The sequence below is a fragment of the Equus quagga genome, chromosome 16 (assembly GCF_021613505.1).
Source record: "Equus quagga isolate Etosha38 chromosome 16, UCLA_HA_Equagga_1.0, whole genome shotgun sequence".
Classification (NCBI taxonomy): Eukaryota; Metazoa; Chordata; class Mammalia; order Perissodactyla; family Equidae; genus Equus; species Equus quagga.
Window position 1 is genome coordinate 1,659,328 of NC_060282.1, and position 69,655 is coordinate 1,728,982.

Sequence of the window (69,655 nt, forward strand, 5' to 3'; positions counted from 1 at the left end):
CATATCTTCAAATACTTGCAGACATTTGATTCCGTTTGGGGTGTCATGTTCCTGTTTTCTTCTGTCTTACTGTTGGGTATTCCAGGAATGTTCATGGGCTGAATTGTGTGAATCTCATTTCCTCCTCTCCTTTTATAGTGGTTTGGGAAAGATGGAGAGTACACCTCTGCGTTTCTGTGTAGACAGGTTTGGGTTGCTTTACAAGATTCCTAGTCCAAGAGGGGCCTCCTGTGTCAGTGAGGTGGAGTATAATGTCTACCACATGGCTTTTGTTTTTGGAGGGAGGCCGGGGGGAAGGTGGTGGGATGTTTGATTTTTAATAACTTTCTTTTGTGTTACAGGATCTTAAACTCCCCCTCTTGCTCCTTGTTTTACAGGTGATTTGAAGTTGGGTGTTTTTTCTCCTGTAGTTTTGCCCACAGCACAAGTTTTCTCTCGTTGTATTTGTTCTTGTTCGTTCGTTATTGGTTTTTTTCTTTTTTTGAGGAAGATTATCCCTGAGCTAACATCTGCTGCCAGTCCTCCTCTTTTTTCTGAGGAAGACTGGCCCTGAGCTAACATCCGTGCCCATCTTCCTCTACTTTTTTATATGTGGGATGCCTGCCACAGCATGGCTTGCCCAGCGGTGCCATGTCGGCACCCGGGATCCGAACTGGCGAACCCCGGGCCGCCGAAGTGGAACGTGCGCCCTTAACCGCTGCGCCACTGGGCTGGCCCCTGTTACTGATATTTTGAAGGATGTGCCGGGAGACTCGGATTTATGCTGCCGCCATTACTTCAGCTATGCAGATTCCCTCAACACATGTTTCTGAATGGACAATTGTAATAGATGAGATTTAACAAATGTTTACTATGTGTTTCTTGAATGTTCTAAACATTTTACATGTATTAGTTCATCTAATCCTCATGGCAACCCAGTGATATGGGTACTATAACATCTCTATAATATAACTGAATAAATTGAGGAACGGAAAAGTCAAACAATTTGCCAAAGGTCACAGAGCTAGTGAGCACTGAGCTGGGCCCAGGGCCCAGCTTCTGACTCCAGAGCTTGTGTCCCTACCCACTGCACCAGACATGAATGGTGACTGTCCCCAAGATACCGTGAAGTAAAAAGAAAGCCTGTTTTATTAGGACAGCAAGCAACACTCAGGTATTTGTTTCTCTGTGTCCGTATGAGCATGGAGAAATCCATGGAGGGATACACTCTTGGCCAGGGCTCAGCAAACTTTTTCTGTGAAGGCCCAGATAGTAACTATTTTAGGCTTTGCAGGCCAGACGGTTTCTATTGTAACTTCTTGATTTTGCCCTGGGAGTGCGAGAGCAGCCCTAGACAAATGTCAGCAGACAGGTGTGGCTGTGACCCAGTGAACCTTTATTGACAAACGCACGTAGCTGGCTGGGTCGGCCGGCGGGTGTGGTCTGCTGCCCCTTCACTGCTAGCGTTGGCTGCCGATGGGTCCACGGGGGTGAGGCAAAATGGGAGGGAAGGTGAATGGAGAAAGAAAATTGCACCAAAGTGGAAAAAATACACACTCTAATATTAAAATAGACATGCAGAATCTAGTGGGATTTTGCAAAACTTGAATAAGCTTATGGATCCATGAAAACACATTAAGTAATGGGCTTGTGGGCAATTTTTGTTTTAGATTTCTGATGTTATTTTAAAACTGCTTGTTTGGTGAGTAAATGAAAATAATTATTTGGCAGCTTAAAATTCTGGAGAGTTCATATAAAAATCTGGATTTCTGGCTAACTCTGTGTGTTCTGATCTGAAAAAACGAACTATGATAAATTAATATTCATAATTAATTGAAAATGTCCACAACATGTTTACTATTAATTGAGAAAAACCGAGTCACAGAGTAATCTGTTTAGTAAAATTCTGTTTGTGTGCAAGCAGCACATACATGTGTCTGTTCCTGTGCAATGTGCACACAGCCACATGTGAGCTCTCTGGGCTGGGGTGGTTGAGTCTGACTGTGGTCACCTCTGGGGAGGTGTGGCAGGCTGGGGCTGCTCACTTTTCACTCTTGTGTGTTTCACACTCTCTGGGTTTCCGTGAACATATATTGATTTTGTGTGTCACAGCTGAAACTGGAAGGCTCTGCGATGCTTTTGTAAATAAGAAAACCCCCTCCTTTATCTGTTTACTCCTCTTTTGAATTGATAATGTTGGAAGTGTTTCTCTTTTAAGCATACTTCTCTATTTTTTTAGCTCAGACATTCCTTCTGAATTCTGTAAACATGGCTAAATGAAAGAAGGGAACGGGAACAAATTGTTTTTCAGAAGGAAAGGGCTGCCACGATGAGGAAGCCGTCACACCCTGGGCTCTGCCCCGCTCTGTCCCCCCGGCTGCAGGTGGCGGTTGGGGTCAGCTCTGCCACAGTGGGGACCCTGGGGAAGGTCCTAGTGTGACAAGGTGACGAGGGCCAGAGCATGCTGCCTGCCCTGAGTAGACCCATGTGGCCAGGTGTCTGCTTCTCCTGCTGGCACTGGGCCTGCCCAGACCCGGCCTCCTTGGCTGGCTGTTTATCCAACAAGGGTGTGGACAACCTGCCGTGGGCAGGCATGGAGCCTGCACCCCCTGCCCTGCTGTTGCTATCCCCCTGTCGGGGAGGAGGGCCCCCACTCTCCTCCTTATCTAAACTCTACCCCTGTCCCCCCTCTAGCCCCCAGCCGTCCGGCAGAGGGTCATGAGCCACATGCGCTTCTGAGCCCTGGCTGGTGCAAACTGGGATGGCCTGTGGGCACGAATGTACGTGCCAGACTCGGGAGACTTAGTACAAAGAAAAGAAAAGCGGTGTAAAATATCTCGGCCGCTTTAAAGTATCTATTTCATGTTGAAACACGGTATTTTGGATACATTGGGTTAAAGAAAAGATATTATTACAACTAATTTCACCTGTTTCTTTGTACTTTTTAAAATGTGGCCGCTTGAACATTACAGACGATGTCTGTGGCTCACAGTGCTCGTGGCCAGTGCCGCTCAGGCCGCCTCCTCTGCTGGCTGCAGCCTGAAGCTATATTTGTTTCTTCACTTCTGTACTGCCTCTCTCCCCCCGAATGAATGGCCGTCCTGCCAGGTGGAGCAGGGGGGTCAGGATGCTGCCATGCCCCCACCAGGCTGAGCCCTGCTGGCACTGAGTCTGGGCACCAGCCCCGGGGACTCCAGCTCCCAGGACATCCTGCTGGGCCTCGTGGCTTCCTCCCTCCAGTGTCTGGCGAGGAGGAAGCTGCAGGTCTCCATACCCCTGCTCTCGGGGGCAGCTGGCATGGCCTTGGGGAACTACAGCACATTTGATGGAAGCCTTTCTCTCAAACCTGCAAGTCAGGTCATCATGTCTCACCTCAGTCATCCCCGAAGCCCACAGATCTCAGGGCCAGGCCTCCTGCTTCACAGCCCCTGAGTCAGGGCCCTGGAGGCCTGCTTCCCGTGGTCAGCTGTGCCACGGCAACCACACCGGTCACTCACGAGTGACCATGCTCCCTGCTGTGAAACGTCTTCCTCTCTGTCATCTCCTTTGGCCCTCACAGCGCTGCGGTGCCGGCCCCACTTTCCAGAGAAAACAATGAAGGCTCAGGGAGGCTGAGAGACTTGCCCACTGTCAGACCACTGGAGCCAGACGCCTGCTCCACTGCTGGCTGTGTAGGTTCTGGAAAGTCCCTGGTTTTCTGTCAAATGGAGGTGATGACTGTACCTACCCTGCAGGGTCACATAGGGCCATGTGAGAGATGGAGTTGTCGGCCCAGCCCCACTTACAGAGGCCGGCTTGTCACTAGAGAGCTCGGGAGTGAGGCAAGTGCGCCTGGCTGGGCCTGGCCTCCACCCCAGGGTGGTCCTGTCTCAGGGAGATGCTATCAGAAGTCATCCTTATGTGGCCTGTCCAACACCCTGTCTCACATCTCACTCTCTATCCAGCCCAAACCTTTTAGAAGCTTAAAGAATCTTTCCACTGGATGGACCCAACACCTGCTATTTCAGAGGTCAGAATCTGAGGTCTTCTGATCGTGCTAATGCATTGGTCAGGGTTCAGCCAGAGAAGCTGACCATTGGGAGCTGTACATACACACACACATACGGGTGTCTGACCTGACCTGTTCCAGGGATTGGCGACATGAGATCGTGGGGCCGGCTGAGCAGCTGTCGTCTTCCCATCTGATGCTGGAGCTTGAAGTCTGGAGGACAGGAGCTTGTGGTCTCAGATGGTGGGAGGGGGCTGAGGCAGGCTGATCTGGGTCTGGATTCCAACCCCACAGTGCCCGGCTGGTGAGGGGAGCGAGCACCTTGCACACCCTCAGTTTTGTCCCCTGCACAATGGGGATAGGAATTCCATCTCACGGGATTTTCAGTGAAAACGAATGATACAGCTATGGAAGGTGCCAAGGACATGGTGTGGCTCGGCGGATGCTCCGCGAATGCTGGGTCTCCTTCTCCCCTTGCTGGCACTGCTGCCTCCTTGTTCGTTTTCACGCCCTCTATGTCATTGGTTCCCAAACCTGCTCTTCATCAAAATCACCTCGGAATCCTTGAAGATTTTTTTCAGGTGCCATCCAAGAGCTGACAAAACAGAATGCATGGGGGTTGAGCCTCGTACCCCATAATTTTAGAAACTTCCCAGTGATGCTGACGGTCAGTCAGGTTTAAGTGGAACCAGAAGGCAAGGTTCCCTTGGGGCAGTGGTGGTCAACCCAAACTGTTCATTTGAAACACCTGGAGAGCTTAAAAGAAATGTGCCCGGGCCCCATCTCCCTGGAGTTCTAATTTAATGGGTGGGGGTGCGGAAGTGGGGACTAACACTGGCAGTTTTAAAAGCACCCCTAGATGACCCCAGAGGGTAGCCGGGGTCCAGGCTGCTGTTCCGGAGTGCAGGTGCAGGGACCACACACCAGCGAATCAGGGAGGTCGTGGACGCAGAGCAAGGAAGACACACAAGAGTCGGGCCACCAGGGTTCACCATTCTTCCAAGATGTGCAGATTCCTCACCTGCCGGCCTGTTGCTCAGTTACGTGTCACACAAATTAACTTAGGAAAACTAATATCTGCCCCCTCTGGTTACAATGTATGACAAGGGGTGGGTGGTGAGTACGTTCATTCTCCCATTACATGATCTTTCCATGTTCATCCTATTACAGATTTACAAGGAGACCAACTCTTAGGCGTTACATGAGCTGGGACGGGCAAGGGAAGGAGTGTCCTTCTGGTGTAAATTCACAGTCAGTGCACCCGGGCTGGGAGGCTGTGGTCTGCCTGCGTAGCTTCTCTTTTGTTGTAACTGAAAGGTTTCTTTCACGTGCAACCTGTGCGACTCTCTGCATTAGAACATGCAGCCTGGACTGAAGGCTCTCCTGCGGTCTTTACGTTCAAGGGTTTCTTGCCAGTGAACGTTCTGAGGTTGGGATTTCATGGGGTTGCTTCTCTACAGGCTGCATCCTCACATGCATCGGGAGCCCTTTGATGTGTGAAGGCTGAGGTCTTCCATTGATGTAGCCTGTGACTCCCCTTCGTTCCAGAAAGTTCCTGGTAGGACCTGGGCGCCTAGGAGTCTGCCGTCCTGCTCGGCCTCCTGCCGTCCTGCTTTGTGGTCACTGCCGTGTCCTCCTTCACCCAGTTCTCACAGATGAGAACAAGGACAGGAAATGTGATCGTCACACCTCCTTCCTGCGCTGGGAGAAGGGAAGTCCCGAGGAAAACATCCAGTGAGTCCAGCTGGGGTGGGGTGAGTGGGGAAGGGCAGATGACCCAAGGGGGGCATGTGGGCACAGAGGACACACAGATCTGGGGGGACGAGGGGAGGAGCCCCAGGGTCTGTGGAAGGGCAGGGCTGCTAAGGGAGGGTCTCTGTGTGCTGGCACCCCCCCTGCCCCTCGTTCCAGCTGGCATGGGGGCCCAGGAGAGAAGAGAACGGCATTCCCACTGAGCTGGTTCCCAGCGCCGGTGCTGGGGGCACACAGGGCCCTGAGGTGACCCCAGGGGTTGGTTTTGGGGGCGGTAGTGAGGCAGCTTGGGAAGGGGTCCTCAGCCCAGGAGGCTTGTTTGTCCCCTCCCCATTAGGGGCCAGTGGGGTGGTGAGTGAGGGACACAGAAGGGAGCAGGGTGAGAGGGCAGACCCAAGGCTGGGAAGAGGGTCAGAAGCAATACTTCCATAGGGGAGAGTACAGCAGCCTGGAGCCCCAACCCAGGGACGGCCCGGGGGTCAGAGCAGGGCCCCCACCCAGGGATAGCCCGGGGGTCAGAGCAGGGCCACATCGGTCACCGCCGGCATTGGTGGAGGCCCAGCTCTTGGCAGCCAGCACCCTAGTCAGCCTCTACACGGTCCTAGGAGCAGGGCTCTGTGTCCACTTCTGTGGATGAGGGAGCTGAGCACAGAGAGGCTAAAGAGCTCACCAAGGTTACACAGCAGGGAAGTACCCCTTCCAAACTTGAGACCTCTCAGCCCTGGGGCCATGTGGGCCCTTTGTCACCTCAGGGTCCCCCACATCACACTGATGAAGGCCAGGGAGCCTTGATGGCATCCGAGGTGCAGGGCAGAGCCCTGCCCCAGGGCCCCCCGGCCCCAGCAGTTTCCAGCATTAGGCTCTTGAGGAGTGCCCTGTGGGGGTGCCAAGCACCTGCATGTGCCGGGGTGAGGGGCATGCTCTGGAAGGTGGCCTCGGGGGCAGCTGTGTCCCTCCTTGTGAGCAAGCTGGGCTCTTGGAGGGGGCGCCTGTGCCCTCTGCTCTCGGGCCAAGGAGGGACCTCACATGTGTGCCTGTTGTCATGGGCGGGTGGTAGCAGCAGAGCTCAGGCACTTTGTCCTGGGGGACCATCCTGGTGAGGGCTCTGGGTGTCTTAGGACAGACTCCTTCAAGTGGAACTGCCGGGTTGAAGGGATGCTCACTTAGGCCTGACCTGTGCTGCCGTCCGCCTGCACAAATGCTGAGCCGGTTTGCACGCTCACTTGGAGATTCTTGTGAAGGCTGAAGCTTTTCTGGGCTTTGTTGACGGCTGATGATAGCAGGCTCTGTCCCCCACAAGTGCCACAGCCTCCTGAGCGCAGCCTGTAGGGCCAGGGAGGAGGGGGAGCAGGGAGTGCCACCTTCCTGACCGTGGTGTGGAAGTCAGCTTCTGGGTGGGTCCCTGCCAATGGGCTGAGGCGAGGGGGCTCCTGCACGCCCCCCAGACCTCCATGTCAGGTCAGGGGGCCCCTAAATGGAGTGTGCACATGCGACCTGCAGGCAAGTGACGGCACAGCCTCATGAGGCTGGTCCAAGCCGAATCACCACAGAGACCACCATCTCTGCAGGACAGGGACAGCCTGGGGAATCCAGGTGGTGGAGGGGGTTTGCTCAGGGTTTGCAGGTGCACCGAGGCCTGGCTCCTGTGTCCATTTGCAGAGAAGGTCTGTGTGCAGCACCTGGTCATCTGAGCTTGGGCTGCCACAGCCACAGAGCTCGTGGGGGACACAGGCAGGGCCTGGTGCTTGCGAGCTGACGGCTTGGCCTTTTTGAGCCCACGCTGCAGCCCCGTCTGCCTGCAGGGACCCCTGGGCCAGGCCTTCTCCGCAGCCCCTGCCCCTCCTCCCCTGTCCCCCCATCCTGGCAGACACCTCCTTTAAACTCAATTCAGGGCAGACGCCCACCCTCTGTGCCCCCACAGAGCCCTATCTCAGCCCCTTGTTAGGAGCTGAACCATGTCTCCACAAAATCCTAACCCCCAGGACCTCAGGATGTGACTGTGTTTGGAGATGGGGTCTTTACAGAGGTGATTAAGGGACATGAGGTCATATGAGTGGCCCTGATCCAGTCTGACTGGTGTCCTTAGAAGAGGAGATGACACAGACGCACAGAGGGATGACCACCTGAGAACACAGGGAAGAGATGGTCGTCTACATGCCAAGGAGCGAGGCCTCAGAGAAACCAACTCTGCCGACAGTTTGATCTCAGATTTCCGGCCTCCAGGACTGGGAGACCGTACGTTTCTGCTGTTTAAGTGCCCAGGCTCGGGGTTTGGTCTCAGCAGCCTGAGCCGACTAACTCCCTCAACCCTGGAGTTCCCGCCTTCGGGCCTCTGGCAGGGTCAGGATGCCAGCAGATGCATCTGTGACGCTGGCCCCAGCACACAGCAGCGCCATCCCACACGTGCTGGGGAGAGGGGTGGAACGAATCAGCACCGGTGCCGGGGACCATGGCTCCCCATGGAAGCCCCTCCCCCGTTTCTGCAGGTGCCACCCGGGGTCTGGGTGATGGAGGGGCAGCCGCAGCCCAGGGCAAGGGCCACTGGCTGGACCAAGTTCCAGGGAAAACCTGACTCCCCAAAATCTGAAGGATGAGGATCCGGGCATAAGCCCCACGGTGAGTGCCCCACTCTGGAAGCTGGCCCAGGAACACACAGCCTGAGGCAACGAGCTCAAGGCCCAGGTTCCCAGACTCTAGGCTGGCTTGCAATTTGCCTTTTCAACGACCAGGAAAACCCAGGGGTTGCTGAGCAAATTGAGTCCACACGGAGCAGCATGGGGCCAGCAGAGCATTTCCCAGAGTGGACCTGGCAGGGCCCTGCAGAGTCACGGAGAGCTCCCGTGAGGCTCGGGCGGTTGCGCTCCAGCATGAACCGTGTGCAAGGCCCCAGGCCAGCACACTACCCCGCCCTGCTCTCAGGGCGTGGAGGGGATGAGGGGCAACAATGCAGGTACCAGGTACAGGCAGGCTGAGGGCTTCTGCCCACCCCAAGCTGCACCAGACCTGGGACCGGGGCGGGGACAGGGGGAGCCTGGAGAAAGGTGGGGCTCTCACACCACAGGTCCCACTCACTGGCCCAGGTGAGGCCAACTGGCCACGTCGTGGAGCTTGGCTATGGCCCGCAGGAAAAGCCCGTGCTCCCTAGGCTGGCGTCCAGCACTTCTTCAGGGGCGTTAGGTCTCATGTGTCACGTGTCTCTGTGCCATGTTCTCAGCCCCTTGGAGCTCACGGGAGGGAGGTGTGGTTAGAATTTGTCCCATGAGTTGGAGTCAGGGACCACATCCGCCTCTGTGACAGCCAGTGGTCAGCATGCCGGCGCTCCGCGCCATGGGGTGTGGGTGTGGGGTGCGTGAAGCGGGGGAATACCACCCTCACAACACTTCATGCCTAGGGAACTCTGCTGCCTCAGGCTGGGGGTGACTGCAGTGCTCTGGATGTGGGCGAGCTGTGCTCACCAAGGCCAGAAATGTGGGCATCTCTGAGCCCAGTCGGGCTGCCACACAAAATTGACCATAGCATACTCCAAAAGGAACGCAGCTCTGCTGATACCCTCATTTTAGACTTCCGATCTCCAGAATTGTAAGATAACACATTTGTGTTGTTTGAAGCCACTAAGTTCGTGGTCATTTGTTACGGCAGCCATGGGACACAGATTCGGTGACCCAGACGGACCCGATCCCTGACCGGCTCCCGGGTGGCTGCAGAGGAGCTGCCTGGGCTGCAGGATGAGTGGCCCTGCTGGACAGTCTCCTTCTTGGGACCAGCCTTGTGCTTTGGGCTCCGTGACAAGGCCTGGCTGTGATTGACCCCTGGCACCTTAGACTGGACTCAGCCTGGGCATCCAGCTGGGCCTTGGCCACCATCCAGCCCCTCCAGCCTCCGGCTCAGGCCTCCCAACGCCGCTGCCCACCTGGCTTGAGGCCCCTGGGAAGGTAGCTGCTGTGGGCAGGAAGCCCGGGGACTGGATCCTGGACTTGCCACCACCCAGCTGCATGACCTTGAGCCAGAGGCTCGAGTCTGGGCTGCAGCGTCTCCTCAGTCAGGTGGCTATTGGGTGCCGCACAGTGAGCTTGTTGGGGTGGCTGGGTGGGGTCAGTGTTTTGGGCTGGGGCGCCCAGCAGGTGGGCTTCTCTGCCCCACATCAGGTCCTCGCTCACATCAAAGTGCCAGGTGCCTCCTCCTGCGCCTTGGGCAGAGGCAGGTTCGGGCCCCAGTGAGGAATCACGGCTGTGCTTTCTGCTTCCCCAGGGGTGGGAATGGGGGCCCAGCTGCTGGCAGAGCCCCAGGACCCCAGAGAAGAGGCTGTGGCCAAAGCAGGGGCCCCAGGCCAGGGCAGGCCCCACAGGTGGTGGCTTCAGACTGAGCCTGCACCCCAGCTCCCACTTGGTGCCAAGAGCCTTGAAAGAGGGTCAGCTGCAGAGGGATGTGGGGGGGGGGGGTCTGTGCCCTCTGACCTCTCAGGCTCTAAGGCAGGGGGTTGAAGGAAGAATTCTGTGGATGCAGGTGACACGCCCAGCGTTTCTAAGGAGGGTGCGCGGGGCTAATGAGATTTCTTTTGATGGTCAGGGACTCACGTGGAGGTTTTGCATCTGTGCACACGCACACGTGCACACACTCACATAGAGGGCACAGGAGCCAGGCCGCCAGTGTCATGTTGACAGCAGTCACTGATGTCTGCTGGGTGCTTGCTCTCTGCCATGCACGGGCTATAAGCGCCTGCAGCACTTCAGTTGGTTCTCGCTGCAGCCCAACCTGCGGGGAAGGCCCTCCTGACACCATGCTTAGTGGCTTGGGAAAGCAGCTGGCAGGGAGGGCTCGCTGGGTCGTGGTGCTGGAGAGCTCGGCCTAACCTTTGAACCCAGGCAGCGTGACCCCCAGCTCTGCTCTTATATGCTGTGCTTCAGAAGGGCTGTGTGTGTGAGTGTGTCCATGCGTGTGTGCATGAGTGGGAGTACTGTGAATGAGCGAGTGAGTGTGTGAAAATGCAAGTGACAGGAAAAGCCAGAATAACTAGCTTCAACAGGGCAGAAGTTTATTTCCCTCCCGGGTAAAGGAGTCCTGAGGTAGGGGGTGCAGGGCTGGCATAATGGCTGCCGGTCATCAGCCATCCAGGCCCCTTCCTCCATGCTGCCCCGCCATTCTCAGTGTGCTACCTCATGGTGCAAGGGGGCTGCTGAGCTCCAGCAGCCAGCAGGAATGAGGAAAGGGAAGAAGACAGACAAGTCACCTCCACCTAAGGGACTTGGCCCCTCCCACTAGGCCTCGAGGTTTCCATTAATAAGGAAAGGGGAGAGGGGAGAGTGGGAGGCTGCTCTGCCTGTGGGGACGCTTGACGGGCGGGAGAGAGTTCTGGGCTTCCCAAACCAGGGGATGTTGGGCTGTTGGGGATCTAGAGGTCCTCTAAGCCTTGTTCTGCTTGGATGGGGAAACTGAGGCCCTGGCCTCCTCCCTCCCATCCCAGGGCTCTATCTTGGCACCAGTCAAGAAGGCTAAGTGCCCAGCAGCCAGTGGCACCAGCCCAGCCAGGGCAGAAGCTGGGGACCCACAGGTTCTTCTACGCAGCCCCTCCCACTGCCCACTCCTCTTCTCCTCAGAAACGCAGAGGCCCATTCTGCCTCTCCCTGCCCCACCCCAGCCCCCTCTCCATGCCCAGCAGGCTGTGCAGCTGGCTCGAGAGTCTCAGCTGACCTTCGCACCTCCCTGCCTTCTCTCCTTCTCTTGCAGCTGCCCTGCGTTAACTGCCCCCCGACCCCACCCGACACCCGTGGCCTCCCTTGTCTTCCTCCCACGGGCCAGGAAAGACTCCCCCCACAGCCTCTCGTCCGGGCAGGCTGGGAGGCATCCTGGGAGAGGGCAAAGCTCCACCCAGGTGGCCGTCACGGGGATGGAGGTATCGCCTGGGTAGGAAGCTGGGGAGAGAATGGGGTGGGCTCCCCCGTCATATGGTGGGTGTCTTCTCTGCTCTGTGGACCCACCTGTGAGTGGCTGGGGCCTGGACCAGAGGCCCAGGTGCTGGCCATCCCGCCCCACAGAGGCAGTGGGGAGAGGAGGCTAAGAATGCTAGACGGGGAAATGCAGGTGGGGCTGGGAGGAGCCAGTGCTGGCCAGATCATTAAAGACACTCCATGTTTATTCTCCAGAGATGGGGGCGGCGGGAGGGGAAGGCACTGGACAGAGTGCTGACCAGCCAGGGTATAAGCTGGGCTGGGCTGGGGGTGGGACCACAGCATTCAGGACCCCATTGCCTGACGGCTGGCAAGGAGGCCCAGCAGAAGGGCGGGAGCCACAGTTGTGGGGCTACCCTGGGGGCTGCCTGCCCCCCTGCCCAGTGGGTCCTGCCAGGGTGGGACGTTGCACAGGTTGGACTGGCAGCAGGTCATGGTTATCACAGTCTCTTCCACTGTCTTGTTGATGGGTTGACACATGTCCGCACACCATGCTGAGTAGGTGGTCAGGGGACCCAACTCTAGTGGGGGCGGGCGATGGAGAAAGGGTGAGTCTCACTGATGGCCAGGCAGGGACGGGGCCCCTCACAGGGCTGTGTGGCTCCCCCCACTGGCGGCCCCGGGCGCCTGCTCACCCGTGTTCCCGTGGGAGAGGAGGGTCTTGCAGAAGGCCTGCCTGAGGATGCAGCTCTGCGTCTGGTTGCAGCGCTCCTCGCCGTGCAGGGCCTGGCAGGAGTAGCAGCGCAGCAGCGCTGGCGGCACAGGGCTCAGGCTGGGCGGCCCCAGAGCCCTCCCAGCCCCCCGGGCCTGTGCTGGTGCCCGCCCTGTCCCTCCAGGTCTCCTCCTGCTTCCTGCCCACCTCCGCCTTCTCAGCTGATCCCCCTCAAGGCCTGCCCAGCCGGTATTGCCCCTGGGGCCGCCTGCCTTCCCCTCCCTGCCCCACCAGGGGCAGACTGCTCATGTGTCTCTGAACTGAGCTCAACACCCAGGCCATCGCTGGTTTCGGCATCCTGGGGCTCCGCTATGCCTCTCTCTGCTTGGTGAACTCCTATTCAGCTTCTCCGCCCTGGCACCCTTGCCCTCCCCGTAGTGGCTCCTTGTCTAGGCTCCCTACTCTCGATGGCAATTGAGGGTCCCAGTCAGGGTGAGAGGTGAAGGATGTACTGAGGGTCAGAATCCCTCCTCTCCCCCGAGCCCCCGACCGTCTGGAAGGCAGGCTCACAGGCCAGGCCTTTCTTTGATGGGTTCCCCATTACGCCAGCATCACACATGAGATCTTGAAAACAGGGACCCGCAGTCTGGGGTAGGACGGAGGGTACCTGTGCCCCTGCTGCCTGCAGTCATGCTGGCCTCCTCCTCGTCCTCGTCCTCGTCCTCGTTGTCCTCAAAGTCCTCCACCTCAAGGTCCGTGTCTTCATCCTCCTCGTCCTGCACCTGCCCACTCCCTGGCCGCGCAGGGACGTCTGTAAACCTCCGCTGCCCGGATACAGAGGACACACGCTCGGGGCCCAGTGCCACGCCCCCAGCGCCTCCATCTGTCCTTTCCCCCACCCCTCTGTCCTCTTCCTCCCCACTCTGTCCTGCCGCCTCCCAAGCTGGTGAGGTTGCTGTCTGGGTCCGCACGCCCGGGCCCTGCTCACTCACCCGGGCGCAGCCTGGCATTGTCCTTAACAACACCAGCTGCTGTGGCTGGCCCTTTACAGCAGCTCCGTCCCGCAGCTCCTTCCCCCACCCCCACCCCCACAGTAAACCCTCAGGATGGCCTGCCCATCTATAGAAGAGGAAACTGAGGCTGGGAGAGGAGAGGGAAACTCAAAGCTGTAAAGGCCAAGCCTGGGGCTGGAGTGGGGAGGGGAGCCTGGCTGGTGGGACACTGCAGAGGTGTGGGGGTCTGTGCGAGCCCAGGACAACCCCCATCCACCTCCCTCTGGCCTTAGACACCAGCCTCACCCCTCCTTTTCCCCAAGCCTGTCTTGCCCCCAGGCTGAGGGTCCCTGGGGGTCCCCATGGGCCCTGACTAGGCTGTCCCCCTTGCTGCAGGGATGCCCCAGCCCCAAGTACCTGGCTGCCGGCACAACAGCAGGGCCAACAGGACAGCCGTGAGCGCCTTCATCCCGCTGGGGGCTGCCTGGTCTGCTCGCTCGCTTGCTCGGGTCCTTGCTCTGCTCTGGACCTGGAGGAAGTGGCACAAGACACATTGCCAGGGGCTTCCTTGAGGCCCCTGAGCCCCGGCCCCTCCCAGCTCCAGCCTCAAACAATGGGTCTCACCCTGTTCCCCACGCCAGGCGCCAGGCCAGGGACGGACGACGGCCACTTCCCTCTCCAGCTTCAGGGGCTCCAGGGGGAGGGGAAGTCATTGTGGTTGGCCTTGGGGTGTGCTGTCCACCTGTGCTGCTCCCCCCAACCCCCGCAACAGCCTGGCTTGCTGGCCTTGGTGCCTCAGCCCTGCAGTGGGGGCCAGAGAGCCTGGCCCTGGGCTGGGGCTGCACCTGATGGTCCCCTGTCCCAAGTCTGGACCCTGTGGGATTCTGGCCCAGGCCACACAGCCACGGGAGCTGGGCGTTATAGACCCTCCAGCTGCAGACCGCTGACCAGGCACCTTCAACCCTGTGTCAGCCTCACTGGTGGTCCAGGGCCTCTTAAGACTATTTTAAATAAAAGCACAATAAACACCCCCACCACGCTTCCCCCCTCCCACCAGTGCTCCCGCTGCCCCCCTGGCTGCTCTCGCTCCCACCTCAGGCCTTTGTCCTTGCTGTTCCCTCTGCCTGGAATGCTGATCCTGCTGAAGTCCACACGGCTCATCCCCTCATTTGCTCAGATGTCACCTCCTCAGAGAGGCCTTCCTGCTGTCATTCCTCTCACAGCTTCCCTGCCCCGGGACCTCCCTGCCCTGGGGAGTGCTCTTTGGGCCGGGCTGTCCAAGGCTGGGGGGAGCCGCCTGGGGGGCTGCCGGAGTCCAGCTCCAGCCAAGTCCAGGTTTCCTGAGGGATGAACGGCATCGGCAAAGAAAGAAGACAAGGTGAGACTGGAAGTGAGGTTTCCAAGTCTGATTTATTCAAAGCATTCAAGCACTTATATAGGGTCCAGGTCACGTGTTTATGATTTCATGGAATTGTCTCAGTACATAATTTTGGCAAACAAAATGGGTACATAAGCATATCTTGTTATAATATTAGCACAGTATGTCTGTGAGAAGTAAGCAGCCTTTATTAAATATAGATATTGACCTTTTCTATATGTCTACTAGGCGTCTAGATGTCTAAGACTGATTGCAAAATGGGGTGTAACGTCCAGACTCAGTTCCCCATGAGTCGAATGGCCCTAAGCCTCTACCTTTATTCCTGTAGTAATGAAAGCAGAAGTATTGCAAAGCGTAAGGGAACCAAATACACACAGGCCCCCAGCTCCGTCTGATCGAAAGGCACACAGGCACAGTGCTTGGGGTTTCTCTTTCACCATTAACTATTTTATAGGGTTCCCAATCCTCATCATAATCTCAGTTCCTCTGTGTCAATATATTATGATATTTTTCTGCAACTTTATCAGGGTTATGAGTTGTTTTAGGAGAGTGTACCTTTTGCATATCTTTGCTTCTGGGTGGGTGCCACCATTTACCTCCCTTCCTAAGAGGCCTAGGATAATCTCTACCTCCTAGAAGGGCCTGAGGAGGGAATGTTCTCCTTTGAGGCTGATTACTGGAAGTCTTCCTCCTGGAGGGCTGTCCAAATTCCCTCACCGTGTCTCCAGGAGGGGTCAGCACGTGTTTGCCCTCCAGGCTGCTGTTCCCTGAACCCTCCCTAGAAGGCCAGGTTGCATCAGCCTCTTTCCCCTGCGTGGAGAGATTTTCCCCAAGATATCCCATGTACAGAAAAAGAACAGCGAGAGCAATACTGCTGAGATCAGTGGCATGAGTAGGATCAGGAGCGGCCAACCGCCATCTTCTGAGGGTCCGCCGTGCCTTCCCTCATCTCCCTCCTGGACCGTTGTCCTTGGGTAGAGGCTTAGCTGACTGGTGGGCGGCTCCCGGCAGGGGGCCACTGGGAGCTCCCTCCCTCAGCGCCACCCTCTGCCAGTGGTTCTTGTGTGAGAGGCCTGGGCTGCTCAGGCCGGCTTGGCAGCCCCCCAGCTCTGTCCCTGGGGGCACCCTTTCTTCCTATGCAGACCAGAGACTGTGAAGAATGAGATGCTGGGAAGCCCTGGACCTATTCCGGCCGCCAAAGTCACTGTCCAGTCAGGGTTTCACCCAGGTGGCCTCCCGGCCCTGGACCCACCCTCTTTACTCCTCAGACCTGTGTCTACAGCCGCCCCCAGCAGACCTGGCCTCCTCCTACAGGCCCTTCCATCGGGGGTCACAGGAGCTGCTCCCAGGAAGGGCCCATGGGGTTCCCAGGACTCAGGGAGCAGGGGTCTCCACCTGACGCCTGCCCCCTACTGGCCCAGCTCTCCCTCGGCCCAGGGGCCAGCGGCCCAGCCCAGGCCCGAGCTCCATGTGAGCGCCACCTGGAGATAACCATAGCCCCGCTGGGTTCACTAAGTCAAATTAAGTGCAAAGGCATCCACCCTCAGCAGCTCCAGGGGTTGGGGTGTTTGCATTGGTGCTGTGCTGACAAGGACCACTGCCCCTCCCCCGCCCCCAAGGCTGCACCCTCACCACGCTCCCCCCAACTGCTCCCTTTGCCCCACCCCAGGAAAGGGGCTGGGGACTGGTCTGGTCTGGCCTTGGAGATGCAGCCACACGGCTGGGCCAGGTTGGTGGCCCACAGGTGTGATGGAGGCCTGGTGAGGCTGGGGAGCTCAGTCCTGTCCTGACATCCTGACAGCAGACACCTGGGCTCCGAGGGCCCTGCCCTCAGGTGGGGGATGTGCACCCACCCCCTCCCCACCCAGGCCGTGTCAGACGTTCTGGTCCAAAAACATGTCCACTGGTGGCACCTCTCTGACCCCAGGCTTCCAGGACAAGGGCACGCCTGCAGACTTCCTCAGACCCCCTAGGGCCAGGGCCAAGGGCAAGTGGTCCCGGGGGCAGCAGAGGCCCACTTTAGAACCTCATCCTGAATGACCTCTGCCCTGGCTCAGCGCCCTTCTAGGCCAGGGCTTTCGCCTCAGCCGTGCCCACACCCAGAGATGCCCTTCCGGGGCAGCCCGGGGCCTCAGCTCCTTGCCCCCCTACCCTGCACAGCGTGGGCCTGGCCTTGCCTACCCTGTCCCGCTCAGCCGGGCCAGCTCCTGTGGGTGGCTCTGTGGACACTTCTGGGCTGGGTCCCCTCCCCCAGGCCTGGCCTCTCTCCGGCTGAGTTGAGTAGGTCACCTTGCTCTTCCTGGCAGCAGCAGCCTTGGGCGCAGACCTCGGTGCCAGTTGTGGACAGGGCACACGGGCTGTCCACACTCTCTCCTGCCCCGGCAGAGGGGCAGATGGTGGGGGTGGGGGGACCAAAGCCTTGCTTTCCTCGGGGAGCTGTGTGGCTCCTTCCACCCTCTCTGCCTCTGGGTGCAGAGGGAGGGGCTTCCTCCTTAGAGCAGAGGCCAGACCCTCCTCCCAGCGTGGGCAGGGGGCCATGAGGGCTGTCTCCTGGGGTCTCCGCTTCCGGGGGTCCAACAGTGACCGGCAGGCAGGCCGCTCCCTGGGGTTTGTAATGAGGCACAAGCACCTTTCTTCCCTGGAATCCAGCACCGAGAATCAGGCAGACGCGGGAGGGGTGGCCAGAGGGAGCAGGTTCCCGGCAGCCTTGGAGGGCCCACTGCCCTGCAACCCAGGCATCCCCAGGGCCTGTGAGGAGACACCTCAGGGTGTCAGAAGCTCATCTGTCAATTCCTTTAGGCATGCAGGCCCGCATCGTTCATCTATCCAGCCTGCACCCCTGCTTCCTCCCCGGCCTCCCAACTCCCTTCCACACGTCCACGCTCCAGGAATCCCTCAGGGTTCATTTTCTCCAGTCCTTGCACACCCTCGGCCCTGTCCACATCAACCCTGGGGAGTCTCACCTTCTCTCGCTCCCCCCAAGCCCCACCAGTAGAGTGCCTGAGGGTCCCTGGAGTCCAGCACCAGCCCAGTGGGGCTGCCCCTGCTCCTGCACTCTCAGCAGATTACCTGGTCCCCCACTTCCCTGGGAAGCCAGGCCTCTGGGGGCGAAGGCCTCAAGCCTGCCACCTCCAGACTGGCACCCTGTGCCCAGCATCACCCCCACCCCTGTCCTGATGCCCCCTCCTCTCCGGCGGCCCCCTTGGGACTCCAGCCCCGGCCCCCAGGCATTTTTCTCATCTCCTGGGCTTGCAGCTCCCCTCTCTTCTGTCTACTGGTTCTTCTTTTCAATTTTTTTGTTTTTGTAAAATGTACACATAAAATTTGCCATCTTAACCACTTTTAAGTGTCCAGTTCAGTGGCATGAAGCACATTCACATTGTTGTGCGGCCATCACCACCATCCATCTCCAGAGCTCTTTCATCTTCTCAAACCGAAACTCTGTCCCCACTAACTCTCTGCCACTCCAGCCCCCAGCCCCTGGCACCCACCCTTCCACCTTCTGTCTATGAATCTGACTGCTCTAGGTCCCTCATATAAATGGAATCCTACAGTGTTTGTCCTTTTGTGACTGGCTTATCTCACTCATTGAGCATAATGTCCTCAAGATTCACCCAGGCTGTACCCTTGACAGGATTTCCTTCCTTTTTTTTTTTTTTTTTAAAGACCCCTGAGCTAACATCATCTGTTGCCAATCTCTTTTTTCTCTTCTCTTCAAAGGCCCCCAGTACGTAGTTGTATATTCTAGTTGTAGGTCAGTCTGCCTCTGCTGTGTGGGACGCCGCCTCAGCATAGCTTGATGAGTGGTGCTATGTCGGCACCCAGGATCCAAACCGGTGAAACCCTGGGCCAATGAAGGGGAGCGCACGAACTTAACCATTCAGCCAAGGGGCTGCCTCCTCCTTCCTTTTTAAGGCTGAAGAATATTCCGTTGTATGGATGGACCACATTGTGTTTATCCTTTCATCCCTTGATGGACACTTGGGTCGTTTCCACCTTTTGGCTACTGTGAACAACGCTGCCGTGAACACGGTGTACCAATATCTCTTCAAGACCCTATTTTCAATCCCTCTCAGTGTACACCCAGCAGTGGCGTTGCTGGATCATATGGTGATTCCGTTTAATTTTTGGACTGGCTCCTCTCCTTCTGCACGTAAACACAACCAAGTGTCTCTCATTAAAAAAATAATTATAAACAAACCCCTGAAAAGCCCTCTCTTTCCTTAATTTTCTACCCAACCTTCTTCCTCATCTTCCTCCTTGTGCAGCTCTCAATGGCGCCGCTGGTGACATCTCCACGTGCCAGGAGCTGAGCTCTTAACCATTAATCACCCATCTAACACTGCCACTCACCCCAGGCTTTCGACATGGAAGCAGAGTCAGAGCATCCCAGACGCCATGCACCCAACCCGTGATCCCACCCACCCAGACTGTGCTCCCCAGCCCTGACCCCACTCACCTCCTGACCCCACCCACCCACAGGCTGTCCTCCCCTCTGACCCTGCCCACTCCTTGACCCCACTCACCACAGGCTGTCCTCCCGCCAGCTGACCTCACCCACCCAGGCGCCCCCTCCTTTCGCCTGGGGCACCGGCAGGACGTGACACCGGCACCACCCTCTCCAGAGGCCTTCCCCACACCCTTCTGCGGTGGCCATCACCCTGCTAAGGGGTTCCAGGCTTAGCCCCCCAGCTTCTGGGGCACCAGTCCTTCCTATTGGCGCTCCCCTTGGGAAAATGCACAGGCGAGTGGCATCGTGCATGTCATTTATTTTATCACATTAGAAATCGATCTCCCTTACACTAACATGTTAAAAAAAACTCTGAAAATGATTTTGCAGGGGTTCTCTGCCTCCGTGTAGAGGAATGAAGGTACTCTTTGTGTCTGAAGCAGAAAAATACTACATGGACAAAGCAGGGGCTGAAGAGTGTGCACACGCTCTGCTTTTTGTTTGAAAAGGGAGGATATAGGATCTGAGTTCAGGAGACTCTGCGCTCTGCGCCGTCTTCTGCTCAAGCCAGCGCCACCCTCGCCCAGCAGAGGCCTGCAACCAAGAGCCCCAGGTGGACGAGAGACCCTGGAAAGCTTTGCCTACAGAGGAGGAAATGGGTCGAGAGGAGAGCAGCCTGCCGGGCTGAAGCAGCAAGCCTGTGTCAGTGTTCCTAAGCAAGGGCTCGATCTGCTTGCCACAAGGCAAAAACCAACCAGTCAAGAGGCAAGGTGGCTATAGAGAAAGAACTTTATTAAGCAATAAGCCAGCTGATTGGAAGATGGTGGACTATGGTCCTAAAAAAAAATCTTAAAGGGGGACTGATTTGGAAATGACTTATATAAGGCAAACGGGATTGGGAAGGGGGCTCAAGAATGTCAGGTGATGGATGACTGCAGAACACTGGGTGCCTCTCTGTAGACAAAAAGTTTCCGATCTGCTGAACGTGACGTTCCTGCGGAATCTAAGGAAACCTTAGTTATTTCCTTATCTGAGACAGAAGGAACAGTTCTGGGCAGGAGTCATAAATTTTCTCACCAACAAGTTATTCTTTCTACTGGGTACTCATTAGCTCACCTACATGCAGTTCTAAGCAGTTCTTTCTTTTTTTGTGGTAGGAAGATTGGCCCTGAGCTAACATCTGTTGCCAATCTTCCTCTTTTTTTTTCTCCCCAGAGACCCAGTACATAGCTGTGTATCCTAGTTGTAGGTCATTCTAGTTCTTTTATGTGGGACGCTGCCTCAGCATGGCTTAATGAGTGGTGCTAGGTCCACGCCCAGGATCTGAACTGATGAACCCCAGGCCGCCAAAGCAGAGCACACAAACTTAACCACTTGGCCATGGGGCCGGCCCCTAAGCGTTTCTAAAAGTATATTGTGAGGGTAAGATGGGGGTGAGGTAAAGTTCAAAACTTGGAGTCCTACATGTCAACATGGGGGCTTGGTCTTGTCAGGGTCCGGCAGCCCCGAGTGGGTGGGCACCTCCGTCTCTACCTGCCAGTCAGCACATCCCTGGCTCCCTTTCCTGGTGACCTACTGGACAGGTTTGACAGCATCTTCCTCGTAGGATTTGAGGGCATTTCTGATGGAGTCATGGCACAAAAAGTGTCAGCCCAAGGCAAAGAGAAGCTCAGAGAAATGAGAAGGAGGTTCCAAGGGGGGTGCCCGGTGCGAGCTGGGCAGGCTGCTCCCCCTCTCTGCCTCCGTCTCCACACTGGAAGATGGGGTGACCACAGCCTCCCTCTGTGGGTGGCTGTGCAGGTCAGATTAATACACAAAGCTGTTGGTACAGGGCCTGGTGTGTCACCCCCTGCCCTAGGGCCAGATGCAGGAATGCTCTGCTCCTGTTACTGAACCGAAGTGGGCTCGCTCACCCGTCACGCAGCAAGCCAGTCTCTGATACTGGGTGTGGTGGAAGAAAGTAGGAATATTATTGCCAAGCGCTGAGCAAGGAGAATGCGCAGCTAACGCTGTAATCCCAGCTCTCCCCAAAGCTACAAGCAAGAGGTTTTTTTGTTTATCTGTTTGTTTGTTTTTAAAGATTGGCACCTGAGCTAACATGTGTTGCCAGTTTTTTTTTCCTTCTTCTCCCCTAGGCCCACCAGTACACAGTTGCATATTCTAGTTGTGGGTCCTTCTGGTTGTGCCATGTGGGATGCTGCCTCAGCACGGCTTGATGAGCGGTGCCACGTCCACACCCAAGATCTGAACCAGCAAAACCCTGGGCCACCGAAGCAGAGCACGTGGACTTAACCGCTTGGCCACGGGGCCGGCCGCCAAGCAAGGGTTTGTATTTGGGGCTTTAGGTGGTGGGGGAAGCATGTGGCTGAAGTTTTGAGTCCTCTGCGCATGCACGACTGTCTGTCTTATTTCTTCACGAGGTGCATGTGTGGATTTGCGGGGTTCTATGTGTTGCACAGGGTGGATTTTTAGTCCGTGACGTCTAAAGTTTATGATCGGTCATTTCAGCTTCTCAATGCTCGGCGAGATGGTTAGTCAGGCGGGGGCTGCCAGCAAGCTGCTCTCTTATCAGCGTCTTCCTGCTATTATGCAAAGGAAGCTCAGAAACTCCAGTTACTTTGTTTCCCAAGTCAACCTTGTGGGTACAGGCATGTTTCACCCTAACCAGGGGAAGTGTTAACTCCTTCGTTCTTGGTCTCACTCCTGCGGAACAGGCGCGGCTTGGGCACAGGTGCTGGTCAGCACCTTCGGTCACACTCTGGTCCCGAAAAGCCTCCCACCTGCAGTGTCCCTCGTCCCCCTCCCTCAGAGCACGGCTGGACGCTGGGCCCTGGGGGGGACTCCCTGGGGGAGCAGGCAGCGTTGACAGCTCCCACCAACCTCCTTGTAAGGCAGGAGTGGGTGGGCCTGCAGGAGGCCCCCTGCCATACTGCCCCTGTGGCCCTGGGCCCAGTGGGCCTGCCCCTGGAACCTGTGCCCGCCGTCTCCTCGTGTCTAAATCCTTCTCTGGAGCCCAGTGTGGCCAGACAGGGAAGGGTCTCATTTGTTCCCATGGAAGGAGAAGCCATTCTAAGTTTTTCGGATGTGCAAAGAGAGGTGCAGAGAGGGACTTGCTCAGGGCCACCCTTGGAGGCTGGAACCAGAGCTTGACCAGGCCACTGGAGTCCAGGGTCCTCCCACCCCATCAAGCTGCCAAGGTGGTGGGCACTGTGTGCTTCTCTGGCCAAGGGGTGGCCTCAAGGGGGAAGAGGGGCTCATGCTGATGAGAGCAGAGACCACCTCTCACCCAGGCTGGGGGTGAACTCGAGTCCCACCCTCGTGGGCTTCTCTGCTAACTGGGTGCTGTGTGCAAGGGCAGCAGCCCCCCATGCCCCGAAACCCACAGCTCTTCCCCATCGTGCTCTGCGGAGCTCTTGTGTCTCCCCCAGGGGGCCTCTTCCTTCTCCAAGGTTTGCCCTTGTCCACCTTGAACTTCTAAAACCCCTGCTTTAGAAATAAAAGCCTCTGCTTTTTCTTCCCTCAGAAAACCCTGGCCTCCAGCCTCAGAGGTGGGTTTCTCTTGGTGGGTGGGGGGCCGAGGAGGAGAGGAGCTCCCTGTTCCTGTTTTTAGGTCTGCCTCAGCAGCAGGAACACGTTAGACTGGTGCCCTCTGTACTGCACCCCACAGTTTACAAATTGTAATCTCCCTGCTCGCACAGCCCTTCCCTCCCAGAGCCCCCTCTGTCCCCACGTGGAGGGAAACCTTTTTCATTGAATCAGACAGGCCTCTGGCTGCAAATGACAGAAGTGGACTCTGGCTGGTCGAAGCAGAAGAGGAATTGGTTAGAAGCTTTGCAGAGCTCACAGACTGGCCCGGAGGCTGCACAAGCGGGCCCTCGAGGAGACCCTTGGGTGCTGTGGCCCTCCCCTCCCCCGTGCTGGGACTGCTGTGGGCACTTCACTCACCGTTGTTGTGTGGAAAATAAGAGAAACCTCAACTAAACTAGAGTGGGGAAGCCTGTAGCGGGGGCTCTCACCTCATCACACATTGTCAATTACATTGACCAGGAAGAGACAGATGCTTGCATTTCAACAGGAAGTAAAACTACTTTACTATTACTGTGAAGGAAGATTTCTCTCCCCACTGGCAGCAGCCCAGCCAATGAGAAATACTTCAGCTCAGCCGATGAGAAGTCTCTGCAGCTCAGCCAATGAGAAACACTGCAGCTCAGCCAATGAGAAACGCTGCAGCTCAGCCAATGAGAAATGCCACAGCTCAGCCAATGAGAAATGCCACAGCTCAGCCAATGAGAAATACTGCAGCCCAGCCAATGAGAAATACTGCAGCTCAGCCAATGAGAAACACCATAGCTCAGCCAATGAGAAATGCCACAGCTCAGCCAATGAGAAATGCCACAGCTCAGCCAATGAGAAACACTGCAGCTCAGCCAATGAGAAACACCATAGCTCAGCCAATGAGAAATGCCACAGCTCAGCCAATGAGAAATACTGCAGCTCAGCCAATGAGAAACACCATAGCTCAGCCAATGAGAAATGCCACAGCTCAGCCAATGAGAAATGCCACAGCTCAGCCAATGAGAAACACTGCAGCTCAGCCAATGAGAAGCCATTGCTGCCCTGAACTGTTACTTTCCCTCAATGGAGTTTGCTTTCAAATAGCCCCTCCCTCTCCCCCTTTTTTTCTACAAAAGCAGCTCCCCTCCTTTGTTTGCTGGATTTGCCCTAGGATGCAGGTCCTGAATTGCAATTCTTTTGGCTATTCCCAAATAAATTCATTTTGGGGGTAAAATAACAGGCAATTTTGCCTTTTAAGTTGATAGACTCCAAGAGGTCTTTTCAAGGAGACATAATTCACTGCATGACACGCCACGGCTGCCTCAGTCCTGGGTGCAGAGGGAGTGCTGTACAGAGGAGAGAAGGTACGCTTTGAGCTCTGTCCCCTCAGCATGGTCGCCGAGGCTGGGCCAAGGCATGGGAGAGTGGGGCATCCTGGAAGCCCTGCAGAGGTGTAGAAGCCTGTGGGCTAGGAGGGTGGGCTGTGGGTGTCTCCGCAGCCAGTGCCCCAAACAAATCACAAACCTGCCCCCTCCTAGTTGTTGGTTTTCTCCCTTCTCTGTCCACTTCACAACTAGAAGGTTCCGGTCAGCAGTTCAGACATGTGTCAGGGGTGGGTTTCCCCATGCCACCAAGCAATTCTCCAGACACCAGCTGGGTGTCGTTAAACTAAAAATAAAGGGCCAAAATGAGAGGCAGAGAGGTTTTTATTTGGGGGTCACAGAACTGCAATTTGGGGAAACCCAAATAGTGTCCTGATTACAGGAGAGGGGCTCAGGGTTTTTATGAGAAAAGCAGGAGAGAGATGAGGTGAGTTGTTCATTGGTGCTCGATGAGGTAAGGCTAGGTTTGTACTTCACTGATGGGTTAGCGATTCAGCCATCAGCAAAGTCCAGTTTCATCAGTCCTTACAAACAGGATAGTCTCTTCTTTAATGACTCCTGGGCCTGTTGGTGGTTTGGTTCCATTTGGGAGATAAAGAAAACAGGATGTGCAAGACATTCCTCTGAAATGACTGCTCCGGCTGTTTTAACATGACTCCATTCATGTCATCTTTCATGGGGCCTACAATTTAATTCAATTCTCGCTCTGGCTACCTGGAGATAATGTCAGATCCTACAAGTTAAGGGCTCAGTTCTATAAGACTGTCCACAACCCCCATTCAGATGCCAGTCACAAGTCCAGGTCATCACCTGTGCTTCTGACTGACCGGCTGTAGATCGGAGGTTCCCACGCCCCCCTATTTGGGTTCAATTAATTTGCTAGAGCGGCTCACAGAACTCTGAGAAATGTTTTACTTACTTTACTTAGATCACTGGTTTGTCATGAAAGGATGAAACTCAGGACCAGCCAGAGGGAAGAGATGCACAGGGCACGTATGGGAAGGGTGCGGAACCTCCATGCCCTCTCCCAGCAGCCACTCTCCCCGAATCTCCACATGGTCACCAACCTGGACACTCTCCGAACCCCTCCTTTGGGTTATTATGGAGGTTCCATTACACAAGCATGATTGATGAAATCATTGGCCCTTGGTGATTGGTCCGACCTCCAGCCCCTCTCCCTTCCCCAGGGGTTGAGGGGAAAGTTCCAATTCTCTCATCACGTGTTCTGTTCCCCTGCTGACTAGGTCTCCATCCTTAGGAGACCTAGAGGCTTTCTAGAAGCCACTTCATTAGCATAATGAAAGACACATTTGCCACTCTCATCAGTTAAGAAATTCCAAGGGTTTTGGGAGCTCTGTGCCAGGAACTAACAAAGACCGAATGTATATTTCTTATTATAATCACAATATCACAGCAACTGACCATTGCAGGCTACCAAGGATGAAAGATGTGTGTGTACAGGACAGAGTGTCCTGCAAGGGGGGGTTCCAGGAGCTTGTTCTGATTCTGCTTCTGATCTCCAAGCTTTCTGCTCCTGGACCTCAGTGTCTTCACAGGTCACCCGGTGGTCACAGGAGCGGCCCTGTACTGTGCGGCTGCCACATGCGCGGCGTGCTTTGTATCCCGGGAGAGGGCACAGAGGGCCTTGGGGCCGTAGTGCTGCCTCAGGTGTTTGCTAAAATCTGCACCTTCCGCTCCTCCTCCCTCCCTTGCATTCTTCGGCCTCTTTCTTCCTCAGAGAAAACCCTCTGGCCACAGAACCCCCCACAGCCTAGGGGACACCCAGAGATATGCCCACAGCCCCTGTCATAGCTCCACCTCCAGCTCTCGACAGTCCATGCTCTGCCTCCCCTAGTCCTTGGCCTTGGTGCCAGCCTCTCCATCCAAAGCCCAGGGAAGTTCCTCCATTTGCACGGGGTCCTAGGAGCTGCAGAGGGGAGGAGCTGTGGAGGGGGAGGAGCTGGGGTGCCTGTGAGTTACAGCAGCAGGAGAGAGCCGGGCTACAGTCCAGTGCCGCCACGTGAGTTAGGTATTCAGGTGGGACGTCCAGAGGCCATCGTCCTGTGCGAAGGCGAGGGTTCCCTGAATGCTCTGGGAGCTTGTCCCTACACCAGCAGGCTGCCCTGGAGCTTCTGATCTGCCCTTTTGGAGGGCATGGCACGTGGGACTGGGAGCTGGGAAGGGGGAGCTGTGTCAGCGTTGCTGGGGCGCCACTTGGCAGGTAACTAAGGCTCCTGGACGCTCTGCTGCAGCCCGAGCCAGGCCGTGGCTTTCAGGCTCTGCTCCTCAGAGTGCCAGGACCCCGCGGAGTCTTCACAAGCCTGCTCCAGGGACCGGGGGGAGGACACAGGGGTCCTCCTCATGTCAGACTTCAAAAAGAGTGGCTATGCTTTGATCTATTTTATAGATTCAGCTTTTATGCAAAATTCCTTTGAGGAAAGAGTCTGGTGGCTAGCAAAATGTCTGGAATCAAGTGGAAGGAGAACTTAAGTTGAGTAATAATAATACGGCTCTTTTTCATTAAGTATCTAATATTTCCAGGTTACTTATGGTATCTTTGAATTTCTCTTCCTGGATAAGCCTTTCCCTCATAGTGTATGGATGGGTTACTATGATTTGGCTGCAAATTTGAGAAAATCTGATTCAAAATAAATATAATTAATGGCGAGAAAAAAGTATCACATAACAGGAAGTCTCAAGGTAGGGCAGCTTCAGGGATGGCGAATTCAATGGCTCAACAGCACAAGAGTTTTACCATCTCTCCACTCTGCAATCCTCAGTCATTGGGATAACTCCCCTCATGCTCACAAGATGGCTGCTGCAGCTCCAGACATCACATACAAATATGACAGCCTGGAGAAGAAGAGGCCTGCCTTTTTCACGCCATGATTTTTTTTGTTTGCTTTTGGGTAGGACCAACATACAGAAAAAATACTCAAGTCACAAATTCATCATGACGAATTTTTGCAAACTGAAAATATCCATGTAATCATCCTCTACATCAGAAAACAGTACATTAAGAGCACCTTAGAAGGCTCTGTCATGCGTCCTTCCGGTCACTACTGCCCGCAAGGGTGACCACTATCCCGACTTCTCTTGTCATAGATTAGTAGTGCTGTTTATAACAGTCAGAATCACGTGGCAGGTGCTCTTTCCTGTCTAGCTTCTTTACTCACAATGGGCTTATGAGAGTCATCGGTACTGTTGTGGTCAGATAGCATTTGTTTTTTTAAGTGCTATACAGTATTGTGTCATGTGAACACACCACAATTTATTTCTTCATCCTACACCTTGTCAACGAAAATAATCCATAACCAATCTATAAATGAAAATTTGGGTGAGTTTATTCTGAGCTGAAATCTGAGGATTATAACCCGGGAGAGTCTTTCCACAAAGGAACAGAGCACTCCAAAGAAGTGGGGGTACACAGGGTGGTTATATACCCTCAAAGAGGATGTTTACGTATGATTGAAATGTCCCTTTTACAATAGTCACGAGGCTGCTCTGTCGGCACAGTGATTGATGGAAACAGCAGATAGGTCTGCTGTCTCGGTGAACCCCACAGGGTGGCAGGTCTGTTGCCTCGAGCTGGGCGGTCACAGATGAGCGCTGCAATCAGTTCCCAGCCTGAGGAAAGATGCTTAATCTTTAAGGAGATGCCAACATTGGGAGGGGGAGGGAAGTTGCACCTTTATCTCAAAATGTCTAAGCAGATATACAATGCATGCTCAATGGCCACAGTCAGGCCCTTTTGGAAAAAACAAAGTCAGGCCGAATTAGGTTTATACCAAATGGCTTCCTCATATACTCCAATATATCCTATTGCTTGCCATTTTTATTTGTCAACCTGATGTGCTTTGGATAGTTTTCAGGTTTTCGCTGTTTCAAATAGTGCTGCTATGAACATTCTCGCACATGTCTTTTTGCTCCTTATCTTGAAAAGAATTGTGACACAGTTTACATACAGCTAAGTGTGCAGAACTTAAATGTACAGGTTGATGAAATTAGATATGTGCACTATCCATGTAACACATACATAATATATATACATATTTACAATGTAGCAACCACTCATATCAAGATACAGAGCAGTCCAGAAACCCAGAAGGCTCCCTTGTGCCCCTCTCAGTTGGTATCCACACCCTGAAGGTAACCACTGTTCTGACTTCTAACACCATAAATTTGGCTTGACTGCTTTGAAACTTTGTATAGGTGGCATCACACAACATTGGCTGCTTTGCGTCCGACTTCTTTTATCCAGCTGTGTGCCTGTGAGATCACCCATGCAGCTGTATGTCTCAGCAGTTCATCCATCCTCACTTTTGTTGTTGTGTAGTGTTCCATCGTATGGTGTGGAAAATAAAAAAAACCTTAACTAAACTGGAGTCAGGAAGGCCTGCAGGGGGAGCTCTCACCCCATCACTCATCATCAATTACACCAAACAGGAAGAGACAGATGCTTGCATCTCCCACAGGAAGTACAACTACTTTACTACTGAAGGAAGATTTCTCTCCCCACCTGACAACAGTCCAGCCAATGAGAAACCCCACAGATCAGCCAATGAGAAACACCTCAGCTCAGCCAATGAGAAACACCACAGCTCAGCCAATGAGGAATGCCACAGCTCAGCCAATGAGAAATGCCACAGCTCAGCCAATGAGGAATGCCACAGCTCAGCCAATGAGAAACACTGCAGCTCAGCCAATGAGAAATGTCACAGCCCAGCCAATGAGAAGCTTCCACACTCAGCCAAAGAGAAACACCACAGCTCAGCCAATGAGAAGCTTCCACACTCAGCCAATGAGAAACACCACAGCTCAGCCAATGAGAAGCTTCCACACTCAGCCAATGAGAAACACCACAGCTCAGCCAATGAGAAGGCATTCTCACCCTGAACTGTTCCTCTCCCCCAATGGACTTTCCTTTAGAACAGCCCCTCCCTCTCCCCCTTTTTCTCTATAAAAGCAGCTCCCCTCCTTTGCTCTCTGAGTTTGCCTACGGTTTGCCATAGCATGCACACCCCAAATTGCAATTCTTTTGGCTATGCCCAAATAAACTCATGTTGAGATAAAATAACAGGCAAATTTGCTTTTTAAGTTGACAATGGCAATACCAGAGCTGCTGCCTAATCTACTGTTGGTGGCATTTGGCTTGTTTCCAGACCTGGCTTCTATGAAGAATGCTGCTCTGAACATTCTTTACTCCGTTTTGGTGTCAGTAAGCCCTCATTTCTATTGGGTGGATACCAAGGGTGGATTGACTGTATGTATGATCAGCTTTGGTAGGTATTGCCAAACACTTTCCCAAAGTGTTTCCTCCAGTATTGTATGAGAGTTCCAGTTGCTCCTCATCCTCACCAACACTTGGTATTGTCAGTCTCTTTAATTTCAGCTGTTCTGGTGGGTGGGGTGGTGCTTCCTTGTACTCTTAGCTTTTTTGTGTCAAAATTGGTAAGCAGGTTCTAAAATTTACATGAAATGTCAACTTAGAAAAAAGAGGCAACTGCAAAACAAAAGGAGAGCATTTATTCAGGGTCTTAGAATTGCAATTCGGGCAACATAGGTTCCAGCAGCAGCCAGAAAAGTGTCTCCCTGAGGAGTAAAAGTCAGGAGTTTTTAGCAAAAAGGAGAGCCCAGAACAATCATCTCAGTTGTTTGTAAAGATCTACCACTGGAGGGTAACCTTTTGTTACCGTTCACTGACTTACTCTAGGACATCTTATTGCTACCAAACAAGGCCCTTCAGAAAGTCCTTTCTCAGCAATAACTCTCTTGGCAAGTCAGCAAGGTCAGTAGTTTCACATTTTTAACAAGGTGGAGTCCAGAGTACAAAATGGAGTCACTGTTAACTCATTTCACAGAAGCCATTGGAAGCCCCTCAACTCTCTAATTTTGTCACTTGGGAACTGCATAATTACCAAAAGCTCTGCTTGTTTCTCTGTCCCCTACGAGTGGCCTCAGCCTTGACCAAAGTCAAATTCTCAAGCTCTTGGCAAGCTCTGAGGCAGCGCCTGCCCAGGGGAATGGCTGTGGACATTCAGGTGAGGTCTGTAGGTTTCCTGTCTCTGGAATTTTAGTCCCTCTTGCCTTTGTTGCTTGTCCATCTCTCTAGTGTCTTAAAAATACAGTTTCTGTGATTTGTCTAGCTTTTCTCATCCTCAGTGGGAGCATGAGCCTGCTGCAAATGGCTTTGTCCTTCTGAGATGGAAGCTGGCCAAGTGTCTTTTTTTAGAGTGAGAACCTTTCCCATAAACCCTCCCTTCAGACATCCTCTTTGGCCAGAATTGCTCTCTATGCCTTTGACTAAACCAATTACTTACAAATGTTTCACCAAAACTGGCTGACATTAGGAAGATTTACATCTGGGCTGGGGTCACTTTCACTGAACACTGAACCTCAACAAAATTTGGGTTCTGTGGAGGAAAAGGGGTGGATTGACATTAGGGAAGAAATGGACTGGGGTGGTGTTCACCGTCATTGTCCAATCAGAGTAATGCCAGCCATGCGCATTCCCTACGGCTGGGTCGGGGGTGCAGATACATGCCAGGTGTGGGGGGTGTAGGGAGAAATTACATGAGCATTTATGAAGCCAGATATTTTACTAAGATTTCTACCTGCGTCCTCTCACTTAGCCCATGCACGGACCCTGTGCATTAGAGACACCTGTCTTTACACGGGAAAACCAAGGGGAGCAAGGAAATGCCTGAAGTCACACAGGTGGTAGCAGCACAGCTGGGACCTGAACCCTTGTCCTCCTATGTCTGTTTTACAAAATTTAAAGTTTCTTTTGACGGCAGGATCCAGGAGGATGACACTGGGAAAGGGGAAAGGTAGAACTTAGAGCAGGGCCACAGGGGGCTGCACTGGGGGCTGTCGGGGCAGCTTATGGGTGGCCAGTGGGGTGGGGTCAGCTAGGCTTCAGGGCTCCCTGTGGACTGGCTGATTTGAATGATTTTGTTGGCTTTGGGGCACAGGGGCTGTCCCTAGTTGTCTGGTTCCTGGCCCTGGGGTGGTCAAGGCAGGTCTTCAGTGGCCTGGAGTGTGAGAGCTAGAAGGGAAGTGGTCGAGGTGTGTGCTTCATTGGCTGCTCTAGCAGGGGAGCCGACCAGCTTCCAGCTAGGGCCGCGTAACTGAGTCCAGATTGTGTTACTGCACAAAATTGGGGGTCTTTTGCCCTATGCGGATAAAAAAGCTGGTTATTATGGCATCAGCTTTTGGGAAAAGAAATCACCTTTATTGCTAGATTGATCGGCAAGGAGACAGGGGCATATGCTCTCAGATCTGTCTTCCCAATCCAGGGCTTGGGGCACAATTTATGGGATGAAGGGCAGAGCCGTCTGAAGTGTGGAGATCCATGATGGGAGGTGAGGAGAGGTGAGGTAATTGATGATCTGCGCGGGTGTAGCCAGGCTTCATGCCCCTTCGCAGGACACATGGTCACAAGATGGTGGCATTCTCATGATCCGAGGGTGGAGTTTTTAGTTCCTTGATGTCAAAAAGGTCACTTATCAAGCATTTTTGCAGGCCCAGTGGATGGGTTGGTGGTCTCAACCAGCCTGAACTGGACAAGGCGTCTCATTTCTTGAAAAACTACTCAATTACTCTGCTGCTAAGATGGGGTCAGTTGAACTGGTCCTGGGGGCCCACGGTTACAACTGCGCAATAAAGACTATATTGCAGGAGAGCTGGGCCCTGAGCCCATGTCCCTCCACGCCCCAAACGCCCGTGCTTTCCCCTGTGACGGGTCCCAGAATCCCCTCTCTGATGTCCAGAATGCTCAGGTTGTGGACTAACTTAAAAGAACACAAATCCAATTAGTTGCAGAAATGTGGGGAATGTTTTCTTATCATCCTCACGCAGTGAAGGAACTGTGTGGGCCAGAGTCCCGCTCCGTGTGCACATTATGGAAAATGTAAGCATTTCACTATGAAAATTTCCAAAGGGTTACAGCAGTAGAACTTTGTGATATTGTGATTTACAATAAGAAATACATATTTGGTCTTCCTTCCATTCCTAGGACAGACCTCCTAAGACACTTGGAATTTCCTAAGTGAGGGAGAACAATAAAGGAGTCTTTTGTTATGTTAATAAGGCAACTTTTGGAAAGCCCCTAAGTCACCAAAGGATCGGGCTGGTTGCCAGGGAAACCAGCCATGTGGTTAGAAGGTTGGAACTTTCGGGCCCCCTCCCCCACCCCGACCTCAGGAGAGGAGGGGCTGAAGGTTCAACCAATCAGCAATGGCCAACCAGTTCATCAATCACACCTATGGAATGGAGCCTCCCTAAAAACCCAAAAGGATGGGGTTTGGAGAACTTCTGGGTTGGTGAACCAGAACACTTCCACGTGCCATGGTGCTGGGCCCAAACTCATTTGTTTGGGACCTCACCCTGTGTATCTCTTCATCTGGTTGTTGATTCGTAGCCTTTAATATCCTTTGTAGTAAACGGTAATCTAGTGGGTGTCAATGCAATCTATAAATCAAAATTGGGGTGAGTTTATTACGAACCAGATCTGAGGACTATAGCCTGGGGCCTTCCTTCCCCAGGGAAGGAAGGGCACCAAAGAAGTGGGGTGTACAGCGTGGTTATGTACCATCTTGGAACAAAGAGCATACATCACATATGACAGAAATATTTCTTCTTTTACCATCACGAGATGTTTAGCTGGCACAGTGGGTTGGTGGTCAGCAGGTAGTGGTCACAAGGTGAGCACAGCAGGTTGGTAATTGATCTTTAGTTTCGAGGAAGAGATGCTTATCCTTAAAGAAATGCTGATATGGGGGGAAGCTATATCCCTATCTTTAGGGGCATCATTCTCATCTTTGGGACATATTACTATGCAAAGCAGATGTACAATGCATGCTCAACAGGCCATGTCTGGCCCTTTTGGAAAAACAAGTTCAGGCTGAATTAGTTTTAAACCAAATATCTTCCTCATATGCTTCACTATATCCTGTTGCTTGTCGTTTACTTATCATTTGCTTCCTTTTGATCTCTAATTTTTTGACAGAAAGCATTGAGAATCAAAATATTGTCTTCTGTGCCAGGGTGCTTGCTGCCTGCCCTGGGTCCATCCTGTCCGTCGGTGCTAGGCTTTTTTCTCATTTATGTGCCCAGTTATCCATGCTGGAGGGAAATAGTTGTACAAACATAGAGGTATATATTAACAGAGGAAGCATTTCATAGGTTTTTCAGTTAATTTTAGGTTGCTGCACAAACATCATGCATGTGCCTTTCCATGACTCTTTATGCTCACATTATTTACAATTATAATTGCAATTTAGGTTGAAAAAGGGAACTGATACCTGAAGCAGACCAACCAAACAAATCAAGACTGGGTGTAGAATCACTCAAGACATTCACCTGTTCTTTTTATGTGCTTTAGCAGAGATGACACACTGGAAGATTCATCAGGTATAGAACACAGCATTCAGTCTGAATGATGGTGCGCGTACCACCTTGGGATGTAGTCAAAATACATAAGCGTATCCTACTTTGAAGGACAGCCTTTCTCATTAAAGACATTTCAGTCTTTAATAAGGCTATTTCTGCTTGACTATCGTTAAGGGCTTGTTGAGTAAATTTAGTAAGGGCTTCTATTTGTGATATGATATCTTCTAGCCCCAAGGAAGGAACAAATATAGCCCCTAGATGGCCATGCGGGTGGAACACTGAAGGAGCCCGTCTGGCCTTAATGACAGGAAGATTGGCAACTGGTGTTGGCTCAGTCTGGCTCCTTCCCTACATCCAAGGGAAGCCAGAGTGCAGTGTTCTAGCCCTCCAGGCAGTGGCCAAGGCCAGGGATTTGCTCCACATAACCACTGAGTTCCATTAGGAGCCATCTGATAAACACCTGGCCTACGAGACCAGTCTGTTCCAAATCAATCACTTTCTTTAAGTGAGACAGTATTCTGAAAATCTTAAATGGCACAATTATAAAATAGGTATATAGTTTAAGCATCACAAAGGTTTAAATGAGGGGCCGGCCCTGTGGTCAAGTGGTTAAGTTTGTGTGCTCTGCTTCGGTGGCCCAGGGTTTTGCTGGTTCGGATCCTAGAACTGCTCATCAAGCCATGCTGAGGCAGCGTCCTGCATAGCAGAACCAGAAGGACCTACAACTAGAATATACAACTATGTACTGGGGAGTTTTGGGGAGAAGAAGAGGAAAAAAAGATTGGCAACAGATGTTATCTCAGGGCCAATCTTTAAAAACAAAACAAAACACCAAAGGTTTAAATGAGGAGATATAAGGTTGGGAATACAGGCCTGGTCCTGAGACCTGGGACAGCTGTCTGTAACAGCTGCTGTCTTCTCATCTTGGTTTGGAGATATTTACATTGGTCAGTTGAAGTCAAGTATCAGAAATAGGAACTGAGGGGCTGGCCTGGTGGCACAGCAGTTAAGTGTGCACGTACTGCTTTGGCGGCCTGGGCTTTGCCAGTTTGGATCCTGGGTGCAGACATGGCACTGCTTGGCAAGCCGTGCTGTGGTAGGCGTCCCACATATAAAGTAGAGGAAGATGGGCATGGATGTTAGCTCAGGACCAGCCTTCCTTAGCAAAAAAGAGGAGGATTGGCGTCAGTTAGCTCCGGGCTAATCTTCCTCAAATAAAGAAAGAAAGAAAAGAAATGGGAACTGAAACCCACTCAGGTGGAGAAGGCTTTTTTTTAAAAATAAGAAATGTGAATCCATGAGTCTACACCTTTTGATTCTGCAATGAATGAACTGGTTAAAAGTACCTGGTATGATCCTTTCCAACAGGGCTGCAAAGAGTTTTTTATCTAATCTCTTTTCCGATAAACAAAATCTGCAGGGTGTAGCTCATGATCCTAAAGTCTTTGTCTCCCGGGAGCACACTGCGAAAAGAATCAGACACCAACCTCTCATTTCTTTTAAGTGTCTCAACGAGACCTTGACAATGCTGTAAGATGTCTCCTTTAAGCAAAGTTGGTTCATACATTCCTTCATCGAATTGCATAGGCCGTCCCCTTATTATCTCGAAAGGGGACAGCCGATGTTGACCAAAGGGTGTAGATCTGAGACTGAGGAGCACCAGCGGGAGAGCTTTTGGCCAGGACAGCTTAAATGCTTCTGTTGTATTGTCGGCCAAATGTCACAAATAGATTTAATTATTTGTCCAGTGAAATGAGTTCCTTGGTCACTGTGTAACTCAGTAGGAATTCCTCGAACAGGAATTATCCTTTCCAATAATAATTTACCTAAAGCCGTCGCTTTTCTGCAAGAAAAGGCCTCAACCCAATGTGAGGACATACAGATCATTACAAGATATATTTACCCTTGAGATGGTGGCATTTGGACAAAGCCCAATTGCCATACTTCAAAGTGTCCCCCATGGGGAAAGTGGCCTTGTGCCCCATGAAGTGGTTTCCGTCGTTATACTTTGGGCATAGGACACGAGTGTGGCTCTATGAGCCGCAGCGGGAGAAAGTTTCCAAGAGTATTGTTTTCCCCCTTTTGTTGCCTCCTTTGTTTCTCTTCTTCTGTGGTGATTTCTTGGGCCTATAGAGGAAATCTTTTACTGGGTTAGCAGAGTTAATAGAAAGCAGCGGGAATTCTCGAGGCTGGACAGCATATACAGCTGATAACGTCCTTGCTTATGTTTAAGGAAGACCCATCTGTGCACCAAATTAGATAAGAGAATGCAGGCATCATCATTTTTCTGCTGTAGCTCTGGAAGCGAGGTAGCAAGATTGAGATGGTGAATAATATTTACCTGTGTGATATTGATGTGGGATCGGTGAGCCGAGGAGTCAAAAGAAAGATTTCTTGGACTCTTAAGATCTGGCAGTAGTGCTCTTTTATTTAGAGAATAGTGTGGAATAGCATGGGGACAGGACCCATGGGCAGTCAGGTTGCTGAGTGGGGACAGGGCCCACCGGCAGGAGGAGCCACTGCTGCTGCTGCCGCTTCTGCTGCCCACATGGGTGGAGAGTAAGGCTAAATTTAAGGCACAGGTATGTGAGCCATCTCTTTACAAGACAAAGAAAAGAACATGTAAAAAAGTTAAAATGGTATCAGTGCAGGTGGGGTCTGGCCATTGCGTGGTCCCACAACTTTTAGATAAGAATCAAATCGGATTAAGTAAAGGCCGGAAGCCACCACCCTAAATCAGTTACATGAGGTTGACAGACCGTAACCAACTTAAGTCCTTGCCTTCCCCATTAAGAGTTTCCAGAGATAAGGCCATCCCGCCTTCTTCCTGGCACAGAGAGGGAGGCAACTTTACAGATGGAGGTTTCCCTTACAAATGTAAATGCTCCCCAACAAAGGGCAAGCAAACTCTGCTCCTTGGAGCCTGCTTCTCATCTGCAGTTTTAAAAGTAACCAGCCTAAAATCCTCATCATAAACTCCCCCTGAACCCATTTGGCCCCAAAATCTTTTGGGGATATGGACGATGGTCAGTCTTCTGTAACTACTTCCGGCTGTACAAGGTCATAGAGCTGCCCCTAAATGGGGCTGTAGGTACAGGTAGGAGGTTCAGCGGACCAGAAAGCTGCGACTGTGGAGTCCAAGGCTGACAAGGTGTACAGAGCGTCTGGAGACAAGAGAAGCATTTGACGAGAGGTGGTCCAAGAGGTGAAACTTTGTTGACATGCGGAAGACAAACAATGAAATAGACAACAAATTATAATAAGAAATACTAGCAATATGATTAACCCAATGAACAAGGTTTTGATAGTAGTCCAGAAACCTGGACCTGACCAAGAGTTCAACCAATCATTTAGGGATAGGGTAGGGTCAGACATGGATTTAATTTGATGGTTCATATCACATAGGAAGCCAGAGATATTTTGATGGTAGTCAGGAATATAAGCACAACATTCAGTTTTTATAATGGCACGAGTGCCCCCCTGTGCTGCTGTCAAGACATCCAGTGCCATTCGGTTTTGGAGGACTGCCTTACGCATTTGGGACACTTCTAAATCAAGCAGTGAAAGGCGATGTTGTGTATCATTTAACGCTTTCATAGTAAATTTGTTTAGAGCTTCCATGTGCCAGATGACACTTTCGATTCCTAATTGGGGAAGGAAAATTGAGGCAACGTGGTCATACCAGTGGAAGACAGAGCGGGTCCAGCGCTGTTGCAGGTTGGGTAGGTTAGCAGGAGGAGATATAGTAAATGTAGTTCTACCTTCATCCAGATGAAGCCTAGGGTGCATCGTCCAATCGATCCAGGTGGCAGCCAAGGCCATAAGTTGGAGCCACATAGCCACTGAGTGCCATTAGGGGCTAACCAATGTATGCTGGGCCGTCTATCCCAGTCAGTCCCAAACCAATCAGTATTTCTTAAGGCGATGATATGAGAACACATATAATGGGGAATTTTTCCCATAGGTCGGGTGCTATTAGGCCATGTATCACAGGTGTGATTGGTTTGTTCCCAACATAGAGTGGGCTTTTGACTGAGTTGACCACTAGTAGGAGTGAGCCAAATATATTCGTCCCAAATTTGATAGAGTCCATCCTGTGTGTATCGATGAGCTGGGGACTTTACCTTTGGAACTTGTTGTTCATGATCCACCTGTGATAAGGCAAATCTAGCTAGTATTTGGGCAGTAGATTTGAAAGAAAAGGTTTGCCTGTGGCCAGGGAACTCCCAAGTATCAGAGATGGATGGCCACAAGGAGACATTATGATTAGCAATAGATGAACTTTGTAGAAGAAAAGAGCTAGAATCTAATATCCATGAATGTGTACTATAGTTTTTACTGAAACATAATTTTTTTCTCTCTAACATCACCCTCATTTTTACAAAAGATAGCCAAATTAAGATTAACTGGTTTGCAAAATAAGTGTAGTTTCAATAAAACTTGGTCCAATTATTTACATAAGTGCAGCAAGAATAGCAATTGATTATACAGGCTTTTTAAAATCTGCGTTCCTGGAATTTTTTTATGAGGAATCTCAGATTGAACTGCAAACACCTCTCGAGGCCAGAAAAGCCAAGCCAAGGACTTGCGATCAGATTTTGCCTGCAGTACCTACAGATTTGGGTGGACTCCTCTCTTCTCGAGGTCCTCCAAAATATTCTGAGGTTCCTTGCACCTGCCAGATAAGCAAGTTTCCTTACTTACCAGGCAAGATTGCCAGAATCTCTGTAAACAAGGTACCAGGCCCATATTTCCAAGTGGCTTTATTTACAGAAAGTCCAATCTTTATTCCTGAAAAACTGCCTTGTCATATCCAAGCCTGTATGTTTCAAATATGACATTCCAGTCAAAGCCTTGGTAATATAACCAATGTATCCTGTTATAAGGAGAACAGATTCTTATTGAATTTACACAAATAACTATATTGCCACTAAATAACCATATTCACTCACAAAGAGTTTCCAAATTCTGGAGGGATCAGGTAGGGAGAAAAAGATAAATGTTTCAGTTTTGCTCATAAAGGTATAATTTCACCAAATTGCTATAAGTCATAGTTAGCATAAGATAAAAGAGAAAAAATTTCCTTAAATATGAGAAAACAAAACAAAACATAAAAACTCAGCAATATTTCAAATAGAAGTCATAAAAAATTATAATCATCCTCATCAGTTCACACAGTCCTGTATAATTGATTATTGAGCTTAATCTTCTGTTAGCAGATCTATGAGCTCAGTTTTTCTGTTAGAATTCTGTAATTTCTTATTCAGTTCAGTTTTATAATCTGAAAGTTTATCAGAAGCCTGTAGTTTAGAATCTTGTGTCATAATCCTTTCCAGGAATTTCTCTGAAGATGAAACATATTTGCAAAAGCAAAAAGCATCAGAGTAAAACAGCAACTATCTGCAAATAGACAAAAGACTCAAAGGGCAATTGACAAAGAAACTTGGTTACTTCTGTGACATACAACACTTCTAGATAATAACCGGAATTATGACTGATAACCAGGACAGATCAGAATTTTAGGAATGCTATATAATTTTAAGACATCTCTATCAATAGCATTCACCCACGTAATACCACCTAAGAAAGTTTATCATCGCTTATTTGACAATGCTTCCCATGTAATTTAATAGACCAAATAAGCCTAATTAGTTTAGTATTTTTCAAAAGAAACCCTTCTATTCAGGACTTGAATATTTTTGACTAGAAGCTTGTCAAAAATACAAAAAGATTTTAAAACACTTGTTCAGACAACGCTCACTGTGAAACAATGCTCAGGTATCCATTCAAAGTGACAACAGAAAGAGTCAAAAATCTTAAGAGTGATCTCAGTATTATTCTAACAAAACAGATTTGTCTTTTAGGCAGAGTTAGACCACGCCAAAAAGCTCAAGATAACCATCCTTTGAGAGAAAACCAAATTTTAATTTCTGCACCAGCTTATTTTTAACACTAAAACTCATTTACTTAATTGGATTTACTTTAATCTTAGTCTACTTGGCCAGGCATAAAACTCCTTTCAGAATTTCTCCTTCACAAACTTTCTACAACTTTCTTTTTGCCTTCAGAATTTGTCCCAAAGTCTTTCTTTTTTCCTTTCTAGTACATTAGGACAAATTTATCTTTCTTAAACCCATCAAACAAAGTATTTCCATTCTTTATACCCTCTTTACTGAAAACATACATTTTAACTTTCTTTGAATACAGAGCTGTTTTCCTTATTAATTTCCAGTAGCTTTAATTATATAGGTTAATAAGAACTTTTAACCCTTAACAGACCTAGTAAACACTAAAAAGATAAGCAATTACGAATTGTCTTTTATATCAGCATTCTAAACACTTCATAATTTCTAGAAACATGTCACTTCACAAAAACACAGGGCACGCTTTTTAATAGACCCAAACGCTTTTAGCCTCTTCACAATAAGAAGCCAAAAGTAAATAACTTAGGTACATTTGGAAATAATGTTTCAGTGTTCTGTCCTATCCAAAAATGACCCAGATACTCAGATTTTTTTTTTTTAAAGATTTTATTATTTCCTTTTTCTCCCCAAAGCCCCCCCGGTACATAGTTGTATATTCTTCGTTGTGGGTTCTTCTAGTTGTGGCATGTGGGACGCTGCCCCAGCGTGGTCCGATGAGCAGTGCCATGTCCGCGCCCAGGACTCGAACCAACGAAACACTGGGCCGCCTGCAGCAGAGCGCGCGAACCCAACCACTCGGCCACGGGGCCAGCCCCCTAGATACTCAGATTTTTATCATTTAACTTAACTTGGCAAAACTCAAGATTGTTACCAAAAAGAATTTCGAAGCTGTTTTTCTTCCCCAAGTATACAGACCATAAAAGTTATTGCACTCACTTTTATAACTTATGTATTTAAACCGTTTGTTTCCAACAATTATGTTCAGATTACCTACGAAAACTTCATGAGACATTAGACAAAACTGGTCATCATTTAAAGCTATTATTTTGCTGACTAATTTAACAGACAACGTGAACTTATTTGACTTGTAAACCCAGGCTGCATGCCTGCATCGTATGCAAATACCGACAACTCTGACAGGACTATTTTCAATCAAACCAGCAAACTTAAACAAGCTTTCATTTACCAAAGGTTAATTCACATCACGCTAACTTGAAAGACATTGGATTAATTTCTACTACATACAGAATTTATGTAAGCACTTACTTTAAGCCAATTAAACAGAGCTCTTGATTTCTCAGAAACCGGGTTGTAACTCAAATGACATTATGGGTTGATCTACCTGTCTGACTGCATCACAAAGGCACAGAGAAACCCCTCAAGTTTTCTCCCGGCTGGAGTTTCTGGGGCATAACCCATCCAATTGAAAGTGTTTCCAATTAGTGAGAATGCACCCGAGCGGTGAGTCTCTGGCGATGCTTAGGGCGTTCCCCATGGCGGTCGGTAAAGCCAGTGTCCGACTGACAGTGGACTGGAGAAGGGTGCAGAGGCCAATTGCGGGTGTCAACATAATTATAAGATTTAGTCAAGTCCCGCTCAGCCTGGGCACTTTGTCTCTGAGCCTGCACAGTTGAGACGGGGAAGCAGGAGACAAAGGCCTGGAACCGGCTGGAGGCCGGGGCTCCCAGCACCAGGGTTGAGAGTTAAGTCCCTGGCAAAAGCATTTCAAGTTTTCAATTTTACAGAAAGTCTAGGTTCTGCTCAGGTCCAGCCTGAACTTAACCTCAACTTGTTGACAACAAAAGAGGTGATGAACAAGACAGACAAAGAAAGGAAAAGAGATCAGACCTCGGCCTCAGGGCCTCTTCCAGAGGGTGATCAAGATAAGAGTCACACAACGGTTCCCGTGCTGGGGCACACAACCCCAGCAGGACAGTTCACAGAACGAATCACAGGTCTCCTACCCTCATAACTGACTCAGTAGGTGACTAAAATACTCAACGAGTCAACCGCCAAGAGAGGGCACCCCACTTGGTGTCGCCAGGGTGATCAGGCCCGGAAACCAGAGTGGGGGCTCCCATGGGTGGAGCCTTTGACTCTTTAAAGACTTCTTTGTTTCTCAGTTGCAAAGCTCAAAAGGAGATGAAAATGGCCATTGTAACTCTAAGAGAGATGAAAGAAACGGGTCCATTACCTTGAAAAATCCCCCCAGAACTTAGGGCAGCATTCTGCTGTTGTTCCTACTGTGGGGTTCCTATAGCAAGGGGTGATGGGGGCATTCCCTGGCATTGCATCCCTTGTATACCTTCCCTGTTATGCCTGGCAGTAACAGGTGCCTGGTGAATGGTCCCCGAGAGAAAAGGAGAACTTTAAGAGAGATGAAAGAAAAAGGAGCCATTACCTTGAAAATCCCCCCATTGGGGTTCCTGTAGCAAGGGATGATGGGGGCATCCCTTGAACATCTTCTCTATTCTGCCTGGCAGGAGCAGGTGCCTGGTGAATGGTCCCCAGGATAAAAGGATAGAGAAAAACAGTGAGGAATTTTCTGCCAGTCTGGGGACATTCTACCCAATTGCAGCCTGGAGCCATTCTCCCAAGAAGGGGTTCCCATACTCAACCAAAGGTTAGAGTTTGGTACTTTCCTTGAACTGGAGTCCCGATTGGGACTTTCCCGCAGTTCGGAGTGTGGTCAGGTGCCAGAGGGAGGGATTCCAATCCAGCCTTAGGAAAAGAAACCTTCCATGGGAGTCTTGGAGATTGGTGACCATCCTAATGACTTAAGTGGTCAACCAGTGCTCATGTAAAATTTGCCTATTAGAGATAGAGTCAAGAAGGAATGGATTAATTTGTTCTTCATCACCCTGAGGCTTAAGGTACTGATTCTCTTCAAGCTGAATGCCATGATTTGCCCCATAGAGTAGCCATGGGCAGCAAACGTGGACTCATACAGCCGTCCAAGAAAGTTCCCGATGGAGAAGTGAATTTATATCCATCCTCGAAAAAGAGAAAGGCACAAGGAAAAAGGGCACTTACCAGAACTCAAGCTCACAAGCCGATGAAGCAAATCCCCATACAGGCCACCAAAAATGATGCGGGGTCGGTGAGCAGAGGAGTCGAAAGAAAGATTTCTTGGACTGTCAAGATCTGGCAGTAGTGCTCTTTTATTTAGAGAATAATGTGGAATAGCATGGGGACAGGACCCATGGGCAGTCAGGCTGCTGTGTGGGGACAGGGCCCATGGGCAGGAGGAGCCGCTGCTGCTGCCCCCGCTACTGCTGCCCACATGAGTGGAGAGTAAGGCTAAATTTAAGGCATAGGTATGTGAGCCATCTCTTTACAAGACAAAGGAAAGAACATGTAAAAAAGTTAAAATGGTATCAGTGCAGGTGGGGTCTGGCCATTGGGTGGTCTGGAAGCCATCACCCTAAATCAGTTACATGAGGTTGCTAGACAGTAAACAACTTGAGTTCTTGCCTTTGGCATTGATTAAGAGTTTCTAGAGATAAGGTCATCTCCCTTCTTCCTGGCACAGAGAGGGAGGCAACTTTACAGATGGAGGTTTCCCTTACAAATGTAAATGTTTCCCAACAAAGGGCAAGCAAACTCTGCTCCTTGGAGCCTGCTTCTCATCTGCAGTTTTAAAAGTAACCAGCCTAAAATCCTCATCAATATAACCTGAGAAGGTTTATGATAATTTACTTGACAATGCTTTCCATGAAATTTAGCATATCAAACAATCCTAATGAGTTTAGTATCTCCCTCTTTATAGGAAGAGAGGACAAATTTCTTTAAGAAGTCCCAGGGGCCCTCTGAAAATTCTCAGAGAAAATTTTTTTTAAGTCCAAAGAAAAACATTACTTAGGATATGAATTTTGGGGAGCTTGTCAACATTGTCAAAAGGTTTTAGAATGCTCGGTCAAACGAGATCAAGGGGTTGCTGATCTTGTCACCATGAAACAAGGGTCACTGTGGAATAGTGCTCAGTTATCCATTTGACCAAAGTGAAACTTGCTCAAAAATAAGGAAAACTGTTTATAATCTCTTTATCAAGAGCAGACTAAAAGTCCAGGAAAATTATCCTTTTAAGAGAGAGAGAAAATCAAATTCTAATATTTGTACCAGCTTACTTTTTTGATATTAAACTTATTTACTTAATTAAATTTATTTTAATCTTTGCCAACTTGACCATGCACAAAATTCTTTCTTCAGGGTTCTTTTTCCACAACCATTCTATAACTTTCTTTTTACATTTAGAATTTATCCCATGCTTTCTTTCCTTCCTAGTACCTTAGGACAGTATATCGTTTTTAACAAAACAAACAAAAATACTTGCAATTTTTATAGTGTGTTTATTGAACATAATCTTTCCTTGAATACAAAGGTGCTTTTCTTATTAAATTTTAGTAGCTTTAATCACATATATTAATTAGAATTTTTAACTCTTACAGACCTTAATTTTTAGTGAAAACTAAAAAATAAGCAATTATAAACTGTCTTTTACATTAGCATTCTGTGACTTGGCAAATTTATAAATACTTTTTATAATTTCTAGAAACATGTTACTTCATAATACAATTTTTGATAAAATACAAGACACGTCTACTAATAGACCCAAGCGCCTTTTAGTTCCTCTGTAACAAGAAGCCAAAAGTAGATAAACGTCAGTATTTTAGTAATTAACATCTAATGTTTTATCTTACATGGAGATGACCTAGATACTCAATAAATTTTATTGTTTAATTCAATTAGCAAAACTCTAAGGTTTCCAGTCACCAAAAGGTTTTGAAATTATTTAAGCACATATACCATAACACACAATTATTGTTAAAAAAGTTCATCCAACACCCTTATCTTTTCCACATCTATTTAGTTACTTGTTCCCAATAAAAATATAGATTGCCTACAGAACTTCATGAGACATTAGGCAAAATTAGGCATCATTTTAGGTTATTATTTTTGGTAACCAGTTTTGTAATAGAGATAACCTCAGCTTATTTGACCAATAAATATAGAATAAAGCCTGCACGTCTGCATCATATCCAATGCTGATAACACAGAAAGCACGTCCAATTTAATCCAACCAACAATCTTAAATAGGCTTTCATTTACCAAAGATTAATTTTATCGTGTTAACTTGAAAGACATTTGTGTTAGTTTCTATTGTGTTTAGAAATGATCTATATAAGTGCTTACTTTAAGCCAATTAAATAGAGCTCTTAATTTTGGCCAAACCATCTGGAGGTAAAATATCACACATATATAACATACATATAGACACACATACGCAGAGACTCCACAGCTATTGTTTTAAAATTACTGCCATAAATCATGCTAAATCCTTTCAAATGCCTTGTCAGGTTTCAGCCAGGATGAACAGTAACTACCTGGCTGTATTGAACCGTTCCGGTGATCTTTAACGTAGCAGTTTCCCACGCAATCTCTCTGAGTCTCATTAACTCTGAGAGTAGATTACGGGGGTGTCTGTAAAGTCATGGCCTAATATATTTTCCTTTAGGTACCTTTTATAGCTTAATTTCCTATTAGCTTTTTGCAACAAAACTTTCAGTGAAGTTATTTTGGAATTTTGAAGTCTTTGCCTTTAAGTGCACTTCTTTTTTTAATTTATTTGTTTTTTTATTTTTTTAATGATTTTATTTTTTCCTTTTTCTCCCCAAAGCCCCTCAGTACATAGTTGTATATTCTTCGTTGTGGGTCCTTCTAGTTGTTTAAGTGCACTTCTTAAATGATCTTATCTAATCTGGACGTTCCTTCTACTGGCCAAGGTAATTCCCCTGAGGCTGGTGGCAGTTTGGTAGGACCTTTAGCCAGGAATGGAGTGCAGCCCATGTTTCTGTCTGATTATCTCCGACAGCAAAATGAGGCACAGCTGCATTTTTGTCTGACCATATTTTGGGATCCCAGCCCGTCGATTATTAAGCTAAGCCCTCAGGACACCAAACAAGCTTGGTAGGATTTTTTTTTTTTGCTGTTCTTTGTAAATATTTAAAGTTTCTGGAAGCTTTAGTTTGAGCAATTACGGTGGAAGGTGGCAAGCTTTACTCTTTAGAAAAGCTTCTCTATTACCTGGCTCTTAAAAAGGAGCGCCACAGTAATTTTAAATTAGCCCAGGTTATCTTGCCAGCCACTTACAGCTATCTCTATTTTGTTAGTTATGTACTTGCAAGTTTCAGCATGAAGCCAGCTGGAGTTCCGAGGTGGGGACTGCTCATTTGGGAACTGGTCAGCTTTCAGAAGCTCGATTTCCCATTTTTCTCTTAGTTTAGTTTTACTGTAAAGTTTGAACAATTTCTAGGGACAGTGTAGTGGGTCAGAAATGTGCTGCTTGTGAGTGTTACTTCTTAAAGAAAGGTCATAAACACTCTCTTACGTGCCTCAGTTTCTGCCGCCAGCAGTCTGAAGCTACTGAAGCAGCTCAGAGCTCGTGGGCGACCAACCCTCATATGCGCTTCCCCAGAAGAGCCTGTCATTAATTAAGGTGAGTGAGGGCGGGGTTCCCAACGGGACCGCTGGCGCCGGCGCTGTGAGGCACTCCACCCTCCAGCGCTCCTGCTCACATTCTCAGTCACGTCAGAATGCCCTTCAGCCCGGAGAAGCTGGCGTCCCTTTTCTTTGAAACTGAACAAATTCAGGCTCTCATTTCTCTATCAAGCAGTTTGTTCAGACTTTATAAACACAACTCTTTCCAATCTAAAGCCAAATTAAATGGTCAGCTTGCCCCATTCACTCCAAGGTTCCTCTAGGCTCCTCCGACCTAGGAATTCCCCCAGGGCTCCTCTTTCCTGGGGTGTGTACCGGTACCCACTGAGACACCTAGTCTTAAGGTTTGAAACAGCTCAGATAAACTCTGGATCATTGACTTAAAGTAAGGAGGTCCGGGTTTCAGGAGAACTCCTCAGGGTCACCTGAATTCGTGAATTCAGAATGCACTGAAGAATGCAGTGATCCAGGGGCTCAATGGGCCCCTATTGGTACCAAATGCCGGTTCAGTGTAGATTCCAGGTGGTCTCTGGTGGGTTTCTCTGAAATCCTGCCATCACTACACCAAGAAATGTTGATGCAAATAATCCATAAGCAATCTATAAATCAAAATTGGGGTGAGTTTATTATGAGCCAGAGCTGAGGACTAGCCTGGGGCCTTCCTTCCCCAAGGAAAGAAGGGCACCAAAGAAGTGGGGTGTACAGAGTGGTTACGTACCATCTTAGAGCAAAGAGCCTACATCACGTGTGATGGCAACGTCTCCTTTACAATTGTCACGAGCTGCTCAGCTGGCACAGCAGTCGGTGGTCAGCAGGCGAGCACAGCAGGTCAGTAATTAATGCTTAGTTCCCAGGAAGAGATGCTTACCCTTAAAGAAATGCTGATATGGGGGGAAGTTACATCCCTATCTTTAGGGGCATCATTCTTGTCTTTGGGACATATTAATATTCAAAGCAGGTGTACAATGCATGCTCAACAGGCCATGTCAGGCCCTTTTGGAAAAACGAGGTCAGAACAAATTAGTTTTAAACCAAATAGCTTCCTCATATGCTCCAATATAGCCTATTGCTTTTTATTTATTTATCATGAGTAAACAGGTCTCTCCGAGTTCTGTGAGCCGCTCTAGCAAATTTATTGAACCCAAGGAGGGGGTGGTGGGAACCTCTGATTTATAGCCAGTTGGATAGAAGGACAGGTGACATCATGGCCTTGGGATTGGCATCCTAAGAGCAGGGCAGCCTGTGGGACTGAGGCCGTAGCCTGTGGGATGCAACGCTGTCCTGGGCGGAGAGAGTCAGAACTGAGCTGATCTGCAGGACGCCCGGCTGGTAGGGGAGAGCTGCCTGGCGGTGTGGGGAAGCAACCCCCACCACACTTTCAGGGCTTCTGAAAGTCTCTCCTTATCTAGGACAGTTGTCCCAGCTTTTGTTTTCCATCACGACATTGGCCTTTCAAAGAAACTGGGAAAGTTTTCCTGTAGAATATTCCATACTCTAAATTTGGTGCCATTTGGCTCGCTTCTCCAGCTTCTGTATTTTCTAGACCAGAAGCCGAGTCTATAGGCTTGGTTAGATTCGGGCTCCACTTTTTTGGGGAAGGATGTTTTATAGAAGTGCTTTCTGCTCCTCTTCGTATCTCATCTAGGGGCAAGTGAAGTCTGGTTGTCTCAGTCCAAGGGGGGCCACGAGGGACCAGCAGGTTCAGGGCTGAAGTGGCACCTGGTGATTTTACCATCTATTGATGATCAACATCTGGTCCACATGGGCCATGAAAGCCCGTCCATTGTCGGAGGTCAGAACCACCCAGAAGGGCACCCCTGCGTTCCCCATGGGGTCACCTGAGGAGGACGTTCAGGCTGCTTTGCAGCTGAGCCTCTCCCTCAGCCCATCCTTCTTCCTGCCCCTGCCGAGCACTCCCCAGGAACCATCCCGCACTCTCCTCTCTGTCTCAGAATCCCCTTTCCTGAGACCCAATCCACTGCCCTGCAGCTGTCAACCTTGCCCAGGTTTTTGTAATTTCCTTTTAAGGTTGGTGTGAACTCATGGCTTTAATACATTTAGTGTGTTTCAATAAGTTGCAGTCATTATTTTTGATGCTTGAATTGTTCCATCTGTAGGGGGCTGACTGGTGGCCCCCAAATGATGTGTCCATGTCCTAACACCTGGAACCCGTGAATGTGACCTCATTTGGAAAAAGGGTCTTTACAGCCGTAATTAGGTTAGGGATCCCTGTAGGAGATCATCCTGGATTATCTAGATCGGCCTTAAATCCAATGACTTAAGTGTCCTTATAAGAGACACACAGAGACCAGAAGGCCATGTGACCATGGAGGCAGAGACTGGAGTGATGCAGCCACAGGCCAACGAGTACCTGGGGCCACCAGAGGCTGGAAGGACCCTCCCCTGAAGCTTCTAGAAGGAGCGTAGTCCTGTCGACAATTTGATTTCAGGCTTCTGGGCTCCAGACTATGAGAATAAATTTCTGATGTTTTAAGTGACTGAGTTTGTGGTAATTTGATGCGGCAGCCCCAGGACACTCAGGCACCATCTTGGCCCATGGGAGCCTCTTGAGGTTGACTCTTGTGTCCTCTTGACATGACCCTATGGCTTTACCCCCAACATTTTATTATGAAACATCTCAAGCAGACAGGAAAAGTTGGAAGAATTGTACATGAACACCCATATACCCAGCACCTGGATTTACAACTAACATCGTTATATTTGCTTTATCACGTGTCTATCCATCCATCTATCCACCCCTCAACCATCTTATGTTCTGGGTGGATTTCAAAGTCAACTGTAGACACCTCTACATTTCCCATAAGACTTCAGCGTGCACACCATTCACTTTTTAACACATCGTTCAATTTTGTTTAGAGGTAAAATTGCATTCAGTGAAATGCAGCAATCTTTTTTTTTTTTTTTTAAAGATTGGTACCTGAGCTAATCTGTTGCCAATCTTCTTCTTTTTTCTTTCTCCCCAAAGCCCCTCAGTACCTAGTTGTATATTTTAGTTGTGGGTCCTTCCAGTTGTGGCGTGTGGGACGCCGCCTCAGCGTGGCCTAATGAGCAGTGCCATGTCCGCGCCCAGGATCCGAACTGGCAAAACCCTGGGCCACTGCAGCGGAATGCGCGAACTTAACCACTCGGCCACGGGGCCGGCCCCAATGCATGAATCTCGAGTGTCCCATCCCATAGTTTCGACAACGCCTACACCTGTGTAACCCAAACCCCTATCAAAGTGCAGAGATTACCATCACTCCAGAAAGTTCGCTCCTGCCCAGTCCCAGTCAGTTCCCATCTCCCCGCTGCAAAGGCAACAACTCTTCTGAATTTTTAGAAAACCGCATATTAATTTTTGCTTGTCCTGGAAGGTCACGTGAATGGAATCGTACTGTACGTATTCTTTTGTGTCTGCAGCTTGTGAGATTCGCTCATGTCACAGGTTTCAGCAATTTGTTCCTTTGTGTTGCTGGGGAGCATTCCACTCGATGGGTATTCCAGAGTTCATTTATCCACTCTTGTCGTGAACGCTGGGCTGTGAGCAACGTTTGGCCTTAATGACAGTTGGGGGTGTAATTGCTGGACAGGTGAATGTTTAGTTTTATAAGAATTTTCCAGAGTTTTCCCAGAGTGGTGGTTCTGTTTTATACCCCCTCCAACAGCGTGTGAACGTTCTGGCTGCTGCACGTTTCCGGCAACGTTTGATGCTGCACCAACGTCAGCCCTGAGAACGTCCTGCGCACCCCCTGCCCTGGAGTCTGCGTTTCTCCCCAGCTCTCGTTTCTTTCAGTGGTGACGGTACTCAGAGCCCACAGTCTAGGCGGCCGGTGCTCATTATCGCAAGGTTTCTATTGCTTCCAGGCTTCTTCAGTTATCAAAGTTAGGAGAAAAGTACTTTTTAAAAAAGGAAAAAAAAAATCACTTGTTGACCCTCTTCTCAATTCAAATTTCGGATTTTTCATTGTGCTTTACCCCCTAGACTTTTTAAAGAGCTCCTTATGTAATCAGGAAAATGAACCCTTTGTCTTATAAGCTTCAATTTTTTGCCCCCGTTCGTCATTTGTCTTTTGACTTTGCGTGCTTCCTTCCTCTTCTTTTCTTTTTCTCTTTCTCTCTCTCCTCCTTCCCTCTACACTCCCTCCCCGTCCCCCCTCCTTTCCTTGTCTGTTGCTGCCACGTGCGTGTTCCTTCCCACTCACAAGGTCGGGGAGCCCGTTTCCCAAGCACCATGGGACACGACTTTCTGCCAGGTGTATGGGGCAGTGTGGGAAGCGTTATTATCAGGGTTGAGGATCTCCCCTCACAGGGCCTGGGGGCCTTTCCATGCTCTTCCCGAAGTGCTAAAGGCTCTGGGCTTTGCTGATGTATCGGGCTTTTGTCTCCTTCCCACCTGTCCGCATGTCAGTGGGCCTGGATCTGTGGGTCAGCAGACAGAACCTGGATTTCGCATCATCATGCATTTGGCAGGGCGAGTGGAAGTGCTGGAGGACCATGAGCGGGCAGGGCTGCCTTGGGGCCTGGGTCTAGAGGGCACAGCCGGCTGGTGGGCTCTGGTGCAGCACCATGGCCAGCTGCCAGCACGTGGGGAGCCCAGCCCCTGCACTCTCACTGTCCTGCCACCTCTCTTCTCACTGGTGCCTGCAGGGCTGGTGGGAGGCAGGTGGCTGCAGGCAGGAGCTCTGAGGCTGGGGTCTGCGAGGTCAGTGAGGGGCCACAGCTCAGTGTTGTCACTTCTAAAGTAGGGAGACAGTCTCAGCCCTGCCTTGCTGGCAGGTCTCCATGGACCTCGCCAAAGGGCCTGAGGGACTACGGATGTGATGCTGCTCTTAGACCCCTGGTGCTGGGGTCTCTGAGGGTCTCAGATGCCCAGCACCTGTCCAATTCTACACGCCTGAGCGCTAGGGACCCCGTGGTGCTTCCAACCCTATATGTCTAGGCTTAAGGCTCAGGGCCAGAGGGACCGTCTGCCTTCCCACGGGGGCCCATCTGTTGTCTGCTACTCCAGTCTTGGAGACCCCCTCTGCCCAGCCTTTCCTCCTGGTGCTTCCATGTCTGTCCACGGCAGCCAAGGATGGGGAAGCGATCACTTTCAAAGTGATGGACTGGCGGAGGGAGATCAGTGTGTGTCCATGAGCGTCCAGTCTCCAGGCCTCCTGGCTGCCCACCAGGCCCCTTCTCCAGATCTGGTAGGACACTGGGCCGCCCACATCCTGCCCCCACTATCCCTAGATACTCCGGGCTCCATACTTGTCTCTCCTCAGCCAGGCAACAGGTGGCACTGGGGGGCAGCCAGAGAGCTGGCCTCTGGGCAGGGCCTTGCAAGTCCTAGGCTGGGGGCCGGGGTCTTGGCCTTGGTCCAGCTGGCTGCAGCTCTGGGCCCAACGCCCTGGGCCAGTGAGGCTCAGGACCAGGCTGCCCCTCTGGCACCATAAGTTCTATGCTTCGAGCAAGACAGACCCTCTGCTGACATCATTGGTTCTGTCCTCTTTCTCCAGCTCAGCCCAGTGCCTGGCCCTCCCATGCCTCGTGCCCTGACCTTCCCCACCTGCGGGTGCCTGACCCCTCTGTCTCTCCAAGTGGGCTGGAGCCACCGAGGGCAGCCTGACCTCGTCCGCGCCTGTGTCCCTACTTGCTGCTGGTCGGAGGGTGACCACACCCAAGTCAGCAGGTCAACAAAGGAGAAAGTACAGAGGTGCAGGACCTGAGAGGGCGATACAGGGGCTGTGTGGAGAGGGGCAGGGGGCGTCCGCTCAGATGCGGGGGAGCGTGTCTGAAGTTCTAGAATGGTAGAGCTGGGTGGACCTCGGACGTGAGCTGGTCCTAGCCCTTCCTTTCATGGAGGGGGATTCCGTGCCCAGGTGAGGAGTGCCCGGCTCAGAGTTACCCTCCACCCAGCCCCTGGTGCCCAGGCCAGCATTGATTTTTTTTTTTTTCCTTCCCAAAGCCCCCCCAGTACATAGTTGTATATTCTTCGTTGTGGGTCCTTCTAGTTGTGGCATGTGGGACGCTGCCTCAGTGTGGTTTGATGAGCAGTGCCATGTCTGTGCCCAGGATTTGAAGCAACAAAACACTGGGCCGCCTGCAGTGGAGCGCGTGAACTTGACCACTCGGCCACAGGGCCAGCCCCAGCATTGATTTTTTTTTTTCAGTTCTTAAACATGTTTTTAAAACAAGACTTTTTTGTTTTTAGAGCAGTTTTAGGTTCCCAGACAAATTAAGAGGAAGGTACAGAGATTTCCCATATACCCCCTGCCCCGACACGTGCACAGCTTCCCCCATTATCAACATCCCCACCAGAGTGGTCGATTTGTTATGATCAGTGAACCTCCACCGACACGTCATAATCACCCAATGGCCACAGTTACATCAGGGTTCACTCTTGGTGTTGCACGTTCTGTGGGTTTGGACAAACGTATAGACACGTATCCACCATTATAGTATCGTACACAGCAGTTTTACCGCCCTAAAAATCCCCTGTGCCGGTCTATTCATCCCCCACACACACCCCTGGCAGCCCCTGATCTTTTTACTGTCTTCATAGTTTTGCCTTTTCCAGAATGTCATAGAGTTGGAATCGCAGAGTATGTAGCCTTTTCAGATTGGCTTCACTTAGTAACACGCATTTAAGGTTACTCCGTTTCTTTTCACGGCTTCATAGCTCATTTATTTTTGGCACTGAATGATATCCTGTTGTCTGGATGGACCACGTTTATCTGTCCATCCCCCACTGAACAGCGTCTTGGTTGCTTTTGGGCGACTATGAACAAAGCTGCCATGAACCTCCGTGGGCAGGCTTCTGTGAGGACACAAGTGTTCAGCTCCTTTGGGTAAACACCAGCACTGAGGTTGTCCCCCAAATGTCCATCCCCCTCCTCTTGGTGATGCACCACCCCAGGGCCCAGCTCTGGGGAGCAGGGCTCAGGTCGAGATCATCGCTGGTGCCTCCCCTGTCTCTGGTGAGTTCAGTGGGCTCCTCACACCACCGGGCCCAGTGGAGCAAGGGGGCTTCTGGGATCTTTGGGAAGTGCCCCTCCTCCCCATAGACAGGGAAGCAGATCCACCACCCCGAGTTCTCGGCAGCCAGGTGGTAGCCCCGTAAGGAACCAGGTTTGGGATGAAGCCTATATGACCGAAGACAGAGCAGAGAAACGGAAAGAAATAGGGTCCTGGATGCCATCACTGAGCAGCTGAACCTAAGTGACCCCAGACCCCATCCCCCTGGACCTCCGGCTCCTTCCACCAAGGGATCCGCTGTATTGTGCAAAGAACCAGTTTCCGACTCATTCACGCTCTCTATGGCGACTTTGTCTTCTATTCCACTAATTTCTGCAATTGTCTTTATTTCCTTCCTTCTTCTTTCTTTAGGTTTATATTGCTCTTTCTCTAACTTCTTGAGACGGATGCATGGCTAATGAATTTTCAGCCACCTCTTCTACTATTCGCATTTAAGGCCAGCATCTTTCTGCTGAGGTGAACGTACTGTTGTGAAGTGACCTTCTTTATCTTGAGTAATTATTTTTGCCCCCAGGGCTCTTCGTCTGCTGTGAATACAGCCCTGGCAGCTCCATCCTTCCTCCAGCCTTACACTGTATGCTGTCTCTGGTAAACAGCATACACTGGGCTTTCTTTCCAGGAGGACAGCCTGTCTTTCCATTGGAGATTTTCATCCTTCTACAGGTAATTCAATTGCTGATAGAGTTGGGATAAAATCTTTAAGTTGTGTGCTTTCTGCCCATCCTGCCTGTCTTTGCTCTAAGATGCTCCTTCCGGATACTTCCTATCCACCCCAGAAGGCCCCCCACACGCCCACTCCTCCGATGCTCATGCCTCTGCCTCTGCCACTATCTCTGCTCCAGGTCACCATGCCCCCTGCCGTCCTGGTCGGTCCCCTTAGCGGAGGACATGGGTCCAGGGGTTCAAGGGCTTCCATTCTGCCCTGCTCCTCAGCCAGTGTGGACGCCCCACAGCAAGTGTGGATACCCCATGATGAGTGTGGGCTCTTGGGTTCTTGACCTTTTCACCTCCAATACCCTTTCCCTCTGCTTCACCCCGCCAACCCCTCCCACGGTCACATCAGCACAGCCACTCTTGGCCACCCACATCTCTGCCTCCAAACCCTGACCCTGAAGGGTGAGATTGGAAGGTGGGACGATGGGAGCCCTGCGGGATGCTTCTGTGTTCTCTGAGAGTTCGGACGTGAGAGCATGATCCCAGAGGAAGGACAGGGAGGGGAGGGTCCTGCCGCCCAGCCTCTGCCTGCCTTCTTGGACCTAATCAGACACCTCACCCATGTCCTTCACCATCTGCCCCCTCCTGGCTTCCTTCCTTCTTCAGTCCCAAGGCTCAGTCCCTTGGTCCATGCCATCAGCTCCCTTTTTCCTGGTGAATGGCACATTCCAGTCCCAGTGCACCTCTCCTCTGCAGCCCCGGGACAGCTGATGTCCACTGGGGAAAATTACAGACCCAGCCGACTGGCCTCAAACCTCAGAGGGTCTGTCGCGCCCTGCAGCCCTTCCACCAGGCTCCAGCGGGCTTGTTCCTCCTGCAGGCTGGCAGCCTCTTTACACCCGCTTCTCACCTGTCCTGTCCTCAGATGACACCCTAGAACACAGGAGACCCTCCTCTGCCAGCACTGACCGCCACGCTACCTGCCCCTGCCTGGCCCCTCCTGGCCGGCCCGTTGCCACAGAGAAGGTTCTCTGCTCCCAGCAGACACGAGTCCCATTCCTCTTCCCTCAGGTTCTCAGACTTTCTTCTGTGGCACCTCCCACCCCTGGCATCACCCAGCCTCCTCTGCAGTGTGCACACCAGCACCAGGATCCCAGGGGCACGCCCCTGCCCCACCTCCTGCCCCCTGCCTGTCCCGGGGGGTGGTGTCCTCTCCTCCCTCCCTTCTGCTCCTCTCGCCTCTGCCATCCTTTGGCCAAGTCCATGGATACTTCTCTGTCCTCATTCCCCTGGCCTTCTTGGGACACACAGCGCAGCGGCCGCTCCCACCCGGAGGCCCCCTTCTCACTCTGTGATGGGGTTGTACCCATTTCCCTGCTGCACCTTGTAGCCCCGATGCTGGCGCATCTTCCCCGCCAGCTTCTCCCACAGCGCTCCTGCCGGTGACCCATCCTTTCCCTAACGCCATCTCCAGGGACATCCTCCTGACTCCTCGGGCACACTGACCATCTCCACGTGCCTGAGACCGGACACCTGAATGCCCTCCAAACCCCTCCCTTCCTTCCTGATACACTGTCTTCCCCACCTACCCAGCAGTTCAAGAACAACGAGTAAGGCCTCGCTATGCCGCCTTCCTTTTTTTCCCTGAAATGCAACTGACCAGCGCGTTCCATCGCCCTACCCCACACCTCAGACCTGCCTCTTTCTCTGCTCCGCATCTCTCCCATGGAACAGAGGAGAACTTGGAAACAATTCTGAGCAGGAAGAAAAATATTTTTACTTGCACTTGTTTGCAAGGGAGCCTGACCCCTGGGATCCTAAGCACAAAGGATAAAGGATGCAGCAAGAATTTAAGGGACAACCCCCAGAGGTCCAGCTCGTTTCTCTCACTGATGAGGAGGCAGCAGTGTCCTCCACTGACTCTCATCCCTGTGGGGCCTCTACTCGCCGCAGACGTCAGAATCACGGGTTTGTTTTGTAAGGGTGTCAGCCCCGGTGAAGGTCTGGTTGACCTGGGCTGAGTCTTCCTCTATTTAGGGTTCCAGTACTCCACAGGGTGTTACATCTATTTGTGGTTCATCCCAGGATTCGATGTGTTTTTCTGAGTCTGATGCTCGGTCATGTTGGCCACAGGGCAAGGGGCCTGGGGTCCCCAGGGCTGGCCATGGAAGATGCCTCCTGAGTGCCTATGTGAGAACAGACCCCCTAATGGTGACAGGGGGATGTGGGACACCCAGGAGTGTCCACGTGGGGTGGACTCCCTGTGACTCAAGGTGTTTGCATATCAGGATGAGGTCGAGGCCCAGGAGCTCCCCCTCCCTGGCCTCGGTGGCATCCTGGGGTGGGGCTAGGTGGGGGTGGCTGTGGTCGCTGAGCCCACTCCCAGAGCTGATGCATCCATCCACGATGTCTTCCCTTTCAGCGGTTCTGGGACCTGAGTCCAGGAAGCACAGGCTTCTCATAGGCGACCCCAAACCCTGAGAGCTGGCCCCAGCCAAGACTGCACTCTGGGAGCACTGGGCTGCAGGCCACCCAGGGAGAGGGTCGGACAGGGAGATGGGGGGCTTCTTGTCCTGAAGCCTCCTGAGAGGAGGGGGCAGATACCCCTTAAATGTTCTCTGGAACCTGCTTTGCTGGATCCTGAGCTGGTACAAGGAACTGAAAGGATGACAGTGGCTGAAGCTGAGGGTGAGGGGATGAGAGGCGGGAGATGAGGCAGAAAGGATCGGCACCAGACCTGCAGGTCCTTGTGGGCCACATGGGGCCTTTGGACTCAATCTTGAGCACAACCAGAAGCCCCTGAAGGGTTTAAACAGGGAAGTGACCCAGTCACCTGGATGTCTGCTGAGGCCCCTCGGGCTGCCCGGGAGCATGGGCTGGGGTGGGTGGGAGGGGTGCAGGGAGCCCAGGTGGGGCCCTAGTAGGGCTCCACGGGAGTGACAGTTAGGCCTGGATCAGGCAGGACCTGGGAGGACGAGAGATGGACAGAGTCTTCCCAGAATGCTGCTGGCCCTCACAGGCGGTCGGACCTGGCTTGGTCTCCTCTCTGGCCCTTGGCCCCTGCCCACCTGCCTCTCCCGTTTAGCTGGGGCCACCCTCGGCGAGCCCTTCCCCAGGGATGGGACCCTCCTTGTGCTGCCCCCAGCCCCAAAGGGGACCCCTGGGAGCTCTGCTCCCTCCAGCTTGGGGCGGGTCAGCTGTCTGCCCCTCCCTCCCACGGCTCACCGCCCCAGATGGGTCTGCGTGTGAGGTGACATGACCATGAGCATCCCTCTGCCACGTGCCCGGGCCCAGAGGCATCCCTTGGTGCTCAGCACCTCGCGTGGACAGGCAGCGGCCAGGGTGGGTGAGGCCGGGCCGCCTTCCCTTGCTCACGGGGCCTGTTACACCAGGGAGTTGTGTCCTGAGGCAGCTGCAACAGATCACAAATTTGGTGGCCTTGATGACAAAGAGGTTCCGGGGGAGGAGCCTGCCTGACCCTCCAGTGCCCGCGGCTCTAGGCTTCCTTGGCCTGTGGCCGCCCCACTGCAGGTCTGCCTCCCTTGTCACGTGGCCTGTCCCTGCGTGTCTGTGCCTCAAGTCTCTCTATCCTTTATCTCATAAGGACACCCCCCAGGGACCCAGGATCCACCCTAAATCTGGGATGACCTCCTCTCAAGGTTCACAGCTTAATCCCATCAGCAAAGACCCTTCCTCCCAATAGGGTCACAGTCACAGGTGCTGGGGATTAAGACTCAGACATCTTTTTTGGGACCACCATTCAGCTTAGCACGCACCCTGCCCCCGCCCCCCCCCCAACTATTCTGGGGGCTCCTGGGGGTCAGGAGCTTTCTCCCTCTCTGATTTCCACCGCCCTTCAGGAAACGTTTGATATGGGACCAACACAGTGTCCCTGTCGACCCTTGGCTGGCCCTCTCGGTGAGGCAGGGCCGTGTTTTGGGAAACGCCCCTTCTTTGTAACCGGGCCTGTGGCTGCATTCACGACCTCCGCCGGCTCAGAGGGATTCTGACCATGTCAGCCAGGAGTACAAGGCCGGCAGCTCTGCAGCCCGTCTCCCCGTGACCCCAACCTCGGCCCCCTCCCGCTGGGGCCTGACCCAGAGGCTTTTGTTGGCTTCAGAGCTCCAGACGCCTGGCAGCCCAGGGCGGAGAGTGGCGGCCTCCGACGTCGTCCCTGGTTCTGATCACCTGGGAGGTGGCTCTGCTGTGGGCGGCCCGGACCCTGAGCATAACGTGAGACTTGGGCCACGGCCACACAGTCATCCCAGGCTGCGGGATGACAGCGTCCCTCACCAGGATCTGGCATCTGGGCCAGGTCAGGCTTGGAGGAGGGCCAGCTGTCACCAGCTCCGTGCAGAGGTTGTCCAGACAGAAAAGGCCAGGGCCCCACACTGGCGTGTTCTGCTCTCATTCCGTTACAGAAAGCGCTTTCTCCTGCTAATCACGACAGACTGTTACTCCCGTTTCCAAAAATCCTGATAGGGTGAAACTGGCCCACTTGCGTTGGGAGGAAGGCAGAGCAGCTTGGAAACAGCCGGGAATCTCTGTCTCCCTGGCAACCAAGCCCAGCGTGGGGAGAACCCGGGTCTTTGCTCTCCGAGGAGCAGGCCCAGAGCTGCATCCTCAGGGGCTGGCCCCTGACCCCTCAGACGTCACTCCTAGGACATCTGGCAGCTGACTCCTCCTGCCACGATGCCCAAGCCAGGCCTGACCCACCTGTGTTATCTTTTGCTGTACAACAAGTTACCCCAAAACTGAGAGGCTTAACACAACACCATTTATGCTCTCATGGTGCCTGTGGGCCAGGAATGCAGATGCTGGGCCTCGGGCTCACGTTCTCTCTCCAGCTTGCTGTCAAGCTGTCAGCTGGGGCTGCGGTCTCATCTGAGGGCTCGACTGGGTGGACATCCACTTCCAAGCTCCCCCATGTCGTTGTTGGCAGGCCTCTGTCCTTGTCGTGGGGGTCCCCACCATGGGGCTGCCTCCTGACGCGGCAGCTAGCTTCCCCCAGGATGAGCCACCTGAGAGCGAGAGCGAGTCCACGTCAGAAGCCACTGTCTTTTTATAACCTAATCTCAGAAGTGACATCCAGTCATTTCTGTCCCAATCTCTTCACCAGGAGCGAGTCTGTAAGTCCAGCCCATGCTCAAGGGGACAAGATGCATGAGGATGAGAATACCAAGGGGTTCTGAGAGCTGTCCACACACCCAGGCCCAGATGTGGGGGGCTGGCTGCCGTGCCTGAGGCGTGCGGGGGCCTTCCAAGTGTCTGCACAGAAATTTGTCAGATTCCTTCTCCAGCAGTGGACTGACTGTGGTCAGCAGGGGCCCCATCAAGAGACACCCTGAAGCACCCCCTGCCTGGGCAAGGATTCCAGAATCCAGCTGACCAAGAGGGACAGAGGCTGGCCTTGTGTCAGGGCACCAGGAATGTCTGTCCCCCTCTCCCCTCCACCCCATGGAGAAGGCGGTGTGAAATCTGAAATGGACATGTCAGTTCTACCATGGATGGCCGGATCCGGACGCTGCCGGCCTCCACACGGCCTGAGCGACCCCTCACCCTTCCCCCTCCTACTCCTCCTGCCTCTCCTCCCTCCCCGTTCTCCTCGCTCCCTTGGCTCCTCCCTCAAACACTCCTCCAGGCCCCCTCAGTGTCTCCTGCAGAGAGGCCTTGTCCACGCCGCCGGCTTCCTCTCTTTGGACCCCTCCTCACGCTCTGTAGCCACCTTTCTATTTGCCCTGTCGTCCCCTGCCTGCCTTCCCTCCCTGGAATGTCAGCTCCACAGGACAGGGATCCTCTCTACTGCTGTCACCCTGTGCCAGCCGTACCTGGCACGCAGCGGGTCGTGACTGCTCCCAACTGAATGGCTGACTGTGCAGATGGTGGCGACCCCTCACGCTGCCCACCCTGGGCTGGATGCCTAGTGCTTACTTTACCCATGGTGCCTTTGTGGCCCTCAGAACGCTTTCACATGGTTACTGGCATCACCCCCATTTTACAGACAAGGAACTGAGGCTCAGAATCACACAGCGTACCCTGAGTGTGGTCCCGGGCTGCCTGCATCCAGAGCCTGGGTCTTGCCTTTGTGCGTCTTGCCTCTGCCTTAGGAAAGAAGCCCCGGATGAGGCTGGCCATGGGGACATACGAAATGCCCGCAAGAGCTCATAACAGAACCATGTGCAGAGTCGGGGAGAGACAGGGCCGACCTGCCGGGACTGAGTTCTCAGGGAGTGTGTGAGTGAGTGTACGAGTGTGTGCATGTGTGCAGGTGTGGCGGTGTAAATGCACGAGTAATGCGAGAGTGAATGTGTGTGTGTGCTGCGCATGCATGTGCGTGAACGTGGGGCGTGCATGTTACTGTGATCATGTGTGTGAGTGTGTGAGTGTCTGTGCACACACAGGCAGCTGGGAGGCGAGGAGGCCTAGTGCACTGCCTTCCCCAGCGGGGGACCTGGTGGTCCCTCGAGCCCGGGTGGGGTGTCCCGGCCCAGGCCTGGGGCTGCAGGTGGGTCTCAGGCCCAGAGGCAGGCTTTGTGCAGCTTGAGCTCCTGGTGGCCATTTCCTCAGCGTCGGTACTTTCACGAACTTCTTACACTGCGGGGAGGGTGCTCTGGAGCAGACTTGGGCTTCCAGAAAGTTCATGCGTCTTTAAGGAGCCGCGCATGCTGAGACACGGCCGTGGGCAAGGGCAGATACAGGTGTGGCGGCGTGGACCCTGGCGCGAGGCGCGGGCCTGGCAGAGGCTGCGTGCTGGTTGCGGGGCGGCGGGGCGTGGTCTGCGCGAAGGGCTCCAGGAGGCACGGTGCGCTCGGGGAGGGGCTGGGAGGACTCGAGATCCCACTCGCGCTGCGTGTCCAGGGCCCCCGGAGGGCCAGTCGGGGGAGCTGGGGGTGCCCGCGACAGTTCACAGCATGAAGGCAAGGGCGGGGCAGGAGGATTCGGGGGGTCGATGGGGAGGCGGGGGGTGTGAGAGCAGGTGGTGCAGGGACACAGGGGGGACCCAGTGCGGCGTCTCTGCGGGAATCTGTCTCTGATGGCCTCCACCCTCGACACGGGGAGGGTGGGGAGGAAGGTGGCATGTGGGAACGGTACAGGAGGCAGACGCTGGAGGCAGAAATGCCACAGGGTGGCGGCCTGGAAGGAGTTGGCTGTCCCACGGATCCGCTTGGGGATACACACATGCAGACCTGGGCAGGGCCGGGGTGGGGGTGTCTCGGAGGGACAGGTGGGCTGTGAGCAGAAGCTGAGGGAGAAGTAAAGTAGAGGGGCAGGTGGGGTGGGGAAGGGAGGGGCGGGACCTGGAAGCCGGGACATTGGGGCTTTGCTGAGGGCCTTGTGGGTGAGGTCTGGTGGGGGGCTACCCTGGGAGACGTGGAAGCGGTTGGCGTAGCCTGGGGGTGGGGTGGCAGCAGGAACAGTGGGACTAGAGAAGAGAAGGGGCCCCTGGGAGAACCCTTGCTGGGACTCTAGCCAAGGTGGGCCTGGCGGACGTGAGTGGACGATAGATAGGCAGACAGCCAGCCAGCCCCCGGACTCATGGTCACTGGGGTCCAGGCGGAACAACAGGCGTGAGCTCTCATCAGCCTGAGGAAGGGCGGGCGCTGGTGTCAGGCCCTGGTTTGCATCTTAGCAAGAAGGGCCGAGTGCTTGGGGCTGGGCCCCACGGCTGCCCAAGTGGTGCCTGGGGACCCCTCCCCTGTCTCTCCACTCTCTCCCCCGAGATGGCATCTGTTCCCCTTGTGCTGACCACGCTGTGTTGATGTCTCCCGCCCAGACCCTCCTCCGAGCCCATGTGTACCTGAGGTCCCTGGGTGGGGCCTCCCGGCTGTCTCAGACTCAGGAAGGTGCTTTAGCACCCGCGGGGGAGCTGCTCTCTCTGTCCTCCAGGCCTGGACCCATCGGCTTCCTGAGCAGGGCCTGGGAGGCAGGTGTCCTGGACAGACATCGCCAAGTCTTGCGAGCCCGGTCACCTACCCCACTTCTACCGCCATCCCCTGATCTCAGCCACCGTCCTCCTCACTGACCTCTGAGCTCCATTCTGGAAGCTTTCGGTCCATTCTCCACTCAGCGGCCACAGGGATCGTCTGAAACGTAAGGCAGTGGTGTCTGCCCCTCACCTCAACCCTTTTCATTCCCATTTCTGCAGACCTTGCCAACCACTGACCTCGAAGCCGTTCCCAGGCTCTCTTTCCTTCATCCATCTTCCTTTGATGATGAGAGGAGGGCCAAGAGAGCCAACCAAAAGGGACCAGAGCCTCGATGTCAGGACCTACGAGTCCCACCAGCTCTCCCTCACCTTGGGGGGAAGCCACTCCTGCATCGGTCACAGTTCTCCACGGAAGCGGAACCAACGGGATGCAAATATAGAGAGAGATTTCTTTCAAGAACTGGTTCATGTGATTACGGAGGCTGGCAAGTCCAAAATCTGCAGGGTGGGCCAGGAGGCAGGAGAGTCAGGAAGAGTCGATGTCTCAGTTTAAGTTCAAAGGCTGCTGGCAGAATTCCCTCTTACTCGGGAAAGGTCAGTCTTTTGTGCTATTCAGGCCTTCAACTGACTGGACGAGGCCCACCCACAGCATGGGGGGCAACCTGCTTCACTCAGAGTCCACTGATACAAATGTTAACCTCATCCAAAGACATCTTCACAGAAACATCTAGAATAATGTTTGACTGAATATCTGGGCACCCCGGCCCAGCCAAGTTGACAGATAAGATTAGCCATCACATTGGATAAGTATTTTGTCACTTGCAGTGTGAAGACTTCCCAACCAGTACACTGAGGTGCTTAGGACACAGTCCGGGGTCTGTACTGGGATTTCAAAGCCACCTGGGGTCTGATATTGGCCCACTTTTCTAACCTCATCTCCCTCTAATCTCCCTGGACCGCCGTGTGCCAGGCACGCTGACCTCCTTTCCAACTCTAACGTGGCACAGGTTGACCCTGCCCTGTGAAATGCTCCCCCTGGCCCTTTTGCTGGTTACCCTCGAAACCCCCTCTGCCTCCTCAGCATCTGCACACAGTCTCTGTGCAGACGACCAGAGCTGCCTCCTCAACAACGAGGGTCCCCGGACCCTTTGACTCCACCACCCCTCCCGGGCCACGGGCTGTTGCCGTCCTGGGTCCTGTTCAGTCTGTTAAAACCTCACACAGGAGACCTTCTCACTAGCTTATATGACAAACAATTTAGATTTCCCTTCTTTTTCTTTTTAAGGCTGTTTTTTGTTTTTTTTCCCTCCGCAAAGCCCCAGGACACAGCTGTATATTCTACTTGTAAGTGCTTCTAGTTCTCCTACGTGAGCCACCACCACAGCGTGACTGCTGACGGATCAGTGGTGTGGTTCCGTGTCCGGGAGCCAGGCCCAGGCTGCTGAAGCCGTGAGTGCCAACCTTTAGCTGCTAGGCCATCAGGGCTGGCTCTAGATTTCCCTTCTTGAAAGCCAAGTTCTTCACTCACAATTCCTTCTTGCGTTCCTGCCCGTCCTCTGGAACACTTCCTCTTGAAGCGCATTCTTTAGGAGTTCCTTTAATGAAAGGTTGTTAGTGGTGAACTCTCAACTTCTCTGATTTATCATTGATCTGAAAACATTTATTTGTCTAAACTTTTATCTGAAGAATGTATTTTGTATTTATTTTTGGAAAACAGTGTACAAAATTCTTAGTAGGCAGTTATTTCCCTCTGAGCACTTTAAAGATGCTATTTCACTGTCATTTGGCCTCCTCTGCTGCTGTTGAAATTCTGCTGTCAGCCTAGCTGCTGTTTCTTCAGAGTCGATCCCGTTTCTTTTTGGCTATTTTAAAGCTCTTCTTTCATTTTTGGTGGTCTGCAGTTTCACTATGTTGTACATAGGTGTGAATTTTATTTTTATTTATTCTATTCAGTTTTCATTATAGTTTTCAGCAAATACTTCTCTCTCACCAGTTCTGGAATATTCCCAGGCATAATCTTTTCAAATATTGACTCTTTTTCCTTTCTGACTTCAACCAGACTTATATTAGCTCTTGGCACACCATCTTTTGTGTGTCTTAATTTCTCTTTGCTATGTTCCATCTCTTTATCCCTGGTGCCACATTCCTCATAATTTCTTTAGATTTATCTTCCAGTTCACAAATTACCTCTTCCACTTTGTCTAATTTGCTCCCTAACACGTTTGTGAAATGGTTTCTGTTTTTTTTAAAAAACAGCTTTATTGAAGTATAATTCACACACCATAAAATTCAGCCTTTTAAAGCCTACAGTTCAGTGGGTTTTAGTATATTCACAGAGTTGTGCAATCATCAGCACTATCTATTTTTAGAACACTTTCACCACTGGGAGAGCCACCCCTTGACCATGAGTAGTCACTGTCTACTCCTCCCCTCCCCCAGCTCAAGGCAACCACTCATCTATTTTGTTTCTCTTGGATTTTTCTATTCTGGACATCTTCAGAGAAACGAAACCATACAATATAGCTTATTTTATGACTGGCTTCTTTCACTGAGCATAATTCTTTCAAGGTTTCTCCTGACATTATAATTTCAATAAAAAGTTCTTCCTTCTAAAGGTTCTGTTCTTTTCAGTAAAGCATGGTCAGTGTTGACAGTGTCTCCTTCCTTCCTTTAATATGTCTTAAACTGACAAGACGTTAATTTTATATTCTATACCTGATACGCTCCATTTGGAAAGTTTGTGGGGGTTTAAATCTGTTACTTGTCATTGTTTCTGCTGTGTCTTACTGTGAGGGCTTATTTTCTCTGGATGTTGGCTGATTTTTGACTGTGAACTCATATCTGAATTCCATTGAATCTGCGGGAACCCCAGTCCCCAAGTTCAGGTTGCTTGTCTGTTCCTTTGCCTTCACTCTGTGGAGTGGCAGTGGAGCAGTGAGGTGTCCATCCTCTGGAGTCAGGCTGCTTATGTCCCAGCATCGGCTGTCACCTGGTCACTGTGTGACCTTGGGTGGGAAGCTCAACCTCTCTGAGCCATGTTTTCCTTAACATAATATGGGGATGATAATAAATATCAAGTGTTTAAAACAGAACACATAGTATGCGCGTAATCAATGCTAACTATGATGAGCACACCTTGCAGTGACATATTAGTGACAGTCATTTCTCTAACGTAAGACGCAGGGAGGCAGAAACCCTCTTCTACCTTCTCACAGTGTTGCCCAGGGCCTAGGGCAGCGCTAGCCAACAGAGAGTACCCTGTAGAAATGTGTTGTACAAATGAAGGCAGGACGAAAAGGAGCGACCTCCAACACTTGCACGGCAGCTGTGGCTTATCCAGTGCCCTGCAGAGCCGGACTCCAGGCACAGGGGACGGCAGGCGCAAAGGCACTGCACCTCAGACGCTTTCTGGAGCGGGAAGAGACACCTAAAGCTGCGAAACCGGCCGAGGCGGGTGCAGAGGGCCTTGAATGCCGGGACCAGCACTTGGCACTTGCCCTCTGGGGGTGGGTGTGCTTGGAGAGAGCGGTCCTAGGGGGTTGCGGCTGCTGGGGGCGCGTCTTGGGTGCTCGCGGGAGGAGAACAGCCTGGAACAGTCGGAACCCGGGATGGGAAGCGGAGGGGCCCCAGGGCTGAGCGTCTGTGACCCGGGACCCGCGCAAGCTCCGCGCTCATTAGTTACCTCCCTCCCTCTCTGCGTCTTTGTGCACTTCGCTTCCTTTCGCAGTAAACGTTCTTCCGAGAAATTCCAAGGGGATCTCAGCCAAGCGGAGGGGGAAGGGATCCTGCTCTCGCCTGGGTAGGGGAAGGTGGGATGGGGGAAGGGCGCAGGGGGAGCGGCGGAGGGAGCGGGAACCGGAGAGGGCTGGCGCGGGGGCGAGCGGGGCACCTGCTGGCGAGGGGGCGCAGGACGGCCCGGGACCGCGACCTGCAGTAGGCCCCGAGCCCCGACCCCCGACCCCCACCCGCGCGTCTCCGCCGCCCCCGCCCCCGCGCGGCCCCCGCCCGGCTCCGCCCCGCCCCTCGCGCGGGGTCCGCGTCTGCGGCTGCGTCCCCCGAAAGACGAGGCTGCGCCCGGGTTCCGGTCCGCAGGGAGACCGAAGGGCACCGCCGCCCGCGCCCCAGAGTGCCGACACCCCAGGGATGTGAGTGCGCCCCCGACTCGAGGCCCGCGCTCCCCGCCTCCATCCGCGGTGAGCGCCGAGGCACGCGGAGCGGGAGGCGAGGGGCGGGGGCTCGGCGCGGGGTTCCCGGCCCCCCAGCCCAGGGGTGGGGGTGGGGACGTGGCGCGCGCCCCTCCCCCTCGGCAGGTACTGTTCGGTCGCACCTTGTCCTACCCTTTCCTCTCCGGACACACCCACCGATCCCCAGGGTGGAGAAGTCTCGCCCCCGAGCCCCCCATCCGACAGGTGACGAGCGCGGTGGGGGCGTTTCGGGCTGTCACCCCGCCGGAGAGGGCAGACCTCTTCTCTTTGGAGGCGATGCTGTGATGGTGGACGCCCTGGGGGATGGGCTGGGGGTGGGGCTTTCCGAGCTCCCAGACGACCCCCGGCCTTGGATTCCCCGGAGGAGGTTGCGTCCGCAGGCCAGAGAAGGGGAGGGTCCTTCGGGCTTGACAGCGGCCTGGGTCGCCTGAGCGAAGCTTCTCTCTGCCAGGCCTGCGCCCCAGAAGACCCCCACCCACAGCCCCTGCGCTGTCCTGAGGCCCGCCTGGAGCATGCTGCCTGCAGCCATGAAGGGCCTCAGCCTGGTACTGCTGGCCGCCCTGCTGTGCTCTGCGCCCGGTGAGTCTGGGGGCGGCCCGCGGGGTGGGCCGGGTCGCCTGGAGAGCCCGAGGCGGCTCTGGAGAGAGACAGGCTGGGGGGCCACCGACTCCGACGGTAGCCGTGAAACCCACACCGCCTTCCGGACCCCTGCGACCCCAGCCCGGCCCTTGCCCCTGTTGCCCTGGCTCACGCTGCTCCAGCTGCAGCCACGCGGGTCCCTCCCGGCCCCTGAGGGCGCCGAGCGCTCTTCCGGCCGGGCCTTCCCCCAGCAGCTCGTCTGTCCTTCGGGGATGTCTGCTCTCAGTGCAGGGCTTCTTGTGGTCCTTCACTTCTCAGAGCCCCACCTGGCCTCCCATGCAGTGTGGTTTGGTTTTTGTAGCTTGCAGCCAACCTAACCTTGGGGCATGTGTGCTTAGCGGGTAGTAGAGAGTGTAGGAGGGCACCATGGGTGTGAGATATGGGTGCCTGGGGGTGTGTGTGCATGTTTATGGGGCCAGGCAGGGGTCATGGGGATTTCCAGAGTCCCGCTGGTGGGACCCTCCCCTGGAACTGCCCAGAAGGCTCACAGATCCTCCCAGGCCTGTCCTCCAGGTGCCCGTCTGGCCTGGTCACTCCTGGCCAGGGGGTGCCCGGCCTCCTGCAGCCGTGTGGTTCTCCTAGGAATGCCTATAGCAGGCAGCGGGGAGGATGCAGGGGGCTGGCCGGCCTGCCCCCCCCGGTTGGTGTGATCATGCTCCTCCTCGTGCCCCACACAGCACAGGGCCTGTGGTGCCAGGACTGCACGCTGACCACCAACTCCAGCCATTGCACCCCGAAGCAGTGCCCGCCGTCGGACACAGTGTGCGCCAGTGTCCGCATCACCGACCCCAGCAGCAGTAAGTCAGGACTGGGCCCGAGTGGGGAGAGGGCAGGGGTGCCATCTGAGCTTCTCTGGCTGGGCATGAGAGCGGGTGCCTGTCTCTCCCTGGTCCTGGCTGGGTCCTGGGCATGAGGCAGAGGGCCCAGGTGGAGTCTAATGCCCAACTTCCCACTTTTTCCCAGGAAGGAAAGATCATTCCGTGAACAAGATGTGTGCCTCATCCTGTGACTTCGTTAAGCGGCACTTTTTCTCAGACTATCTGATGGGCTTCATTAACTCTGGGATCTTAAAAGTAGAGGTGGACTGCTGCGAGAAGGATTTGTGCAACGGGGTGTCCGGAGTGGGGGGCAGCCCCTGGGCCCTGGCCTGGGGGCTCCTGCTCGGCCTAGGGCCTGCCCTCCTCTGGGCTGGGCCCTGAGGTCCCCTCCCTCCCACAGGGCTTCTGAGCTTGTTCCGCGGAGCCGGTGGTTGCCCTCTCCCCAGCCTGGCCTGGCTGGGGCTGGGGCAGCCTTGGCCCAGCTCCGTGGTCTGTGGCCCTCGCCCCTCCCCGAGATGTGAGACCTCCCTGTCTCTCTACCAGCGTCGAGTCCCAGCCAGCAGGACATCTCCGGGAAACCAGGCATTGGGCAGGAGGCCTGGGGGGTGAGGGCAGGGGGCTGGGACCCCCAGCTGTCTGAGGGGAAGCCAGGCTGAGCCAGGCCCCGTCCAGCAGCCTGGCTGTGAGGGCATCTTCCATGGAGAAATAAAGTCACTTTTGAGTTCGGAGACCCAGGTCTGAGTCTGGGTGTTGGGGGGTGGGGGGGTTCCTGGCAGAAAGCAGGGAGTGAGGTGCTGAGAACAGGCAGGCACTGGCACCCTTGGGGGCCGTGGGGTGAGCTGGGCTGCGTGGGGGACCCAGGGTTCGGTAAGGTTTGGGAGCAGCCGAGGGGCGGTTAAAGTGAGAGGAACAAGATCACAGGGTGGGCCTGAGGGCGAGTCCTTACAGCCATGTGCGCGTGCCCTGTGGACGCCGGACACGCACACAGGCTGACACTAGTGCACACACAGCCATGCCTGCAGAGTGGTACACTCCACCTCCACGCTGTCATCTTTACACGTTCACACACTGAAACAGTTACATCACACCAGCTCATGAGTGGTGTGCCCCACTGTGGGCACACCCACACATCTCCATGTTTGTGTGCACACTGCTCTCGAGCTCGCAGGGTCCTGCGCACGTGGGGACACACAGACACGCACGCCCCGTGTGTGGGTCTCCTCTTGCTCTTGCTCTCACTTGCTGTCTCTCAGCCTCGAGGGTGGTCATCCTTGGGGGCCAGCTCCCCTGAGAGCTGTCAGGGCTGCTCCAGGCTCTGGCGAAACCCTTGCTTCCCAGACTCCGCTTCTTAACCAGACGTCCCCTGCCCCCGCCCTGAGCTGGGTGCCACTGTGGGCAGGGTCCTGAAGGCCAGCCCCCTGACCAGGGGCTGAGGAAGCCCACCCCCTGTGGGGGATGCTTCAGGTGGGAGGAGGCAGACGAGGCCCAAATAGGTGAATCCTAGCATGCTGCTTTTCCGGGTCCTTCCTGCTCCAGGGCGGGCTTATGATTTCGTCCCTGCACCCTGAGTCCAGCGCAACCTCCCACACCCGCTGGCCGTGTGGCTTGTCCTGCGGCCCAGGCTTGCTGTGTGACACTTGGTGGCTGCTCTAGGCTTCTCATGGGGTCTGGTCTTTGGCCAGATCTTCCTTGTCTCTCTCTGGCTGCCTCAGGCTCTGGTCACTCGTGGGTCCTGGGCTCCTTGGAAAGAACAGTGGTTTCACTGAGAGCTGGCCTTGGCATTCCTCCTGGGGCTCCTCTGCATGAGTGAGGGGATCCAGGGGGAGTGAACCAGGGAGGAGAGTGGGGTCGCTGGAGATAGGTGTCAACTTCCTGCTGGTGGAAATGGCCGAGGGACTTGTCCAAGGGTCGTCTCACGCTCCAGTGTGAGTTTGCTCTGCTGCTCTGCAGTGTACGCCACCGCCCCCCACCACCAACCCTCAGTAAAGTGTGCTACCCACCGCCTGTGTGCTGCTCTCGGGAGCATAGGGACCAGGGGCTGCTGGTGGGTGACCTGGAAAACTGCTGCTAGCTCACGGGGAGCGTGAAGAGAAGCTTGAGGATTCGGAGGAGGCCGGAGGCTGGGAGGCTGGCGCCTGCAAGGCTCTGGAGCGATGGAAGCCATGGAGGAGCTGGGAGGACATGGACTCGCCGCCCCATGGGATGGGGTTCAAACCAACTCGTGTCAGTCTTTGTGTGCTGAATTTATTGTTTGGGGGAAGTGTTGAAAACACAAAAGTGAGTGAAATTCTCCCAGCTCTTCAAAGAGTGATTTACGGTTAGAAGTGAATGGGGCTCTCTGGGAGGGCAGCATGGCCCGGATGCCTGATATCTCAGCCCCCACTTCCCAGCCACCGGGTTGAGATCTGTGCGCCCCCCCCCCCCCCCCCCCCCCCCCGGGGTTGACCCCTCCCCCCCCCCCCCCCCGCCATGAGCGTCTGAGTGTAACCCCCACCTTAATAATTGTC

At 52.7% G+C, this 69,655-nt stretch overlaps 2 protein-coding genes across 4 annotated transcripts; one reads left to right on the forward strand and one right to left on the reverse strand.

Annotated features, from left to right (window-relative positions):
- Positions 1–11,831: 11,831 nt before the first annotated feature.
- On the reverse strand, positions 11,832–14,537 carry GPIHBP1 (glycosylphosphatidylinositol anchored high density lipoprotein binding protein 1). Of its 2 annotated transcripts, XM_046642338.1 has the most exons (5): positions 14,402–14,537; positions 13,726–13,837; positions 12,984–13,109; positions 12,300–12,416; positions 11,832–12,185 (listed from the first exon to the last, which is right to left on the reverse strand). In XM_046642338.1, exons 2-5 carry the CDS (start codon positions 13,775–13,777, stop codon positions 11,950–11,952), a joined length of 531 nt encoding a protein of 176 aa, XP_046498294.1. In that variant the 5' UTR covers positions 13,778–13,837; positions 14,402–14,537; the 3' UTR covers positions 11,832–11,949. The 2 variants fall into 2 exon arrangements, with proteins under 2 accessions (XP_046498294.1, XP_046498295.1); XM_046642339.1 differs by lacking the exon at positions 14,402–14,537 and having other exon boundaries at positions 13,726–13,848.
- A 50,745-nt stretch (positions 14,538–65,282) lies between these two features.
- On the forward strand, positions 65,283–67,790 carry LY6H (lymphocyte antigen 6 family member H). 2 transcript variants are annotated; one of them, XM_046642608.1, is made up of 4 exons: positions 65,283–65,679; positions 66,143–66,270; positions 67,008–67,127; positions 67,294–67,790. In XM_046642608.1, exons 2-4 carry the CDS (start codon positions 66,204–66,206, stop codon positions 67,527–67,529), a joined length of 423 nt encoding a protein of 140 aa, XP_046498564.1. In that variant the 5' UTR covers positions 65,283–65,679; positions 66,143–66,203; the 3' UTR covers positions 67,530–67,790. The 2 variants fall into 2 exon arrangements, with proteins under 2 accessions (XP_046498564.1, XP_046498563.1); XM_046642607.1 differs by having other exon boundaries at positions 65,283–65,631.
- The last annotated feature ends 1,865 nt before the right edge of the window (positions 67,791–69,655 follow it).

Coding starts and splice junctions, on each gene's coding strand:
- GPIHBP1 (XM_046642338.1), bottom strand. CDS start 13,777: ATGAAGGCGCTCACGGCTGTCCTGTTGGCCCTGCTGTTGTGCCGGCAG. Junction 13,110..13,725: donor GCTGTTGTGCCGGCAGCCAG/GTACTTGGGGCT, acceptor CTGCGCGGCCAG/GGAGTGGGCAGGTGCAGGAC. Junction 12,186..12,299: donor CCTCTCCCACGGGAACACGG/GTGAGCAGGCGC, acceptor CGCCCCCACTAG/AGTTGGGTCCCCTGACCACC.
- LY6H (XM_046642607.1), top strand. Junction 66,271..67,007: donor CCTGCTGTGCTCTGCGCCCG/GTGAGTCTGGGG, acceptor TGCCCCACACAG/CACAGGGCCTGTGGTGCCAG. Junction 67,128..67,293: donor CATCACCGACCCCAGCAGCA/GTAAGTCAGGAC, acceptor ACTTTTTCCCAG/GAAGGAAAGATCATTCCGTG.